The following is a 70,798-nucleotide window of genomic DNA, read 5'->3' as shown; positions in this document are numbered from 1 at the left end:
GAGAGAATTCACACGTTCTGTGTCAGGCACCTCCTCTGTCCAATTATTGACTTTCTGTCACCCTGAGTAGAGTAAATAAACCACAGAGTCTTTTAAGGGGCCCTAATCCCTAATCCTCCATCTGCACAACTAGAATAAAGGGAGGGCTGCAGTTCATTAGGCACAGGACATGCCGTCGATTTTCCACAATATGTTACGTATCAACATGCAGTTTAAATAGAACGTTTTTTTGGGATTATTCAGGAGTATCCACACCCAGGGCAGAGGGGGATAATAGTCTCTGGGAAGGGAGTGTGACTGTGGGATAGCAGGTATAGTAGTGAGACGATCGGGTGGCCTATAGTAACAGTGCGATAATTAGTCCTCTTGGGAAGGGAGTGGTGACCTGTGGGGATACGCAGGTATAGTAGCGGAGGAGATGGTGCCTATAGTAACAGTGGGATAATGAGTCTCTGGGATGGGAGTGGTGACTGTGGATAGCAGGTATAGTAGGCGAGAGATGGTGCCTTATAGTAACAGTGGGATACATAGTCCTCTGGGAAGGGAGTGTTGACTGTGGGATAGCACGGTATCAGTCGAGAGAGATGGTGTCCTATAGTAACAGTGGATAATAGTCTCTGGGAAGGGAGTGGTCGACTGTGGGGATTAGCAGGTGATAGTAGGTGAGAGATGGTTGCCCTATAAGTAACAGTGGCATATAGTCTCTGGGAAGGAGTGGTGACTAGTGGGATAGCAGGTTATAGTACGGCAGAGAGATGGGTCCCTATAGTAACAGTGGATATATAGTCTCTTGGAGAAGGGAGTGCTGAGATGTATACATAGTAACAGGGGATAGATGGACAGTGTGATATGGTAGGGAAGAGATGGTGCATGTCACATGGATAATATTCTGAAGGTGTGATGATAGCAGTGTTAAGGAGAGATGGTGCCTATATAACAGCTGGATAATTCTGTGGAGGAGTGACTGTGATTAGCGTTAGTAGGAGAATGCCTATGAAGTAATTCTCTGGGAAGGGAGTGTGACGTGGCAGTATAGTAGGGAGAGATGGGCTTATAACAGTGATATAGTCGGGAGGTGACTGTGATAGCAGTATTATATGAGGAGAGATGTGTCTCTACCAACATGGATAATAGTCTCTGGGAGGAGTGTGACTGGATTAGGAGTATAGTAGGAGAATTCGTGTCTATCAGATACATTGATTTCATTGTTCTTCTGAAGAGTGTGATGTGGGATAGCAGGTATATAGGGAGGAGATGGTGTCTTGTAACGTGGATAATATCTCTGGGAAGGGAGTTGGACTGTGGGTATAGTGCAGGGTATAGGTAGGGGAGAGATGGCTGCCATATAGTCACAGTGGATAATAGTCTCTGGGTAAGGGAGTGTGACTGTGGGGATAGCAGGTATAGTAGGGAGGAGATGGTGCCTATAGTAACAGTGGATAATAGTTCCTGGGAAGGGAGTGTGACTGTGGGATAGCAGGTATAGTAGGGAGAGATGGTGCCTATAGTAACAGTGGATAATAGTCTCTGGGAAGGGAGTGTAAAGAGTAAAGAGTGATTGAAGTTTATCAGCGCACAAGTCACATGGCTGGGGGCAGCTGGGAAACTGACAATATGTCTAGCCCCATGTCAGATTTTAAAATTGAATATGTTTGCTCTTTTGAGAAATGGATTTCAGTGCAGAATTCTGCTGGAGCAGCACTATTAACTGATTCATTTTGAAAAAAAATCTTTTTTCCCATAACAGTGTTCTGGGGTGATTATGGATGAAAGTAGAACTGAATTTATCCTACAGTGTATTGTTGGGTGATTATGGAACTGCTTTTATCCTACAGTGTGTTCTGGGGTGATTATGGATGAAAGTGGAACTACATTTATCTTACAGTGTGTTCTAGAGTGATTTTGAATGAATTATGGATCATTATGGATTATAGTGATACAGCATTTAACCTACAGTCTGTTGTAGGGTTATTATGGATACAAGTGGAACTGCATTTATTGTTCAGTGTGTTCTGGGGTGAATATGGATAAAATTGCAACTGCATTCATCCTACGGTGTGTTCTGGGGTGATTATGGATGAAAGTGGAACTGCCTTTATATTAAAGAGTTTTTTGGGGAGATTTGGAAAGTGGAACATAATTTATCCTTTATCATTATGGATTATAGTGATACTGCATTTAACCTACAGTCTGTTGTAGGGTTATTATGGACAAACTATATTTATCCTACAGTGTGTTCTATGGTGTATGTGGATAAAATTACAACTGCATTTATCCTACAGTGTATTTTAGGTGGATCTTGGATGAAAGTGGAACTGCATTTATCCTATTGAGTGTTCTGGGGTTATAATGGATGGACCTGGCATTATATTTATCCAGCATTGTGCTCTGGGATGTAATTGGTACTGCTAATGATTAAACAATCTTTCCAGTAAGAAAGTTGATGTGAAATCCAAATCTACTTTTTCAAGATATTTAGAAACTAGTAAGACACTGTCTAATAGACTGACATTTACTATCAAGTGCCCCGATACTAACAAGTGCCCTAGTAAAGTACTCACCAAAGTAGTTTTGGGTGATCAATTGCAGAATCCCACATGACATTCACACCCATTAGTCCTCCTCCGTTGCTCCTGCCAAGCTATGAAGGGCTCCCTGGTTTGTTGTCCCTCTGAGGCAGGGCCTGAGTTTATAAGCCCCAGTGACTTGCTCTAGGGGTACAATCCCACCCCCCCTGCTGCTCTAGGGGTGTACGTCCCACCCTCCCCTGCTGCTACAGTTCCCAGCTCGCTCTTGTTCTGCCATTAATTACAAAGCATTGATCTGTCCCTGCCCTTACCTCCAATTATCCAATCAATATTGCCCAGTCTGTGCTGAGCGCTCACTGCCCCCGGCCTGGCTTCTAATTAACAATCGTCATTAGCCATTTCTGCAACTTATTTGCTTTCCCTTCGCTGCATCCCAATCCCAAGCGGCCTCGCACTCTCTGTGTCTGGGGGTGTAAAAGTGTTTCACGGTCTTGTGTGGGTAGCACATAACTGCCGGCGGTTCCCTCTGTCGCTGGGTCTCAAGGCCTCCTCTTCTATATTCTCTGTTTGTGTCTCTAATCGATGCTCAGGAGCTGAGCCGGGAGAGGATCAGATGTTGCCATTTATTGACCCACTCTCCAAAGAGGGAAAATTCCCACAGAACTTTTGGTGGCCACCTTATCTATCTCTGTGCTGGGGAGACCATTGGGTCACATCCTGGGAGCAATATATTGGCAAACATACTTGAAACCATAAAAGTCTCCAGTAGGTGTTTCTTTAAGTCTTTGGCCACTATCCAATGAGATATGCCTATATAAAACATTCCCATAGCAACCTGCCATACACACCCAAGTATTTTTCTTGGGTATCTGATCCCCATTGTAAGCAGCAGTCCTGTCCTGCTTTATGGCAGCTGAGATTCTAGCTATCTGTATAACAGAACATTCTGTCCCAGTGGCTGCACAGATCCTATCTGATCCCCATTGTAAGCAGCAGTCCTGTCCTGCTTTATGGCAGCTGAGATTCTAGCTATCTGTATAACAGAACATTCTGTCCCAGTGGCTGCACAGATCCTATCTGATCCCCATTGTAAGCAGCAGTCCTGTCCTGCTTTATGGCAGCTGAGATTCTAGCTATCTGTATAACAGAACATTCTGTCCAGTGGCTGCACAGATCCTATCTGATCCCCATTGTAAGCAGCAGTCCTGTCCTGCTTTATGGCAGCTGAGATTCTAGCTATCTGTATAACAGAACATTCTGTCCCAGTGGCTGCACAGATCCTATCTGATCCCCATTGTAAGCAACAGTCCTGTCCTGCTTTATGGCAGCTGAGATTCTAGCTATCTGTATAACAGAACATTCTGTCCCAGTGGCTGCAGAGATCCTATCTGATCCCCATTGTAAGCAGCAGTCCTGTCCTGCTTTATGGCTTAGAATCATATTTTACATAAAAGTAGGATTATCAGGGCTCATTAGCAGAAAGTGATTAGGTAAGACCCTGTCCCTTTCTGTTCTCTTATTCTGGCAGTAGTCAGCTTAACAGGTCTGTTAATCAACTGCTTTTAGTTTACTGTTTCAGGAGTCAAACCCAGCAGTTCAGACCATACAAACAGCTGGGCAGACACTGCTGCCAATAACAATGATACATAAGGAATGACCGGATATTGGGAAGTTACTCAGAAATACATTTTATTGCACCATGCAAAGAGCAGTTTTTGGGTGGAGATCCCTTTAAAATCTGAAGTAGAAATATTTACACATTTTGGGATAATATCATCCTTAATCCCTTTAGATGAAAGTGGGGTGACTCTGGTTAGAATATCCTGCTCATATGCCATTGGGAATCTCATAAATGATGGATATTGAACTGACAGTTTTGAAAAATACTATTGATTATTGGTATTTGCCTGCAGAGATTTAGTGACCTTGGGATTGAGACATATGTCCCCAGCATTGTATTGTCTCCCCTTCCCAAATGCAAAAAAAGCAGTGACCCAACCTCACATGTTTCTCCCCTCATGTGTACAGAGTTCCCCAACATTCACAGGTCTCTTTTTCATGCTTACAGAGTTCCCCAACATTCAACTGTCTCTTTTTCATGCTTACAGAGCTCCCCAACCTGCACAGGTCTCTGCTTCATGGGCACAGAGCTACCTAACTGTCACATGTCTCTCCTTCATGGGCACAGATCTCCCCAACCCTCACAGGTCTCTCCTTCATGGGCACAGATCTCCCCAACCCTCACAGGTCTCTCCTTCATGGGCACAGAGCTCCTCAACCCTCACATGTCTCTCCTTCATGGGAACAGAGCTCTCCATACTCACAGGTCTCTCCTTCATGGGCACAGAGCTCCCCAACCCTCACAGGTCTCTCCTTCATGGGTACAGAGCTCTCCAACCCTCGCACGTCTCTACTTCATGGGTACAGAGCTCCCCAACCCTCACATGTCTCTCCTTCATGGGTACAGAGCTCCCCAACCCTCACAGGTCTATCCTTCGTGGGTACAGAGCCCCCCAACCCTTACATGTCGCTCCTTCATGGGCACAGAGCTCCCTAACCCTCACAGGTCTCTCATTCATGGGTACATAGCCCCCCAACCTTCACAGGTCTCTCCTTCATGGGCACAGAGCTCATTAGCCCTCACATGTCTCTCCTTCACGGGCACAGATCTCCCCAACCCTGACATGTCTCTCCTTCATGGGCACAGAGCTCCCCAACCCTCACGTCTCTCCTTCATGGGTACAGAGCTCGCCAACCCTCACATGTCTCTCCTTCATGGGTACAGAGCTCCCCATACTCACAGGTCTCTCCTTCAAGGGTACAGAGCTACTCAACTGTCACATGTCTCTCCTTCATGGGTACAGAGCTCGTCAACCCTCAAATGTCTCTCCTTCATGAGTACAGAGCTCTCTATACTCACAGGTCTCTCCTTCATGGGCACAGAGACCCCCAAACCTCACGTCTCTCCTTCATGGGTACAGAGCTCGCCAACACTCACATGTCTCTCCATCATGGGTACAGAGCTCCTCATACTCACATGTCTCTCCTTCATGGATACAGAGCTCCCCAACCCTCACAGATCTCTCCTTCATGGGTACAGAGCTGCCCAACCCTCGCACGTCTCTCCTTCATGGGTACAGAGCTTGCCAACCCTCACATGTCTCTCCTTCATGGGTACAGAGCTCCCCAACCCTCACAGGTCTCTCCTTCATGGGTACATAACTCCCCAACCCTCACACGTTTCTCCTTCATGGGCACAGAGCTCCTCAACCCTCACATGTCTCTCCTTCATGGGAACAGAGCTCTCCATACTCACAGGTCTCTCCTTCATGGGCACAGGGCTCCCCAACCCTCACAGGTCTCTCCTTCATGGGTACAGAGCTCTCCAACCCTCGCACGTCTCTACTTCATGGGTACAGAGCTCCCCAACCCTCACATGTCTCTCCTTCATGGGTACAGAGCTCCCCAACCCTCACAGGTCTATCCTTCGTGGGTACAGAGCCCCCCAACCCTTACATGTCGCTCCTTCATGGGCACAGAGCTCCCCAACCCTCACAGGTCTCTCATTCATGGGTACATAGCCCCCCAACCTTCACAGGTCTCTCCTTCATGGGCACAGAGCTCATTAGCCCTCACATGTCTCTCCTTCACGGGCACAGATCTCCCCAACCCTGACATGTCTCTCCTTCATGGGCACAGAGCTCCCCAACCCTCACGTCTCTCCTTCATGGGTACAGAGCTCGCCAACCCTCACATGTCTCTCCTTCATGGGTACAGAGCTCCCCATACTCACAGGTCTCTCCTTCAAGGGTACAGAGCTACTCAACTGTCACATGTCTCTCCTTCATGGGTACAGAGCTCGTCAACCCTCAAATGTCTCTCCTTCATGAGTACAGAGCTCTCTATACTCACAGGTCTCTCCTTCATGGGCACAGAGACCCCCAAACCTCACGTCTCTCCTTCATGGGTACAGAGCTCGCCAACACTCACATGTCTCTCCATCATGGGTACAGAGCTCCTCATACTCACATGTCTCTCCTTCATGGATACAGAGCTCCCCAACCCTCACAGATCTCTCCTTCATGGGTACAGAGCTGCCCAACCTCGCACCGTCTCTCCTTCATGGGTACAGAGCTTGCCAACCCTCACATGTCTCTCCTTCATGGGTACAGAGCTCCCCAACCCTCACAGGTCTCTCCTTCATGGGTACATAACTCCCCAACCCTCACACGTTTCTCCTTCATGGGCACAGAGCTCCCTAACCCTCACAAGTCTCTCCTTCATGGTCACAGATCTCCCCAACCCTCACAGGTCTATCCTTCGTGGGTACAGAACCCCCCAACCCTTACATGTCGCTCCTTCATGGGCACAGATCTCCCCAACCCTCACGTCTCTCCTTCATGGGTACAGAGCTCGCCAACCCTCACATGTCTCTCCTTCATGGGTACAGAGCTCCCCATACTCACAGGTCTCTCCTTCAAGGGTACAGAGCTACTCAACTGTCACATGTCTCTCCTTCATGGGTACAGAGCTCGTCAACCCTCAAATGTCTCTCCTTCATGAGTACAGAGCTCTCTATACTCACAGGTCTCTCCTTCATGGGCACAGAGACCCCCAAACCTCACATGTCTCTCCTTCATGGGTACAGAGCTCGCCAACACTCACATGTCTCTCCATCATGGGTACAGAGCTCCTCATACTCACATGTCTCTCCTTCATGGATACAGAGCTCCCCAACCCTCACAGATCTCTCCTTCATGGGTACAGAGCTGCCCAACCCTCGCACGTCTCTCCTTCATGGGTACAGAGCTTGCCAACCCTCACATGTCTCTCCTTCATGGGTACAGAGCTCCCCAACCCTCACAGGTCTCTCCTTCATGGGTACATAACTCCCCAACCCTCACACGTTTCTCCTTCATGGGCACAGAGCTCCCTAACCCTCACAAGTCTCTCCTTCATGGTCACAGATCTCCCCAACCCTCACAGGTCTATCCTTCGTGGGTACAGAACCCCCCAACCCTTACATGTCGCTCCTTCATGGGCACAGATCTCCCCAACCCTCACATGTCTCTCCTTCATGGGCACGGATCTCCCCAACCCTCACGTCTCTCCTTCATGGGCACAGAGCTCCCCAACCCTCACATGTCTCTCCTTCATGGGTACAGAGCTCGTCAACCCTCAAATGTCTCTCCTTCATGAGTACAGAGCTCTCTGTACTCACAGGTCTCTCCTTCATGGGCACAGAGACCCCCCAAACCTCACATGTCTCTCCATCATGGGTACAGAGCTCCTCATACTCACAGGTCTCCTTCAAGGGTACAGAGCTACCCAACTGTCACATGTCTCTCCTTTCATGGGCACAGAGCTCCCTAACCCTCACAGATCTCTTCTTCATGGGTACAGAGCTCCCCAACCCTCACATGTCTCTCCTTCATGGGTACAGAGCTCGTCAACCCTCAAATGTCTCTCCTTCATGAGTACAGAGCTCTCTATACTCACAGGTCTCTCCTTCATGGGCACAGAGACCCCCAACACTCGCATGTCTCTCCATCATGGGTACAGAGCTCCTCATACTCACAGGTCTCCTTCAAGGGTACAGAGCTACCCAACTGTCACATGTCTCTCCTTTCATGGGCGCAGAGCTCCCTAACCCTCACAGATCTCTTCTTCATGAGTACAGAGCTCGCCAACCTTCGCACGTCTCTCCTTCATGGGTACAGAGCTCGCCAACCCTCACATGTCTCTACTTCATGGGTACAGAGCTCCCCAACCCTCACGTCTCTCCTTCATGGGTACAGAGCTCCCCAACCCTCACAGGTCTATCCTTCATGGGTACAGAGCCCCCCAACCCTTACATGTCGCTCCTTCATGGGCACAGAGCTCCCCAACCCTCACAGGTCTCTCATTCATGGGTACATAGCCCCCCAACCTTCACAGGTCTCTCCTTCATGGGCACAGAGCTCATTAGCCCTCACATCTCTCCTTCATGGGCACAGAGCTCCCCAACCCTCACATGTCTCTCCTTCATGGGCACAGAGCTCGTCAACCCTCACATGTCTCTCCTTCATGGGCACAGAGCTCTCTATACTCACAGGTCTCTCCTTCATAGGCACAGAGCTGCCCAACCCTCGCACGTCTCTCCTTCATGGGCACAGAGCTTGCCAACCCTCACATGTCTCTCCTTCATGGGTACATAGCTCCCCAACCCTTACACGTTTCTCCTTCATGGGGACAGAGCTCCCTAACCCTCACAGGTCTCTCCTTCATGGTCACAGATCTCCCCAACCCTCACAGGTCTATCCTTCGTGGGTACAGAGCCCCCCAACCCTTACATGTCGCTCCTTCATGGGCACAGAGCTCCCCAACCCTCACAGGTCTCTCATTCAGAGAGTCAGAGCCTGTGTGTGCTCCATCCTGTGTCACGCACCATTAATTCCCCTGTTTGATGTGATCTTTACAGACAGACTTCCCTGGGCTCCCTCCTCTGTGGCCTGGGGCTGTCCAGAGCAAGGTCGGAGCTGCCTGACTGGACTCTATTACTGACAAGCAGTCAATGCACATAAATTTAGATCTGGGTCATGTCCTGACTCTTAGTAATGAGAACTCCAGAATATTCCACCAATTCATTTCAAAATAATGTTAGAGTACATTTAACATATACTCTGTACTGTACTCGCTGGTCAGCACACTAAATCGCTTTCCTTCAACAGGTTAGCCTACCTTGTTCCACCTAGGTCCAATGACCATTCAGATATAAACAGTGAAACCATACATTCTATAACTTTAACTGGAACCATAGAGCAGTCCTGTATAACAGAACATTCTGTCCCAGTGGCTGCACAGATCCTATCTGATCCCCATTGTAAGCAGCAGTCCTGTCCTGCTTTATGGCAGCTGAGATTCTAGCTATCTGTATAACAGAGCATTCTGTCCCAGTGGCTGCACAGATCCTTTCTGATCCCCATTGTAAGCAGCAGTCCTGTCCTGCTTTATGGCAGCTGAGATTCTAGCTATCTGTATAACAGAACATTCTGTCCCAGTGGCTGCACAGATCCTATCTGATCCCCATTGTAAGCAGCAGTCCTGTCCTGCTTTATGGCAGCTGAGATTCTAGCTATCTGTATAACAGAACATTCTGTCCCAGTGGCTGCACAGATCCTATCTGATCCCCATTGTAAGCAGCAGTCCTGTCCTGCTTTATGGCAGCTGAGATTCTAGCTATCTGTATAACAGAACATTCTGTCCCAGTGGCTGCACAGATCCTATCTGATCCCCATTGTAAGCAGCAGTCCTGTCCTGCTTTATGGCAGCTGAGATTCTAGCTATCTGTATAACAGAACATTCTGTCCCAGTGGCTGCACAGATCCTATCTGATCCCCATTGTAAGCAGCAGTCCTGTCCTGCTTTATGGCAGCTGAGATTCTAGCTATCTGTATAACAGAACATTCTGTCCCAGTGGCTGCAGAGATCATATATGATCCCCATTGTAAGCAGCAGTCCTGAGAATCTAGCTATCTGTATTCTGGCTGTTAATGAGCTGGTTGCTTCCAGATTGTTTAAAGAGTCAGAAGCAGCAGTGCAGAGCAAACAAGGGACATACAGTAAGTGGCACATAACTATAGAGCCAGTGAGGAATGAATGGAGATTAGGAGGTTGTTTAGCAGGGTGTCTGGGTGGAGTTGCTGTTCAGACCATTGGTTCCTGTATCAGTTGGGCTGCACATCATTCTCCTTGTGGCTGAGACAAAGAAACCACTTATATATTCCTATTAACATGAGAGCACTGGATATTGGGGTGTGTATATGTGAGTTCAGGCAGTGGGGAGAGGCTTTGGCTTGGAGGGGACGGTGTGACCGGGCATCTCCCTCTCCAGGAATTCCACTCTCTAACTCTCATTTGTGCTCTTGCTTTGTGCCCATTGCTATACCGGAATATCCAGGGTGCCCCCAGTAACTGCATCGTATTATATAGGAAACTCTTTTTGAAGGGTTATGGGTCAGTGACAGATCCAGCCCCAGCTGTTGTACTACAAATCCCAGCATGCACCAAGAAGGCCTTTGTTTCTCTCAAGTCATGCTCGGCTGTGTCTGCAATCCCTTTACCCCCCTTTATTAAATTGTGACGCAGGTAAAAGCCACTTGTCCAGTCTGTCCTGTTCTCACTCCCTTTGCACCTTTGAAGAAGGACAAACAACACTTGGCTCAGGAGCTTAGGCTTTACTGGCCCTTTAAGCAACATTGCATTAGTCTTGTTTTTTTTATTTCACCTGTCTGTCCTGTCTCCCCAGCCTGTTATTCACTCCTTGCTCTTTTATTATCCTGCATGCCAACATTTGCTCGGTTTCTAGGTCTCTGTGACCTTAGCAATCAGCTGGTAGTAGCAAAGGCAAACAACTCAATTGTTTTTAATATTAAAAGGTTAGCTGCTCTTGTAGTATGACTGTAAGACCCAGGAGCCCCTGGGAAATGCCTTTATTTTAAATGGTCTTAAAGAGCAGAGTAACGCAAACCACAAGGGATGAGGAGCCTCATTCCAAATGAACACGTTTCTGTGTTAAATAGAGGGTTATTTGCCAAATACAAACAAAAGACATAAAATGCTAATAATTAATGGTGAGGATGGAGAAAAAGGGGTAAAAATGCAGCTTTGTGTGTGTGTTGCTGCCTCCTGCTGGATCACAGAGTCCAGTGCAGGTAGAGAGGGGAGATGTATGGGCAGCACAGTGGCCCCATTGTTGCAGGGCAAGGAATAAAAAGCTGACTATGTCTAGAATCACACTCTATTATTTCAGTACATCCCTATCCTTGTTGGGTGAGTACTAAGGGGCTCATTCATTCTGCTCAAGAAATCTGCTCCCTAAAGAGTCAGAAGCAGCAATGGCACAGCATTCCTCTTTTTGTACTGACCCAGCAGCACTGGGCATCCAATGAATGTGACCTCTGCTAATAGCCTTGATTGAACCTAATACTGCCCCCTACTGCCAGTCTCATGCCATTCCATATCCAGTCCCATTCCATCAGTCACAGGGAATAAACAACTCTTGCTCACATGAGCGCATGATTTCTAATGGGAAAAGACTGACCCACCCTCTCAAGGGTTTCCCTAGCTGTTATTTTATTAGCTAAATGTCTTGTCACATGCTTTGGTAAAAGGAAACTTAACCTGATAAACTGATATTTGCATAGAAAGAAGATGTAATTTTATGGTTTTATCCTTTTCCACATCATTTCTCAAGCAATGATTTGCCATCAAGTTAAGTTTCACATTGGTGTAGACAGCAGCATTCTAACACTCTCTGTGACTGGGACGCTGTAAGCCATACAAATTCATATTTTTTCATACATTTCTTTTATGTATGCATCAAAAAAATCCTGGTTTTGTTTGTTCTGCCCCAGCTAGGCTTTCTCATCTCTCCTACTTTCCTGGTGACATTAGTAATAGATAGTGCTGGAAGGGCTCATGGGTCTAAGCACAAGCTAATGGGTAGGAGGACCAAGCAATGGTTTTGATGACACTTTAGGAGATGGGAGGGAGGAATAGGCAGTGATTTGGAGGAAGTGAGTAGAACATCAGGAGCAGGCAATGATTTGGATGAGAGAGTAGGAGATGGGCAGGAGAACCAGGTAGTGATTAAGATGAGAGAGTAGGTGATAAGTAGGACCAAGTAATAAGTTGGATAAGAGAGTAAGAGATGGGTAGGAGGACCACAAAATGATTTGGATGAGTAGGAAACAGGGAGTAAGGCCAGGCAATGATTTGGATAAGAGAGAAAGAGATGGATAGTAGGACCATGAAATGATTTGGATGAGAGACGACGAGATGGATAGCAGGATCAGGAAATGATTTGGATGAGAGAGGAGGAGATGGATAGCAGGATCAGGAAATTATTTGGATGAGAGAGGAGGAGATGGATAGCAGGACCAGGAAATTATTTGGATGAGAGAGGAGGAGATGGATAGCAGGACCAGGAAATGATTTTGATGAAAGAGGAGGAGATGGATAGGAGGACCAGGAAATGATTTGAATAAAAGAATGGGATGTGTGCAGGTAGTGAGTTAGGTGAGAGAGTAGGCGATAAGTAGGACCAGGCAATGGTTTGGATGAGAGAGGAGGAGATGAATAGGAGGACCAGGAAATTATTTGGATGAGAGAGGGGTAGGCAGTCCAGGAAATGATTTGGATGAGAGACAACTAGATGGATAGCAGGATCAGGAAATGATTTGGATGAGAGAGGAGGAGATGGATAGCAGGATCAGGAAATGATTTGGATGAGAGAGGAGGAGATGGGTAGGAAGACCAGGAAATGATTTGGATGAGAGAGGAGGCGAGGGGTAAGAGGGCCAAGAAATTATTTGAATAAGAGAGGAGGAGATGGATAGGCAGACCAGGAAATTATTTGAATGAGAGAGGAGGAGAGGGGTAAGAGGGCCAAGAAATGATGTGGATCAGAGAGGAGGAGATGGATAGTAGGACCAGGAAGTGATTTGGATGAGAGAGTGGGATGAGTGCAGGTAGTGATTTGGATGAGAGAGTAGGCGATAAGTAGGACCAGGAAATGATTTGAATGAGAGAGGAGGAGAGGGGTAAGAAATGATTTGGATGAGATAGATAGGAGGACCAGGAAGTGATTTGGATGAGAGAGTGGGATGTGTGCAGGTAGTGATTTAGATGAGAGAGTAGGAGATAAGTAGGACCAGGCAATGATTTGGATGAAAGAGGAGGAGAGGGGTAGGAGAACCAGGAAATGATTTGGATGAGAGAGTAAGAGAGGGTGGGAGGACCAGATAGTTATTTAGATGGGGCAGTAGGAGATAGGTTGGAGGACTAAACAATGATTTGGATAGAGTGTGGGAGCCCACAGGTGAGACAACAGGCTTTACTTAGTGGACATAAAGCCATCAGACATAGGGGTAGTATTGGGGAATCATCTTGCGGGAAGGGGGGGGACATTAGCATATTATCTAGTGCCTGTAATTCTACAGAAACACAAGAGAAGTGAAATTCTTTATTTGCTTAGATCTCCTGTGCCACACTCCAAGTACAGAATCCTGATCCAACTATAGACCCTACTGGAGTGAATTACCAATGCAGTGCTTTTCGTATCATACAGAAAGTAGAGGGGCTAGATAGAAAACTAAGACTATACAATATAAAATATAAACAAGACTATACTATACCTGTGCTGGGGGAGATCAGTGTGTGCACATTAATGAGCATTGCTGTGGGAATCGGTTCCAGCCAGGGCACTATAGGCATGGACTTGCAGGGACCTTAGATTGTAAGCTCCACAGGAGCAGAGACTGATCTAAGATCTCTGTGCAAAGCAGCAGGATATGTCTGTGTGGAGTCCCCCCAACGTCTCCCTCACTGCAGTCTCAGTGCAGTGATCTCATACCCACAAATAAACAGCAGACAGGCAGGTTATTAATGGCACATATATTGGGATACAGGTCTTCCATAGTGACTGCTGCACCAGCGTTGCCTGGATGAAACCTGTTCACATCAGAACCCATAGACCCATATTGCAATGAAACAGAGATCTTGGAGATTTGGTGAATTGTATAGAGTTTAACATACATCATCCCAATGGGCTTTAAAGGTGAATGTCCCTGTAGGTTGAATATATATCTATATTTCTCAGAGTGAAGTTCAGGGCTGAGGAATACTGATGTCTGAGGGGGGTAATTATCCGGCTGTCAAATGCGCTGGGTATAAAAAGTCTTCCCTTGAAGGTTCAGCTCGTCCTTATACTGCTGCTGTTCCTCCTGCAGGAGTTTGTGTAGAGCAGCACGACGAACCTGCAAGGGACACACACCAGCCATGAGATGGGAGCAGAAACCTGGGCCTGAGCCTTTAGACCTGATCAAGACTCATTGGGGTCTGTTATGCACTAACTAGAATACCAGCTATTTGGGTTTTCAGAGAATTGTGGGAAAATAATTTATTTAGTCAGTGAATTTTTACCCACCCAGGCCACTCCCACTCACCATTACCAACTCTTTGTGCAAAAGCTCCATCTCTTCCTTCCGTGTGGCACGGTGATTCCTCTCAATGCGTGAAGCCATGGTCCCACACAAATCCTCCTTCCACTCACTCACACTCTTCAGATCTCGCTCCCTGCCAAAGGGGAAACCAGTAATATCCTAAATTATACACACAAATAAATACCTTAGCTTAAAAAAAGCACCCAAATCTCCCCCTAACTGACCTTCAGACTGGATCCCCTTAGCTCATAACAAGGTTACAGATATATAGAAACATTGGGGTGTCACCCTGCTATAGTTCCAGGGGTACCCAGGGTACAAATAAGCACTCACCCCAAATCTCCCCCTAACTGACCTTCAGGCTGGGCCCCCTTAGCTCATAACAAGGTTACAGATATATAGAAACATTGGGGTGTCACCCTGCTATAGTTCCAGGGGTACCCAGGGTACAAACAAGCACTCACCCCAAATCTCTCCCTAACTGACCTTCAGACTGGGCCCCCTTAGCTCATAACATGGTTACAGATATATAGAAACATTGGGGTGTCACCCTGTTATAGTTCCAGGGGTACCCAGGGCACAAATAAACACTCACCCCAAATCTCCTCCTAACTGACCTTCAGACTGGGCCCCCTTAGCTCATAACAAGGTTACAGATATATAGAAACATTGGGGTAACAGTCACCCTGCTATAGTTCCAGGGGTACCTAGGGTACAAATAAGCACTCACCCCAAATCTCCCCCTAACTGACCTTCAGACTGGGTTCCCTTAGCTCATAACAAGGTTACAGATATATAGAAACATTGGGGTAACAGTCACCCTGCTATAGTTCCAGGGGTACCCAAGGTACAAATAAGCACTCACCCCAAATCTCCCCCTAACTGACCTTCAGACTGGGCCCCCTTAGCTCATAACAAGGTTACAGATATATAGAAACATTGGGGTAACAGTCACCCTGCTATAGTTCCAGGGGTACCCAAGGTACAAATAAGCACTCACCCCAAATCTCCCCCTAACTGACCTTCAGACTGGGCCCCCTTAGCTCATAACAGGGTTACAAATATACTGTGTTCCCCTAAACCTATGCTGTAGTGCAGTTGGGAGTATTTTTATATCCACACTTGTGGCTAAGAAAGTGATAAAGTTCCACAAGCATTTAAAGGTACGGATAGCTCTTTCTTTGCCCAGGTAGGTGGGTTCATGAAGTTCTAGTGCCAGGGAAGGTAAATATTCTGTGAGTTACAGAATCAGAACAGGAAGTGGAATAAGAGATAAATACCTTTGCCTCTCTCGCTGTGCAGCCCAAAGCATTTCAGTGTTCTGGGGAAAAAAAGAGTATAAGAAAATTAAGAGAATTAGAGTGCTGGGTGAGTGTTTTTTCAGAATCTCTGTTTCTTGGATAATTACCTGCACTTGCCTCTGGGCATTGACTGACAGCATTCTGGGGTGCTGGGGGCAGAGCGAGATTCACCTGAGATACAGACTGAGGAGACATCAAAGGAAAACATTGTATAAGACAATAGGGAAATCTGCTTCTAGTCCCTTTATAGCTGCAGAACAATCCACTTGCCAACACACTTACTTATCTGTTATCTACTGTGTATCCTGTGCTTGAATGGCTGCCCCCATGGCTACACAGCAGCTTGTTTATATAAACTATAGTAGTACTTATCTGTTATCTACTGTGTATCCTGTGCTTGAATGGCTGCCCCCATGGCTACACAGCAGCTTGTTTATATAAACTATAGTAGTACTTATCTGTTATCTACTGTGTATCCTGTGCTTGAATGGCTACCCCCATGGCTAAACAGCAGCTTGTTTATATAAACTATAGTAGTACTTATCTGTTACTACTGTGTATCCTGTGCTTGAATGACTGCCCCCATGGCTACACAGCAGCTTGTTTATATAAACTATAGTAGTACTTATCTGGTATCTGTGTACCCTATGCTTGAATGGCTGCCCCCATGGCTACACAGCAGCTTGTTTATATAAACTATAGTAGTACTTATCTGTTATCTACTGTGTATCCTGTGCTTGAATGGCTGCCCCCGTGGCTACACAGCAGCTTGTTTATATAAACTATAGTAGTAGTACGTATCTGTTATCTACTGTGTATCCTGTGCTTGAATGGCTGCCCCCATGGCTACACAGCAGCTTGTTTATATAAACTATAGTAGTACTTATCTGTTATCTACTGTGTATCCTGTGCTTGAATGGCTGCCCCCATGGCTACACAGCAGCTTGTTTATATAAACTATAGTAGTACTTATCCGTTATCTACTGTGTATCCTGTGCTTGAATGGCTACCCCCATGGCTAAACAGCAGCTTGTTTATATAAACTATAGTAGTACTTATCTGTTATCTACTGTGTATCCTGTGCTTGAATGGCTGCCCCCATGGCTACACAGCAGCTTGTTTATATAAACTATAGTAGTACTTATCTGTTATCTACTGTGTATCCTGTGCTTGAATGGCTGCCCCCATGGCTACACAGCAGCTTGTTTATATAAACTATAGTAGTAGTACGTATCTGTTATCTACTGGGCCCACCTCTCGCTGTAACAAAATGATCTACAGGAGCCCGGAGACCCCAGTCACACACAGACCCAGTGAGACCCAGACAACAGCTGGGGGGTTGGGCTATTGGTACATAAAGCAGCACAGGGACAAATACAGATGTGACTTACAGACCAGGGGAGCCCAATGGGTCACAGACAAGTCGTCTCAATATGTTCCCAAAGTTTCCCTAAAATGATTTTGCTGCAGGGCCCCTCAACTTTCATACAAATGCAAATTGTGGCCAGTTGTGCTGCAGATAAAGGCACAGAGTCCCCTAATGAGCCACAACAAATGTAATGTCCACCAGAGGCTGATATAGACCAGGCCCAGCACTCACAGTAACCCACACACGTATAGTTCACCCCTACCTCTCTCTTTCTGCACCCCAAGCGCCTTAATAACGTCCCCCTGTCCGCACGTTCAGCCACTTCCTTGTTACCTTAACAGCAGCGTGCCGTTACCTTAGCAACCGCAAACTTCCGCCCCCAGTATAACTTCCGGGTTTTGTCTTTCATCCGAACTTTATTGAGCGCGGACACTCACCTCAGAATAACAATAAAAGGAATTTACACAAACACATTAATCAAACGCTGACAGGAAGGCAATTCGGCCTAATATGGAAGTCAATGAACCAGTAAATGTGAAACACCGGAGCTGCCTGTGACTTATAAAGTCTCACACATGTCAGTTACACAGACTTCATTTCTCTCAGCTCGTCTGGGCCCAAATCCCTGTCTGTCCCGCCACGGCCCATTCCCTCCTCCTACTGATTAAATGTCACATTCCCTCTCACTGTATTCATTTTATACACACACTTACATTATGGGGCACATTTACTAAGCTCGAGTGAATAGTTTGAATCCAAAAATATTCGAATTTCGAAGTAAAAATCGTTTGACCATTCGATAATCGAAGTACTGTCGCTTTAAAAAATCCTTTAAATCAATACTTTGCCAAATAAAAGCTACTGAATTGAATGTTAGCCTATGGGGACATTGTAGATAGGTTTTGGGAACTTTTTCTGATCGAATAAAAAGCATTCGCTTGAAATCATTTGATTCAAACGATTCCATCATTCGATCCAACAATTTTTATTCGATTATTCGATCTAACCTTTTGCGCTAAAATCCTTCGAATTAGATATTCGTATTCGAAGGATTTTACTTCAAGGGTCGAATTCGAGGGTTTTTTAACCCTCGAAATTCAACCCTTGATAAATCTGCCCCTAAATCTCCTTTCCACTGACACAACTCATTTACTAACACAGGAGCACCAATTAGATTCTGTATTTAGCCACACATATCCCCCTTATATATTTATATATAGTGATCATATCCCCCTTATATATTTATATATAGTGATCATATCCCCCTTATATATTTATATATAGTGATCATATCCCCCTTATATATTTATATATAGTGATCGTATCCCCCCCTTATATATTTATATATATAATGATCACATCCCCTTATATATAGTGATCATATCCCCTTATATATTTATATATATTGATCATATCCCCCTTATATATTTATATATAGTGATCATATCCCCTTATATATTTATATATAGTGATCATGTCCCCTTATATATTTATATATAGTGATCATGTCCCCTTATATATTTATATATAGTGATCATGTCCCCTGATATATTTATATATATAGTGACATATCCCCCTTATATATTATATATAATGATCATATCCCCCTTATATATTTATATATAGTGATCATATCCCCCTTATATATTTATATATAGTGATCATATCCCCTTATATATTTATATATAGTGATCATGTCCCCTTATATTTATATATAGTGATCGTATCCCCTTATATATTTATATATAGTGATCATATCCCCTTATATTTATATATAGTGATCATATCCCCTTATATATTTATATATAGTGATCATGTCCCCCTTATATTTATATATAGTGATCGTATCCCCTTATATATTTATATATAGTGATCATATCCCCTTATATTTATATATAGTGATCATATCTCCTTATATATTTATATATAGTGATCATGTCCCCCTTATATTTATATATAGTGATCGTATCCCCCTTATATCAGGTGTGTCCAAACTTTTGGCTTGTCGGGCCACATTGGAAAAAGATAAAATTGTCTGGGGCCACACATGAAATACACAAACACGTTTGATTTGTAAAAGTAAAGGAAATACACAGAAAAGAACTACAATGCCAGTTGGATAACCAGATGGAGCTATACACTGGAATATGGGACACCTGGATATTAAATAGACGTATTATTATATTATTATTACTAACTGGGCAATGGGCAGAGTCCCCCCTCCTCATATTTCCTTGGGAACCAAGCGTTTCAAGCTGGGCCGCATTCATTTGCATCCTGGGCCGCATGTGGCCCTCGGGCCGCAGTTTGGACACCCCTGCCTTATATATATAGTGATCATATCCCCCCTTAATGGTCTCTTCTCCAGTGTAACCAATCCCAGCTCCCCATAACTGATCCCTTCCATTCCCTTCATGTCCCCCCTTTAAAGTGGCCCAAACACCTGAACAGTAGGGTTTCAAGCATGGGCTACCAAGACCCTCTTGCTCCTGTTTAAATCAGGTTGCAGCCAAAAGACGACACATTTCCCCATACCCAGTCTTTATTTCTTCTAGTTGCACTGTGGCTGGCAGTGCGCTGAGAGAGCAATAATATACTGATACCTGGTTTAAAATTGACTATATGGATATGGTTGGTGTGTGATACACAAACAGTTCTGTCCCTACATAACACGGTTTTATTGTTTATTAAACACAGTCACAGGAGATTTCCCCACAGACACAGTGGGTCAAATACAAAACATTTTTCCTGTTTTTAACAGGCAGAACAATCCACATAACTAAACTATTTACATACATACAAATTCCTCATGTAGTGGGGCCTTTCTGCATAATTTAGAGTCAAACACAAGAAAGAAGTAGGAACAATTTTAAAAAAAGGCCCCTAGTAATAAAATAAGTTATCTAATCAATATGGGCCCATTACACTGTATCTATTGAGAACCTCCCCCATGGTAAGTGAATCCAATCTTTACCTAGAACTTACCCAGATACAGACTTCAAATTCTCTGTACTTCCTGCTGCTGGACTGTTTTATTTCCTGTGTTCAGCCAGGACAATAACTCCCTTCATTGTCTAAGTGGGCCTACCTGCATTTAAGAAAAGGGAAGCCTGCAGCCTTGTGCAATAATTATAAAATGTATACTTTAATTAGGGGTGCAAGAGCCAGTCCTGGCTTGCAAGCAACCATGAGAACAAGATGGCTGCCGAGCCTGAGCCAGGGTCAGGAATGTTTGAATTATGTACAAATCACTGCAGTCCATTTAAATCAGTCCTCTCACTTCGCACCCATCACTACAGTTACCCATTTGCTCAGAAAACACCAATTTACTAAAATGCGAAGTTGCAATCAGGGCGCCAAACGCTGGCGAATTTTCACTAGCGTTACTTCAGCTAGCATTCAATTATGCGCAACTTTGTTAGAGGTCTTCACTCAGGCTAATTTGCATACGGCGGGAAATTATAAAGTTGAATGGACGTATATGTTGCAGCAAATACATTACACAAGTCCAGGGAACCTTAATAAAGACAATAGAGTTGTTATATTGCCCTACACATGAGCCCACTGTATAGTTTATGTGCCATATGTTAGAAAATGTATGGGGAACCCGGTTACCGAAAAAAAATTTTAAGGACCTTTGCAGGCGATCACTCTGAGAAAAAGGAAAAGTCGCTAGGGTTTTTTTTGGGACTTAGAAACTTTTTGCACTAAAAATATGATGTAAGTAACAGAAGAATGTACTTCTCCTGGTCTGAGCTGGCGAAAGAGGAAACGTTCAGTAAAATCCGCATCTTAGTGAATTTGCGGAGTAACATCCATTCAACAGAGCGAAAATTCAGCTGCCGATAGAGTTCGAATGAGCGAAAGCATCTGTCTCTTTCGCTGGCGAAGTTACGCCTCTGCCGGTTAGTAAATCAGCAAAGTGCCTAAAAGCGGTAATGATGGCGAATTGTCACCAGCATTATTCACTTTGCCCTTTAGTAAATCTGTCCCCTTACATCTCTGCAACTCACTAGAAAGTTACTTGTAAGTCACTTGAAAGTCACTGTGACCAGGAGAGTTTTACCAAGTCCATCCCCGAATCCCAGTGGAACGCCATGCTGCAGGGGAGAAGATTCCCAAGAGCCGCTCACTGGTCATGACTGGAAGCCTGTCTGAGTGCTTGTGCTCAAAGAGTGCTTTCCAGAGTATTATATTTGTCCTTAAAGCTTTTCAATTCTAGGAAATGTTTGGGGCGTTTGCTCTTCTGGCTGGAGGGCAGGTAGGTCACCTGGATGGTGGGAGTTGATGGCACCTCGGGGGAAGCGGTCAGATCTTTAGCTGTAGATTGGCGTTGTTTCTGGCTGCCCGCCTCTCTTGCTTGCAAACTGTAAGTACAGAGATGGTTACTGCACACAGCCCTTGGTTTACTCTACAGGAAAAGTGAAATATACTCAGTGTGTGTGACAACTGGGGAACTTACATGGCCGACAGTTCTCTCAAGGATTCCACAAACTTCTCATGTTCACTCTTTCCATAGACCTGACGTAACAATGAGCAAATAAGAATTAGGATGTTCCAATAAGCTCATAGACTCCCCTAGAGACCACAGTATTAGTTATAATAATAGGAGTCTGACATTGCTGCTGATACACCAAGTTGCCTCTGGTTCAAAGAAGACTTAAAGATGTGACCTTACCCCGGGGCCATATCGAGCAGTATCATAGCCATCCAGCAGGGAGTCGATTAAACTCTTGCGGATCCCTTTGTATGGCGAGCTGGAATTCCTAAGATCAAGCAGGAAGGCACGGAAGTTTTTGCCCACCAGAGATTTGGGGTGTTTCCTGTTTTCTTGAAAGGGAATATCTGATATAAAAAATAAGTTTCTGATCAATGGATGTTAAATATGAAGGTTTCTCTCTGTATTTCTACATATGGCAAGGAACTGCCATATTGTTCCCCTTAGACAGTACAGTATGAGGGTATAGCTTACTGTGTGCCCAGAACATTCCTTCTCTGTATATTTGTATTTATACATATGGGAGGAGGAGGTGCCATATTGATTCCCTTAGACAGTACAGTATGAGGGTATAGCGTATTGTGTGCCCAGAACATTCCTTCTCTGTATATTTGTATTTATACATATGGGAGGAGGGAGGTGCCATATCGATTCCCTTAGACAGTACAGTATGAGGGTATAGCTTATTGTGTGCCCAGAACATTCCTTCTCTGTATATTTGTATTTATACATATGGGAGGAGGAGGTGCCATATTGATTCCCTTAGACAGTACAGTATGAGGGTATAGCTTATTGTGTGCCCAGAACATTCCTTCTCTGTATATTTGTATTTATACATAAGGGAGGAGGAGGTGCCATATTGATTCCCTTAGACAGTACAGTATGAGGGTATAGCTTATTGTGTGCCCAGAACATTCCTTCTCTGTATATTTGTATTTATACATATGGGAAGAGGAGGTGCCATATTGATTCCCTTAGACAGTACAGTATGAGGGTATAGCTTATTGTGTGCCCAGAACATTCCTTCTCTGTATATTTGTATTCATACATATGGGAGGAGGAGGTGCCATATTGATTCCCTTAGACAGTACAGTATGAGGGTATAGCTTATTGTGTGCCCAGAACATTCCTTCTCTATATATCTTTATATATAAGAGAGAGAGATGCATCACATGTGCATTAGAAACCTGATAATATATATGGGGTAAACGGGAGGCCATTCATTATAGCTTTTCCTTGCCCTTTAAAGTGTTAATGGAAAATGATTGAGTAACAGAGTGTTGTGAGTAGCCAACATGAACATAGCCAATCAGCAGCTGAGCTGTAACACCAAGTCCCACTAGCACCTGTAATTACCTGTATCCTTAATGGCATCCACTGTCTTCATTCTGTATAAATAATTATAGCATCCTGCAACCAAATAAACAGAATAAAATTGTAAGTGACCAAAGACGTTCTAGCTGAACTGCAGCAGCCCAGAGACACTAGGTAACTGAGAATACCTTCTTGACCAGGTCTGTCCAGCTGAAGTAATCGCTCATCTCCTGCGGCTAAAAGCTGAGGCTCAAACTTGATGTCCTGGACCTTAGAGAGGCAAATGTCTATCTCGTCCTTCATCTCCTGCCGAGTGCAATAAAGGATATGAATAAAGGGGAAGTGACAAGGTGGAAGGTTCTCTGGATAAAGCGGCACATACCCTTGGTGCATTGTGTCCTACGGGCACGTGTGGCCCCCGGCGAGACTTCATCGCAAAGCGCATGATTTGCCTCTTGACAAAAATGAACAGCAGGACAAAGACCTATAGAAAGAGAGACAACTGAGTCTGTTCCCCATGAGATAATCCCTCCCACTGCTCCAGGATATTATTATCTGCTCTGGAATCTCCTTACGGTTTCGGACAATTCCTACCAAGAATACGAATATGGCAATGAGCTCCGCCATCATCCCAGCGCTTTAATCTTACTCTCAGCTTTATCTGCACTGAACAAGGTAAAACAATGAGCCTTTCAGAATAAAAAGGAAGTCACTGGTGTTTCCTCTTTTACACCCAAACTTCTGCTTTCTCTGCGTCACTAGTTCCAGGGCCCCTCTGTGTTTTTGGGCGGAGTTCCCCTTAGGGTTGCCACCTAGCCGGTAAAAACGATGGTTGAGCCCAATGTTATTAATAGGGAATAAAGATAAATATATAGGAAGGCCAGTGATCCCAATGTTATTAATAGGGAATAAAGATAAATATATAGGAAGGTCAGTGATCCCAATGTTATTAATAGGGAATAAAGATAAATATATAGGAAGGTCAGTGATCCCAATGTTATTAATAGGGAATAAAGATAAATATATAGGAAGGTCAGTGATCCCAATGTTATTAATAGGGAATAAAGATAAATATATAGGAAGGTCAGTGATCCCAATGTTATTAATAGGGAATAAAGATAAATATATAGGAAGGTCAGTGATCCCAATGTTATTAATAGGGAATAAAGATAAATATATAGGAAGGTCAGTGATCCCAATGTTATTAATAGGGAATAAAGATAAATATATAGGAAGGTCAGTGATCCCAATGTTATTAATAGGAATAAAGATAAATATATAGGAAGGTCAGTGATCCCAATGTTATTAATAGGGAATAAAGATAAATATATAGGAAGGTCAGTGATCCCAATGTTATTAATAGGGAATAAAGATAAATATATAGGAAGGTCAGTGATCCCAATGTTATTAATAGGGAATAAAGATAAATATATAGGAAGGTCAGTGATCCCAATGTTATTAATAGGGAATAAAGATAAATATATAGGAAGGTCAGTGATCCCAATGTTATTAATAGGGAATAAAGATAAATATATAGGAAGGTCAGTGATCCCAATGTTATTAATAGAGAATAAAGATAAATATATAGGAAGGTCAGTGATCCCAATGTTATTAATAGGGAATAAAGATAAATAAATAGGAAGGCCGTTTTTTTTTTTTCCAGAAAAGGTGGCAACTCCAGTTCCCCTTTAGGTTGTTTGTCTGGCTAAACTGAAGACACAGGGAGACCAGTGTGGGGTAAAGGCCCCAATCACACCCCTATGTTTAGTATAAAACAATGAGGAATGAAAGTGACACCATTTAAGTAACATATTCCTCCACTTACAATTCCCTATGGACTAAACAACCCATTAAAGTAACAACAATCCCTGCCATGCCCTCACCAGACTGCCATAGGCCATCACTAGCACCACATTCACCCCGGACAACCAGTTACTGCTCTGCGCCATGTTTCTTTCGTTCTTCTCTAAGGCCACTTCCGCATACATTATATCACGTGACAGCAACCAACTTACTAGTGAAGACGCAGAAAGAGCCAATCAGACACTTGGAACGCTAAAGTCATGGAACGCATGCGCGCGCGGCATGACGTCAGGTCGGCCAGCGTACGTGAACGGGGGCGGTGCGTTAGGGCAGGTCACGTGTTGCCAGAGCGGAGGAGCCGCAGGTGAGGACGGAGCTCGACTCCCGGGGCTTTGGGTTCGGGGAGGAATCGGGGAAGGGGCGGGAGTCGTCTCGGTATGGTGCTTAAATACTCGTGAGGGAGTGGAGGGAATTTGCCCGGGGCCTCCAGTCTTTGTTGCTACACGCGGCCTAGTGGGCTGATGTAAACCCCGGGCTCGAGTGAGGCCATGCCGCCTTTATCTGAATTCACTGGGGGCGGACACCGGGGAAGTTACCGAAATTAATCCTTCGAGATGATTCAGTTACATCGAGTTTGTGTTTCTTTTGTTTCGTGGAGGCAGCGGGGCCTTTAATTGCCTCGTTACCCGGGAAACTGAGCTCCTCATGGGATTTACATCATGTCAACCCCGAGTTCTACCTTTTTATACAGAGGCTCTCCTATCACTATCTGTATATTTATATATTTGGGTGCATGAAAGCTCTAGGCAGGGGGCAGCTCTTGAAAAGCCTTTGAGAAATGAATGGGTGGGGGGAGTAACAGGGCAGGACCAAAATGCAGGGGTTGATTTTGGTCAGAGACATATTGAACAGCAACATTGGGCAGGGTGGATTATGTACATTTTGGGGTGTCAGTGGAGAGGGTGGAAGAATGGGGTGACAAAAGTGAAATTAGTAGATGGATGAAGCTGGTGGAGGGTGTGATGGGAGAGGGGTGCAATAGGCAGGATGCGAATGGGGGTCGTAGCCATGGCCCAATCACTGGGCAGTTCCTATTAGTAAGAAATATTTGGACAGAACCTTAAGGTGGCCATACATGGAGAGATCCTTGAGGTGGGCAATATCGGGCTGATCCGATTGTGGGCCCTAGGGCCCAACGTTCGGATCCCAATGATGGCTAACGGCGGTCGGATCGCATCAACGAACAGATGCGGCCGCGATCCGACAGGATTTTTAGTTCCTTTCGATCGACATCTGTCCGACTTTCGGGCATTAGGATAAGGCTGGATTTGATTTCAGTCTTTTTCAACTGTAGCCTTAACTCTTATGTGTAAAGCTAACGGCATTCATTGCTATTTGCCCTTGTAAGCACCCAGTGTGTTTATATACAGACCCCCCTGGGTTTTGGCTCCAAAATATTTATTGTTCGTTAAGTAAATTAGTAAATGAAGGGGCGGAGCATCTGTGTGTGTGTCGCTGTGGGTAAATATGTTTTGGGCAAAACTGTTTACAGTCCGTAAGATTTTTCCTCCCACTCTTCCCATGAGTCACATGAATTAGGGATTATCTGGCCCAGTGATCCCCCAACCAGTGACTTGTGGGTAACCAATTACTCACCAGCCCATTGGATGTTGCTTCCAGTGGCCTCAAAGCTGCTGCTTATTTTTGAATTCCAGGCTTGGAGGAAAGTTTTGATGCATAAACCCCCTTTTGCATGCTTGCGTTGCTCCCCAACTTCATTTAGATTTGAATTTGGCTCACGGGTAATAAAAAGTAGGGAATCACCGATCTAGGCTCTGGGTCTCAGTATGAAAGGATGTACCCCCTCATATTTCCTAACCCCCTTTCCCAGTTGAACAATACCTTGAGTTGTCCGTATTATAGATGTATGTAACTCCTGTATATAAACAGCATTGCAGCCTATAAGAGCATCACATTCCCTGTGCCCAGAATTAAGGAGAAAAGTTTATCTTTATGATTGAAACCGTAAAGGGCCATTGACTGGGGTATAACTCTGCTGCGGTGATTCTGCTTCTAGTTAAAGGGATTGTTCACCTCCAAACAACTAGTTGGTTTCCTATAGTTCACCAGAAATAAATTAAAGAATTAAATTAATGTTTCTTGATTGTCCCTGCAATTTTACAACAACTCAATGTTGTAAAATTGTGAAAGTTTATAGTCTCCACCTGAATTAGTGAGTTTTAAAAAACTCGACTCTAGTTTTTTTTTTTTTTTTTCTCCAAAGAAAACCCTTGAATGTCAGGAAGGCTACAAACATCATCACCAAATTGTTCCCTGGACCTCTCCCATTAAATTATACAGCAATACGGCAGGTGTAAGGTGGCGAATAGTCAGATTCCATTTCTTAAAGATCCAGAGTATGATAAGTGAGAGTTTTGACCCAGTGAAACATTTTCACTTCACGACCCTTAATAAATCTGCCCATTAGTGTTCGAGTAGAGAATCTAATAAATATAAACGTTATAGATAGCGAGTCTCCTGTATACCCCCTTTCCTCATTTAGCACCATCTTCATGCACCCCAAGTTCAGCCACGCTAAATCATCTCAGCTGTGTAACTGGGTCCCACAATGTGTAACATGATGCCCTTCATTGGCTGCAGTTATTGTCCCTTTAAACATGGCGGCCAAGGAACTGGGTGTTGACAGTAGATAATGGTTCTCCTGAGGTCACATGGCCTTATCTTGGGTCTCATTGAGTGTGTGTGGTTGATTGTACAGACACCCTACATTCCAGCATAGGAACCAGCCACTTCCCCTTCCTCTTATCTCACTTCTGTCATTGTCTGATGCTTTCATGCCAGCACTGTGGTGGCTACATGAGGTTAATTATTCATCCCTTGCTAATTCTCTGCTTTTGTGTTTGCAGCCCAGCGCTTAGTTTTGCCATTAGATCAATGGGCAGCGCAAGTCTAATGGCCACTCCCATGTCATTTGCATATTCAAATGTGACCTCTGACATTTGCTGTCCATAGGCATGTGTCACTGGTACTGGAGGAATGCACCATTAATTGCCCCAACCCCCCAGTCCAGCCATGTTTACCCTTCCCTGCCCCCATGTTTACACTCTCCATTTACAGCACTGCAGCTATTCTAGGGGAGTAACTTGTATGGGGGAGAGTTTGGTTAGAAAAAAAAAACTGCTGCTTTCTTTCATTACTAAAGATGCGGTCACTTTCCTGCCAGATATAGAAATGTGTCAGTATCCCTTTAAAGGAATTCCAAACTGTCAGATCTGTGTGTGTCTCCTCCCTGGGGCAGGGGCTTCTCGTTTCCTTTAAATCTGGTTCTAAATAGGGTTCTGTGTTAATTAAGCAATTAATTTTTTTTATTCCCAATTATGGAAAGTGAAATTAAAAGTACTTTCATTTGGAGTATAGCTACTTAATCTGACAAACTCGTCCTTATCTGTAAACCTGTGGCATGGCGGCAGCTGGGGGAAGGGAGGGACTTGCTCACAAAAAGCTCATTATCACAGTTTATGCAGATCCCTGATCAGGGGAGGGTAAAGGTGGGAAAGTAAGAAGGCTAAACATTAAACCCTTTGTTTACTGTTTTACTCACAAATCTGTTTCCCCTTTAAAGAGGTTGTTCATCTTGTAGTATGATGTAGAGAGTTATTCTGAAACAATATGCAATTGGTTTTCATGTTTTAATAATTATGGTTTTTGAGATATTTAGCTTTTTATTCAGCAGTTTTTCAGTTTGAGGTTTCAACAATCTTGTTGCTAGGACCCAAATTCCCCTAGCAACCATACCTTGATTTGAATGAGACTGGAATATGAATAGGAGAGGCCTGAATAGAAAGAGTAATAAAAAATAGCAATAACAATAAATTTGTAGCCTTATTTTTAGGTGGGGTCACTGATCCCCCTCAACTGAAAGCTGGAAAGGGTTAGAAGAAGATGGCAAATCATTAATAAACTATAGACCATAAATAATAAAGACCAATTGATTGAAGTTGCATAGAATTGGACATTTTAGAACATACTAAAAGTTAACTTTTAAGATAATTTTGTTCTTTCCCTTTGCAGAATTCTACTTTGTAAATACTGTTATTTGTATATACTGTAAATGATGACCTCGGTGACCACGAACCGTGCCCGGGGCAACTCTGAACAGACGGCCAATCAGACGCAGCACAAGCAAAGACCACAGGTACGTAAGCTCCTCCCCTCTCCAGCTCTCCGCACGCTTACTGTTCATTGGTTGGAGCTGATCCCTGTATTTCTGTCCTTCAGGCCACTGCAGAGCAGATCAGATTGGCGCAGATGATCTCAGACCACAATGATGCAGACTTCGAGGAGAAAGTAAAGCAGGTGAGACGGAGCTCTCCATCACTTGTACTTGATCCGAACTTTCCTCTAACCACCTCCCTTTCCAATAAATATACAGCGAAACCTCGATTTTAAGTCCCGTGATTATAAGTTTCCTGCAATGTAAAGGGATCCTGTCATCGGAAAACATGTTTTTTTCAAAACACATCAGTTAATAGTGCTACTCCAGCAGAATTCTGCATTGAAATCCATTTCTCAAAAGAGCAAACAGATTTTTTTATATTCAATTTTGAAATCTGACATGGGGCTAGACATTTTGTCAATTTCCCAGCTGCCCCTGGTCATGTGACTTGTGCCTGCACTTTAGGAGAGAAATGCTTTCTGGCAGGCTGCTGTTTTTCCTTCTCAATGTAACTGAATGTGTCTCAGTGGGACCTGGATTTTACTATTGAGTGTTGTTCTTAGATCTACCAGACAGCTGTTATCTTGTGTTAGGGAGCTGCTATCTGGTTACCTTCCCATTGCTCTTTTGTTTGACTGCTGGGGGGGAAAGGGAGTGTGGTGATATCACTCCAACTTGCAGTACAGCAGTAAAGAGTGATTGAAGTTTATCAGAGCACAAGTCACATGACTTGGGGCAGCTGGGAAATTGACAATATGTCTAGCCCCATGTCAGATTTCAAAATTGAATATAAAAAAATCTGTTTGCTCTTTTGAGAAATGGATTTCAGTGCAGAATTCTGCTGGAGCAGCACTATTAACTGATTCATTTTGAAAAAAAATTTTTCCCATGACAGTATCCCTTTAAGTTTATTTGTGATCCCACCAATTTATAATGCATTTCCCTGATTTTAAGTAATGTTTTCCCGGATTTTACATCAAAATTTTGTCCTGATGTTCCCCAAAACTGCTTTTTTTCTCTTAAACCTTTATTTCCCAAATAATAAAATTCAAATACCAACCAGATGTATATTTTGCCATGGATTCTGCCTGTAAACGCAATGAGTCCGCCCCTTAAACAGTCTTGCACCAATCACGTATTGCTTTAGGTTGTGTATGTGACTGACACGTGCCCCCCATAGTGTAACATTAACACTGTTTTCAGATCGTTCGCCATAAACAAATACTCTTTTTCAATTGCTTTCTATCTTTTATTGTTTTTCAAATATTGAAGTTTAAAGGTTAATGTTCGTATGTATATCTCTGATGTTTCCGTCTGGCAGCTCAGTGATCCAGGAGTATCTGAACTGTTAAAATTTGCTACATTTAGTTTATAAAATTAGTTGCTACATGTAGTTGCTACAATTAGTTGCTACGTTTGGTTGATACATTTAGTTGATACATTTAGTTGCTACAATTAGTCAATACATTTCTCAGCAGTATCTCTGGAGTATCAGTAACTATTGTATCAAGTCTAACAGCTGCCTGTAATGAAACCCATGGATTCTGCTCAGCAGGGACAAACATAAGAAATGTATCAATTTAATTTAATTGACAGGGTCGACGACCCCCACCTCCCAGAGCTGCTTTAGAAGGTGAAAATTACACTTTACACTTCAATATTAGAAAAATGGTCACAAGTAGAAAATAACTAGTTATTGAAAAAAGTCTTTATTTCTGGGGAACTATCTAAAACCAACTGAACTGAAAAAAGTGTTTGAAGGTGAACAACCCCTTTAACGCTGCGATGTTTAACCCTTGTTATTAACACAGTAAATATTGTATCTCAAAGTAAGGCAGACTTATATTCTTTCAATACTTGAAGAAAAGGTTACTTTAACACATTTCCTGATTTTCAATTTTCTTGGATTTTACATAGTTTTCCTGGTCCCCCTGAAAAACGTGAAATGGGGGTTCTACTGAATTAATTTTATGAACTATATGTCCTTTATTATGGCAACTGGCATCTAATTAAACAGTAGTCGTATATTGTGGGTAGGTATGCACCGAATCCACTATTTTGGATTTGGCTGAACCCCCGAATCCTTTGTGATTCGGCCGAATACCGAACCAAATCCGAATCCTAATTTGCATATACAAATTAGCGGTGGGAAGGGGAAAACATTTTTTATTTCCTTGTTTTGTGACATAAACTCACACAGTTTCCCTCCCCTCCCCCTAATTAGCATATGCAAATTAGGGTGTTAGGGAAATCGTGTGACCTTTGTCACAAAACAAAGAAGTAAAAAATGGTTTCCCCTTCCCACCAATAATTTGCATATGCAACTTAGGGTTCGGTATTCGGCCTTATCTTTTGCAAAGGATTCGGGGGTTCGGCCGGATCCAAAATAGTAGATTCGGCGCATCCCTAGAGGAAATGTTGGAAAGGGTGCCAGGGTCCTACCCCTCTGTGTGGCCCTATACTTAGACGGGCCCTTTCTCACAACAGCATGTTTCCTTCTAGTTGATCGACATCACAGGGAAAAATCAAGACGAATGTGTGATTGCGCTGCACGACTGCAATGGAGACATCAACCGGGCCATCAATGTCTTGCTGGAGGGCAACCCAGACACGGTAATGTGGTGCTGGGACTACAAACATGGCTGCCTATAGTTGCAATGCCTGTGCCAATCTATTTCTAACAAATGATGTGTCTCTTTGTGTAGCACTCCTGGGAGATGGTGGGGAAGAAGAAAGGGGTTTCTGGACAGAAGGATGCTGGACAGACAGAGCCCAGCGAGGAGGTCCGAGAGAACAGAGACAGGGAGCGAGATTACAGCCGAAGGCGTGGGGGGGCTCCAAGGAGGGGGAGAGGGGGAAGCCGTGGGCGAGAGTGTAAGTAAAAAAGAGACGCCATGCAATCTGTATATAGAACAATCTCTGTAACAGTTAAAGGAATTGTTCAGTGTAAATATAAAAACTGGGTAAATAGGCTGTGCAAAATAAAATAAAAAAGTATCTAATATAGTTATTTAGGCAAAAATGTAATGTATAAAGGCTGGAGTGAGTGGATGTGTAACATAATAGCCAGAACACTACTTCCTGCTTTTCAGCTCTCTTGCTTTCCACTGATTGGTTACCAGGCAGTAACCAATCAGAGACTTGAGGGGGGGCCACATGGGTCATAACTGTTGCTTTTGAATCTGAGCTGAATGCTGAGGATCAATTACAAACTCACTGAACAGAAATGTACCATGTGGCCCCCCTTATAGTCACTGACTAACTCAGAGTTAGAGAGCTGAAAAGCAGGAAGTAGTGTTCTGGCTATTATGTTACACATCCACTCACTCCAGCCTTTATACATTGCATTTTTGCCTAACTATATAGAAACGTGTTTTATTTTGCACAGCCTATCTTTTTATTTTTATACTGAACTGTTCCTTTAATCCTCTAGCCATTCTATTATCTCTATATACAGTTCACAAACAGGCCCTATGTAGAGACCCCTTCATATGGTCCTTCAATCCTGCTTCTTATTACCGTTTTTACAGTTCGGGCACAGGAGAACGGTTTGGAGGGAGGAAAAAGTGGGGGATCATCTGGCAGAGGCACGGAAAGGGGTCGTCGTGGACGTGGAAGAGGCAGAGGTAACCTTCATAAACACCACGGCATTGGCCGGGAATTTTAGTTCAATAACTGCTTGAGGTTTGCAGGTTGAAGAACCCTGTTGCTGGGGGGATTATTATTTGGATGAAAGTGTATGGGGCTCCCATCAATCTTTTCCTTTTTGCCTGCAGGGGGTTCTGGAAGGAGAGGTGATCGCTTTTCTGCACAGGGTATGGGGTAAGTGAGGCTGAAATGCTGTAAAGTGCATATATATATATATATATATGTATGTATATATATATATATATATATATATATATATATATATATATATATATATATATATATTTATTTTTTTAAATTTGCTGTTTGCTGTCTTCACTTCCACTCTAGTAAGGTGGGAGTTGCACAATAATTGCTAGGGAAAAGCTTGAATTCAATAATGCCTGGAGGGTGGGAGGGGCAGTGTTGAAGTGATATTTCCATCACAATCCTATGAGCTTTACTGTGAAATCTTTCATGTGGTTGGGTTACACATTTCAATATTTGCTTCTCCTAATACAGATCACATATAAAGATATAGATATATAAATAGAAACACTGGTATGACCAATAACCCTGCTCGGGTACCCAGAGTACAAATAAACACCCCTATTCTCTCCCTAACTGGCCTTCAGTCTGGGCCCCCTTAGCTCATAACAAGGTTACAGATATATAGAAACATTGGGGTGTCACCCTGCCTATAGTTCCAGGGGTACCCAGGGTATGAATAAGCACTCACCCCAAATCTCCCCCTAACTGACCTTCAGACTGGGTCCCCTTAGCTCATAACAAGGTTACAGATATATAGAAACATTGGGGTAACAGTCACCCTGCTATAGTTCCAGGGGTACCAGGGTACAAATAAGCACTCACCCCAAATCTCCCCTAACTGGCCTTCAGACTGGGTCCCCTTAGCTCATAAAAAGGTTACAGATATATAGAAACATTGGGGTAACAGTCACCCTGCTATAGTTCCAGGGGTACCCAGGGCACAAATAAACACCCCAAATCTCCCCCTAACTGACCTTCAGACTGGGCCCCCTTAGCTCATAACAAGGTTACAGATATATAGAAACATTGGGGTGTCACCCTGCTATAGTTCCAGGGGTACCCAGGGTACAAATAAACACTCACCCCAAATCTCCCCCTAACTGACCTTCAGACTGGGCCCCCTTAGCTCATAACAAGGTTACAGATATATAGAAACATTGGGGTGTCACCCTGCTATAGTTCCAGGGGTACCCAGGGTACAAATAAGCACTCACCCCAAATCTCCCCCTAACTGACCTTCAGACTGGGCCCCCTTAGCTCATAACAAGGTTACAGATATATAGAAACATTGGGGTGTCACCCTGCTATAGTTCCAGGGGTACCCAGGGTACAAATAAACACTCACCCCAAATCTCCCCCTAACTGACCTTCAGGCTGGCCCCCTTAGCTCATAACAAGGTTACAGATATATAGAAACATTGGGGTGTCACCCTGCTATAGTTCCAGGGGTACCCAGGGTACAAATAAACACTCACCCCCAAATCTCCCCCTAACTGGCCTTCAGACTGGGCCCCCTTAGCTCATAACAAGGTTACAGATATATAGAAACATTGGGGTGTCACCCTGCTATAGTTCCAGGGGTACCCAGGGTACAAATAAACACTCACCCCAAATCTCCCCCTAACTGACCTTCAGGCTGGGCCCCCTTAGCTCATAACAAGGTTACAGATATATAGAAACATTGGGGTGTCACCCTGCTATAGTTCCAGGGGTACCCAGGGTACAAATAAACACTCACCCCAAATCTCCCCCTAACTGACCTTCAGACTGGGCCCCCTTAGCTCATAACAAGGTTACAGATATATAGAAACATTGGGGTGTCATCCTGCTATAGTTCCAGGGGTACCCAGGGTACAAATAAGCACTCACCCCAAATCTCCCCCTAACTGGCCTTCAGACCGGGTCCCCTTAGCTCATAACAAGGTTACAGATATATAGAAACATTGGGGTAACAGTCACCCTGCTATAGTTCCAGGGGTACCCAGGGCACAAATAAACACTCACCCCAAATCTCCCCCTAACTGGCCTTCAGACTGGGCCCCCTTAGCTCATAACAAGGTTACAGATATATAGAAACATTGGGGTAACAGTCACCCTGCTGTAGTTCCAGGGGTACCCAGAAAACCTTACATTTTATGTTGTGACAAGGTGAGTGTATTGGGTGGTTTTGAATAGTAAAATCCTCATTATAGAAATGTTTGAGTTAGACAAAGAGAAATAATGGGGCCCTCGGGTCTAGTCCTTGTCATTAATGCTCATGCTGTTTTTCAGGACATTTAACCCTGCAGACTATGCTGAGCCATCAAACACAGAGGACAGTTATGGCAACAGCAGCGCGTGGAACAGCACAGCTAATTTTGAACCTGACGATGGGACAAGTACGTGTCAATTCTTTCTTCTCTCTCCCTCGTGTCCACCTCTGCTTTCCATGCGTCTCATACAGTACATTAGGAATGTGCTTCATATGAGCACTGATAACGTGTAACTCTGGTGATTTATCTAAGTGACTGTGTCCCACTAGTCTAAATAGGGTTAAACTGTATATGTGTAAAGTTGTCACTATGAACCCTTTCCTGTCTCTGCTTTTCTGCAAATGGATCTTCTGTATCCACATTTTTCATGGTCTTTACAGGGTTAATTGCTCTGTGCTGCCATCCAGCAGAGTCTGGACTTAAATGAGTTGTTGTTGTTGTTGCACCTTTAAATGAACTGTCAGTAGGACGTAGAGAGGGATATTCTGAGACCATTTGCAGTTTTCATTTTTTTATTATTTGTGGTTCTTAAGTTATTTAGCTTTTTATTCAGCAGCTCTCCAGTTTGCAAGTTCAGCAATGTGGTTGCTAGGATCCAAATTACCCTGGCAACCATTTATTGATTTTAATAAGAGACTGGAATATTAATAGGAGAGGACCCAAATATTAATGGGACAGGACCCAAATGTTAATAGCAGAGGTCCCAAATAGATGAGTAATAAAACGTACCAATAAATGTATAGCTTTACAGAGCATTAGTCTTTAGATGAGGTCAAGTTGAATGTTGGAAAGATTTAGAAGAAATCACATAATAAAAACTAAAATAAATAACGAAGACCAATTGAAAAGTTGCTTAGAATTGGCCATTCTATGAGATATTAAAAGTTAGCTTAAAGGTGAACCACCCCTATAAAGTGCTGGAAAACGGATCTTTTCCATTGGCGTATATAAGAAATCAAATTTGGTGAGAGAGAGGGTGATGGATAAAATATATGGGCTGAAACATCAGCTGTGGCCCAGCCAGTGATTAAGTGGGGAGACAACGTGAGTTTGGCCTGTAGCTTGGAATGAATATGGAGGAAGGTGGGGAGAAGTTTCGGGGCCCAGCAGCACTTCATCTCAATCTGATTGTGTTTTTTTTCTCTCCCTTTTGTTTCAGGACATGATTACATTGGGGGTGAGGGGTCAAATTATCCCCGAGAATTTTCCACTGCTCCTGGTATGATATATCCAGGTGCTCAATCTGCCCCTGATAAATTTTTATCCTTTCTTTTGGTTTCTCTTGATCCGTGTGTCTTAATCTCCTCCTTGCTGAAGTACTAAGGGCTGTGCCGCCAGCAGCCACAGAGAGGTAGTGTTGGGAGTAGTGGATTCATGGATCAGACTCCCAGCACCCCAGCTGGTTACTCCTATCAGAAAGTGACATTTGCCTGCAAACAGAGCAGTCCTACGTGATTGGCCCCGCATCCTGTGCATGCTCTTAGGGCCACAATTTCTTGCCTGAGCTCGGAGTGGGCCAGTGTTTACACTGACATTAATGTTCCATTTACCCTCTCTTGCAGCTTTGATCCAATAAGAATTGTTCACTAGTTTCCCAATGGGGCTGTACACATAGCTTTAAAACGTTTCCAAATACTTTTATATTGCATTACCTGTAAGAATCATAGGCAAGTGTGGTGTCCATGTTACGCCCCCTAGGGACCGTCGTTCAAACATGCAAGGGGAAGTATATGGATATATATTGCCTTAGAGTTGACTGCAGTTGAAGTTGAGTGTGCGACTAGTTAATGATGGGGTCCTAGTTAATCCCAACTGCTAAGAAACAACCCCCTGTCTCAGCTTCTGTCCAATTGCACTCAGACTATCTGCCCTGTAAACTGGATCCGTTCAGATGAGAAGTCATAATGGGGCTCATTTATCAACACTGGGCAGATTTGCAACCTTTTTTGCAGTTACCTATAGCAACCAATTAGTGATTAGCTTTTTAAAGCCAGCTGCAAGTAGAACAATGAATGCAGCAATCTGGTTGTAATGGGTTACTGCCCAGGGGCAAATTTGCCCATGGTTGACAAATGACCCCCATTGTAAGCTGCAGGTTTGGGATGAAACCCAGACAGAGATCAATGGCACACGTATGTACACATATATGGTATGTTCACCACCAGCTTATGACGGATAACACAGAAGCACCCATATCTGCCCCTTGCCTTCCTTCAATTTGCTTTTCAGCTCAGAAACACTAGAGCCATTGCCAGAGGGAGATTTTAGCCATGCAAAGAATATGCCCTGAGATGCAGCTTTTGCTTTAATAGATAAGTAAACTTTTAAAATAAGCAAATGTAAAACCGACGAGGGGGCAATTCTAAGCCCCTTTTTTAATTTACATTATATATTTTTTATTCCAAGATGGGATACATGTACTGTTAATATGAATGAATTTTGTTACAACAGCGCCACCTGCTGGTCAGTTTCCCACCAGTCTGACCAGCAAGTAGTCAAGGAAGTTGTCAGGAGAAAGAAAGAGGCTGATGTTCTTCTGCTTAGTAAAACTACTAGAAACTTTTCTCACATCTTTCCTAATCAGAAAAACATCAGAGCAACCTCTTTCTTTCTCCTGACAACTTCCTTGACTACTTGCTGGTCAGACGGGTGGGAAACTGACCAGCAGGTGGCGCTGTTGTAACACAATTCAATCATATTAACAGCACATGTATCCCTTAATATCTTGGAATTAAAAATAAATAACGAAATAACGAATGTACATTGCAAAAGTGCTTAGAATAGAACCCTCATCAATGTTATATTCACTTATTATAAAGCTTTACCTATGCTTTAACTGCCTTGAGCAAGTAGCAAAGTGAATGTGCAGCCGTTAGATCCAGTTTCCCCGCAGCTCGTCTGACTGTAACTTGGCCAGTTGGGAGTGAACCTTAAAAGATCTCTTATAAAAGGACAAGGAAAGCTTCAGCTAATTGGGGCGCCAGTTAGTTATGCACCTCCCTCAGCGACAAATAGCTCACTTTTCTCTTGCCTAGATTGGGGGACACAGGCACCATGGGGATGAAGATCCTGTTGCTTGGAGAAAGGACACTAAAAGGTTAAAGTGGCTCCTCCTCCTCCTGCTCTGGGCTTCATCCCCGCCTACCTCCTCAATCCTCAGTTTTCTTTTAGTGTCCTCAGAAGGAGGATGGACACTTCGTGGCTGGGAGCAATGGTACAGATTTATTCAGTATCATGCCACTACTAGGGGTCAGTGTTTCTCTTCCAGAACCCCTCCAGCCAAGGACTTCTGATCTGAAGATGCTCTATAGCCTTCCCGCTCTACGGAGGCTGCAGGCTGGGGAGCTCCCCCCCCCACACTACCCTGGGCACTGGTTCCCGCTCTCCGGAGGCTGCACCAGTAGCCACGACGGAGGGTATATCTTTTATTGAGCATTCCTGGCTGGCACAAGGAGGTAAGTCAATTCCCTCCTCCCTCCCCCCATTACATGCTGCCTGTCAGCTCTGCAGAAAGCCATTTAGTTTCACTTTCACTGCTATTCTCTCACACAGATTTTCCTAGGCATTTAGTTTCACTTTCACTGCTATTCTCTCACACAGATTTTCCTAGGCATTTAGTTTCACTTTCACTGCTATTCTCTGACAAAGATTTCCCTAGGCCAGGGATGTCCAAAGGTAGATGGGATCTACCAGTAGACCTTTAGCTGGTCATCAGTAGATATAAAGACACTGTCAACACACAGTTTGTCTAAATCACCCTCCTGTTTCATGCTTTTTATTTGATATTTATGTTAAGGTTACAATATACATTTTCTCATGAATCAATATTAAGTCATATTTTCCATGGAACAGAATTCTAACAATGCTTTTATATATGTAGATCATAATGGGACAACAGCACTAAAAGTAGTCCCCGCATTGGTAACTCAGTGCCATTCCCAGCGATCTTTCGCGCCACCATCTGGCGATGCGTCTATTTCATTGTGCACGAGTCGCTGCACACGCGCCTCACGGGCGCCATCTTACTAAGGTACCATACCAAAGCCCGGGAAACCTCTCTGGCGGCCATTTTGGATCCGCATCTCTCTCTCCAGTACTGAGCGTTTCCAGCCTCACTGTCTCTCACAGAGAAGAACAAGGTACCATTCCTTCCTACCTTGGTGAATAGGTAGTTACACTTCCCTTACTCTTTCTCTAGGGGATTAACACTTCCCTCTCTCTATGGGACCTACTGTGGGGTTTTTCACTACTTCCCTCTGTCTCCACAGATTGCACTCTAAGGGAGAAGTGGTTCACTCCTCTGGACTCTCCTAATATTCCCCAATATCTTACTTACTGGGTTGCACTACATAGTATAGCCATGACGGGCAGGGCAGATGACCAGTCCCTTCCCAAGCAGGCAACTGCATGTACCACCAATGCAATTTAGTATTTGGCATGGGCTACTTGCAGACCTAAATTTGCTAGTGTTTTGGCTGAGCCAATATGTGAAGCCTGTAAGACTGCAGCAGTCACGGCACAATTACAATCCCACACAGCCCTACCAGCCAGCTCTGCGACAGCTACGGCTAATCAAACGAGCTTGGATTCTGAATGGTGTGCGCTCTATCTCTAGCGGGTCTACAAAACCTAGCCAGAATTCCAGAGACTCTAGATACCGTCCTACAGCACCTATCTACAGAGCCTCACAGACCGGTCACTCAGCAGTCGGTCACAAAGCGACCTCCCCTTTCCCCACCTGTTTTGCCTGATGAACAGGAAGAGGCATTGGGAAGAGGGACAGATCCTATCCGTAGATGAATAGGATCAGGATACCCCTAGATCACAATGAGAGGTCGAGAGCCTGATTCAGGCACACCCCACCTTTAGCAAACCAATAACATTTTCAAGAGGCAAAAGAAGTCTTCTTGTGTCTTTCCAGCCTATGAACAGCTGGGCGACATTGTTAAAGCACAATGGAAAACGCCAGACCATAGAGTCCAATTTTCCATCGCTTTACTCAAACTTATCCTTTTACTTTACAGACCTTGGTCTTCACCCCCAGCAGTGGACCCACCCGTCTCTAAATTGTCAAAGACCACCACCATTCCAGTAGTCGATGCGGCTTCCTTTAACGATCCTATCGACAAACGTCTTGAGGGTTTCTGCAAGTCGATTTTTACAGCAGCAGGCAGAACTCTCCGACCTATTATTGCCACCCCATGGGGATCCAGGTCAATGGAAGTTTGGGTGGAACAGGTGGCCCAACCTCTTTCTAGCTCCGATAGCGGACACAAATATATAAATTTGCGTAGCAGTCCTGGACGCAGCTAAGCTCGTCACATGGGCTTCGGCATAATCCATTGCAGCCAGACGTTTCCTTTGGCTAAAAAACTGGTCAACAGATCTTACCTTGAAGTGGTCTCTGCTTGGTCTCCCATTCTCGGTGGAAAAAAAAAAAAAAACAACTTTTTGGTGCTGAACAGAGAAGGAAAATTCTCAAGCTACAGAGCCAGAGGTCCTAACATGAAAAGCAACAAGCTCCGACCCGCCCCAGATTCCAGTCAAGGCAGAGCACTTCTTGGTCAGGAAGCAGAGCAGCACCTAAGCCCGCACGGGACAAAACAGCCTCCGCATGAGGAGGTGCCCACCCCTGAAAGCTAAACCCTTTGGCGGACGCTTAAGTCACTTTCGGGAGGTGTGACGGCATAGAGTACTGGAACCCTGGGTCCTACAGATCATTTCTATCTCATAGAATTCGCTCAGCTACCTCCGAGGTGATTTTCCATCTCAAGGCTCCCTACCACAGAACAGGCACTCAGCTTTCCATGGAGTTCCAAACGCCCTGACTGCCTCCGCGGTAGTAATGGCGGTCCCTCAAAGGTAAAAGGGGCTTCGGTTTCTACTTAAACCTGTTTATAGTACCCAAAAAGGATGGATCTTTTCACCTGGTGCTAGACCTAAAGGCACTAAACGACCATGTAAAGAAGCACCACTTCAAGATGGAATCCATCCAGTCAGTCCTAATGTCCCTGGACACAGAGGATTTCAGGGCGGTGATCGACATCAAAGAGGCATACCTGCATGTCCCCATACATCCCAACCACCACTGGGTCCTTCACTTTTCAGTGGCAGGAGAACATTGGCAATCCCTGGCACTCCCCTTCAGACTATCCTCCGCGCAAAGGCTATTCACAAAGGTCATGGCTGCGGCTCTAGAGGACCTGCGACTGCAGGGAGTGAGTGTCGTACCATACCTGGACGACCAACTGGTAAAGGCCCGTTCCATGGCACTGGCCACAACTCATCTCCAGACACTAATGCTGTTAGGTTGGCAGATAAACTTCCAAAATTCTCGATTCATACCTTCCCAGAGTACTGAATATTTAGGGCTTGATCTAAATTCTTCATTGGGAAGAGCCTTCCTTCCCCAATCCAAGATCACCTCCATGCAGGGGCTCCTGCCATCTCTGCAAAAAATGGATCAGGTACCTTTAAGGTTGCCATGAGAGTGCTAGGGACTATAGTGTCATCCTGCGATTCCATATGCGCAGCTCCACACCAGAGCCATGCAGAGCCTTACTCCAACACCAGAGGAGGAACTGAGCGAACCTAAACTGCAGGATTCCCCTATCAGATCTAGTTTGAACCTCTATCAGTTGGTGGCTTTGACCAACAACACTTCCGTCAGGAAAACCCTTCCCCAATCACCAGTGGACAGTCATCACAACAGTTGCCAGTCTACAAGGTTGGGGAGAAGTATTGGGAGACCTAACCGTACAGGGACGTTGGTCACAGAAAGAACTACTCCCCATCAACATCCTGGAATTAAGAGCAATCTACCTGTCATTGCTCCAATGGTCAGGCAGACTTCAAGATCTACCTGTAAGAATACAGTCAGGAAATGTGACAGCGTTGGCTTACATCAACCACCAAGGAGGCACAAGGAGTCAAGCTGCCCTCGCAGAGGCACAGCAAATTCTTCTGTGGGTGTAAAACACTGTACCAGCTATCTCCGCAGTTCATATCCCTGGAGTGGGCAACTGGATAGCAGATTTTCTCAGCCGAGAGACCTTAGATCAGGGAGAGTGGAGCCTACACCCAGAGGTTTTTTCAACTGATTCTGGCAAGGTGGGGCACTCCGGAAGTAGACTTAATGGCATCCAGGTACAACAACAAGCTTACGAGGTTCTTCACAAGAAGCAATGACCCTCTGGCCCTAGCATGGACACACTGGTGGTTCCGTGGCAGTTTCACCTAGCATATGTCTTCCCACCACTGGCACTTCTGCCAAGTGTAATCAAGAAGGGTAGAAACAGTTGTAGTGGCACCCTACTGGCCACACCACACTTGGTTCGAAGAGCTCATAAGTTCATCAGTGGACGCACCATTCCACCTTCCAGACAGAATGGATCTGTTATCTCAGGGACTGATCCTCCACCTGAGTTCACCATGGCTGGATTTAACGGCATGACACTTGAAGCCATAATCCTAGCCAGATCAGGAGTTCCAAAAAAGGCCATACCGACCTTACTAAGGGCCAGAAAGCCCGTCTTCGCACGCATCTACCACAGGGTATGGAGGACATTCATATCCTGGTGTAAATCTAAAGCCAAAGACCCACAGTCCTGGGACGAAAGTAGCCTATTGTTATTCCTTCAGGAGGGTTTAGAAATAAGGGCTGGCACTCAGCTCACTGAATGTTCAGGTATCAGCCTTATCTATCCTTTTTCAGCAGCAGCAGCTTGCAATGCTGCCCAACATCAAGACCTTCCTACAGGGAGCATTGAGGATGATACCGCCATACCGTCATACAATCCCTCCCTGGGATCGCAATATGGTACCTTCTGTATTGCAGGAGCAACCGTTCGAGCCATTGGCTCAATTCCATTAACTCTGCTGACTTTTCAGGTAGTTTTCTATTAGCCATCACTTTGGCTAGACTAGTTTCAGAACTAGCAGCTCTATCTTGTCGTCCACCATTTTTGATTTTTTTACAAGGACAAGGCGGTGTTGAGACCTACCTAGGATTCTTCCTAAGGAGTTCCATCTTAATCAGGACCTGGTGGTTTCTTCATTTTGTCCTGAACAAAAGACATATTTGGAACAGTTACATATGTAGATGTGGTTCGTTCTCTCAGAACATACACCAGGGCTACCAAGAGTAGAAGGAAGCTAGACAACCTCTTTGTCTAACCAGAAGGACCACGGAAAAGCCTTAAGGTATCTAAGGCCACCAATGCAAGATGGATTAGGTCAACAATCTTGAAGGCCTGTGAGGTACGAGGTAAGGCCACACCCTTCCAGGTTCAGCTCATTCTACTTCTTCACTCAGCACTTCTTGGGTGGTTCGCCTCCAGGCTTCAGCAGAACAGGTCTGTAGGGCTGCAGTGTGGTCATCCACACACACCTTTTCCAAATTCTACAAGGCGCATACATCGCCTCAGCCGAAGCGAGCTTCGGCAGGAAAGTGTTGCAGGTGGTTATTCCCTGAACACTAGGGGTAAAAAGTCCCGCCCTCATGGGTAGCTTTGGGACGTCCCCATGGTGCCTGTGTCCCCCAATCTAGGCAAGAGAAAAATAGATTTTTGTACTTACCGTTAAATCCTTTTCTCTTGTCCTACATTGGGGGACACAGGCCTTCCCTCCCTGTATTAGTTCATGTTAATATTGATCAGGTAATATCTTATATAATTTTTTTTGTTCAAATAGCAACAATTTCAAAGAGCAGGTGGTTCATACCGTGCTTAGCTTGCATTGGGGAGGAGCTCCTTCTCTTCACATGGGCAATTGGTAGGGCTCGTCATCTCTTCTTCGGTCAGAAAACTGAGGATTGAGGAGGTAGGCGGGGATGAAGCCCAGAGCAGGAGGAGGAGGAGCCACTTTAACCTTTTAGTGTCCTTTCTCCAAGCAACAGGATCTTCATCCCCATGGTGCCTGTGTCCCCCAATGTAGGACAAGAGAAAAGGATTTAACGGTAAGTACAAAAATCTATTTTTCACTCCGCGCAGCTCTGAAGGGCGGGCTGCCGCCATCTTTCTTTGGCTTTCCAGGCATCCCGTGTACAAGTTCATACACATGGCAAAATGTAACTTTTTTTGAAGAAGAAGAATTAGGGCAAGCGTTGTCTGGGAGACTGAGGAAATATGGCTAATATGTGGTTAGTCTTACTAAATAAGTTTCTTATCTACGTCACTGACCTGGGATTGCATTTGAAGGTGGAGGGGCCGAATTCTGCATAGTTTAAGCTAATCGGGGCATAGCAACAATATAGGGTACTTTTATGTAAGATTGAATAGTATTTAACCCTCCGTGACTCTTCTCAAGCTACTGATGATCTACCCACTTTAGCTTTCCCTCCTAACCCTATTTTTAATCCTTTGTTTTTGATTTTGGATGCATATATTAAAACGTTTTAATTTACATTCGAGGGTGGGCTTATCAGACTTTAACGATGGGTGGGTGCAATTGAAAGGGTCCTTCTTTTTATTGATTCTCTCTACTTCTAAGTGGTTAGTCAGTGGGAGGCGCCTAACCATTGGGCATCCCTCGGTGACTGGCATTCCTTGTCCTTTAAAATGGAGATTTTTCTCTACTCACATGTTATGTGACACTTCTAGACGTCAGAGTGTGGGTGCTGCACACTTGGCTCCCCATGAAACACAAGCACCGCACTTCCTCATGCAATAATCACTATATGAATATACCTAATAACCCAGCAATGAATTAGTTACATGGCAGTTTCATGTGGGGCAAAGAGCTTTCATTCGTGCCTGTCTCCCTTTGATCACATAACAGGTCCTGCTGAGCCGCTGCTGGTTGCCCCTCCAGTCCAGCCACTCTATAATTTTCCCCAGGGCCCGTCTCTAATCGCCCTCTGCTCTCTCTTCCTCTGTGCTAGGTGCTTGGAGGAGTGCGACTGAAGAGTGGGGCACGGAGGACTGGAATGAAGATGTAGGTATATGCTCTGGGGTCACGTTGCACACACATTCAGCAGTATCTGCCCCTGCACAGTAAGCTTGTCAAACAGAGGGATGTATACACTCTTCAGTGAGTGTTTTTAAAACTATCCAGGGACCCCTCTGCACTCTTTGAACAGGGTGCTATTGGCCCTAAGGCAGTGTCTGTTTCCTGCCGTGCACAGGATGTGGCTTTGTTGCTTGATTTATCCTATTCTATTTCTCACCCCCAGCTCTCAGAAACAAAGATTTTCACAGCTTCCAGTGTATCCTCAGTACCTGTCCCTTCTGAGAATGTGACCATCACTGCAGGCCAGAGGTAAGTAGCCATCCGCTGTCCATGAAAGCGAAAGCACAAGTGATGGGGTTCGGGTGTTAGAGATTCAGTCATGATTTTTATGATGTCGTTTTACACTGCAAATAATTCACTGTACAATATAAAATGTCATTCCTGAACCAACAAGTGTATTTAGTTGTAATATTAGTGTGTAGGTGCATCTCAGGTCATTTTGCCTGGTCATGTGATTTCAGAAAGAGCCAGCATTAGGATGGTACTGCTTTCTGGCAGCCTGTTGTTTCTCCTACTCAATGTAACTGAATGTGTCTCAGTGGGACCTGGATTTTACTATTGAGTGCTGTTCTTAGATCTACCAGGCAGCTGTTATCTTGTGTTAGGGAGCTGCTAACTGGTTACCTTCCCATTGTTTTGTTGTTGGGCTGCTGGGGGGAAAGGGAGGGGGGTGATATCACTCTAACTTGCAGTAAAGAGTGACTGAAGTTTGAGGGCAGCTGGGAAACTGACAATATGTCAGATTTAAAAAGGAAATCTGTTCTTTGGAGAAACGGATTTCAGTGCAGAATTCTGCTGGAGCAGCACTATTAACTGATGTGTTTTGTGCAGGATTGACCTGGCTGTGTTGCTCGGGAAGAGTCCATCATCTTTAGAGAATGAGACGCTCGGCCTTGAATCTAATCCAAACACCGCAATGTCTCAGGCAGGGCCTATCGTATTTAGCAACACCAAGCAGAACCCCATCTCACAGGCCAGCCCCGGGAGCAGCTTCTCGCATCACACCATGGTACGTTGGGCTGCAGAGAACAATTGTTGCTTTACACTAACCTGTGCCCTCATGCTTACACTCTCAAACAGAACTTGCACTCACATCTGGCCCTTCCCTGCATACCAGTTGACCCTTCTTGTCTGTGGCTATTAAGTGGGAGAGTGTACGCAAAAGCAGAGTTGTCTGCAGGCTACTTTAGTTGCATGACGAGCCACGGTGTGGCAACCACAGTTTTATGGCCATGGAGAAAAATGAAACCACTCCCATTTATGAGCTTAGCATGTAGTTACTGTGCATCTGTTTAAAGGGGATATTAAGCCAAAAAAATAAATCTCATTTTTACTTTAATGAAAAAGAAACCCATCTCCAATATACTTTAATTAAAAAACCGTGTACAGTTTTTATAAGAAACCTGACTGTGCAGTTAAATTCTCCCTTCATTTACTTGCTTTAACTGCTGCAGATAGGAAACTTCAGACGGTCCCTAACTGCTCTGCAGGGAAACGATCATACTTTCAAACGGCAAGGGGGAGGGACTTCCCAGAACTCGAGCAGCTTTGTTTGTTTCCCTGTAGAACAGCCGGACCATGTAGAGATTCATATCTGCAGCAATCAGAGCAAGTATATTAAGGGGGAATTTCACTGCATACAGTCAGGTTCTTATAAAAACTGTATTTTATTTTTGCCTTTACATCCCCTTTACTGTTTCCAGCTGCAGGGACAAAGATCATGGAGCCAGATTTAAACAGATAAACTGGGATTCTATTTGGAGAATTATTTTGCTGCAGCCACTGGTTCTGCAGAGTTGGAGAAAGTTTATATTAAACAATACAAAAACTAAAAAATCCACATTAGATTACAGGACCCAGTGCAGTCTGTATATTCTGATTATTAATCAGTCCTGCTGTATCGGCTTCTGGCAGATATTATTTGACTTGTGCTGTTTGATAATTTATGACGATCCCTAAGCAGCCCAGACCACACTGAGCATGTGCACAGTCTTGGTCTTACAAAGATGTATAACAAAGTTACAAGATGGTGACCCCCTGTGGCCAACTTTGAAAGCATAAATCATTTGTTTGATTAGGCTTGTGGTGCAGTAAGTTCATGTTTATGTTTAGAATACAAAATGCAGCATTTCTAGCCTTATTCTATTTTAGACTTTATCTTCCCTTTAATTCCATACTTTGAGTAACAACCTCTCTACTCTCAGGTCAGCATGCTGGGTAAGGGCTTCAGTGATGGTGAGCCAAAAGGTGGCACTACTACAGGCTCCCAGTTCCTAGAGCAGTTCAAAACCGCCCAGGCACTTGCCCAACTGGCAGCTCAGCATTCCCAGTCGGACACGACCAGTAACCCCTCCTGGGACCTCGGTGCCACATCACAGTCCCCCTCACTTGGACAGTATGGTAAGTTACTCATCTCTTGTTCTCTTTACTACTACTATAGATACTGCTGTGCAATGACCCCACTGCTTCTATAGGCCCTGCATGCCAGTAGACCCTTTTTGGTTATTTCAGTAGCCATAAAGGGGGGACAGTGTATGCAAAAGTAAAGTTGTTCCCAGTATGGAGCGACTCTGGTTTTATCTGGCCAGATTCTCCTGCAGAGATCCAACATTTCCAGATCCATTATTGTTTAGGGCTCCTAACATATTGTGATTAATAGTTCTATCTCCTCCAACAAGGGTTTGCGATAAAGTTGCATCTTTTATGTGTTGCTTCAGATATGAAGAGTTTGTCTGACCCGTTCAGCAAGCGTCCAAGCTTTCCCCAGGCCTCCGCCATGATGGAAGTGTATCTGCAAGAGAAGCAGCCTGTGGTTAGCACCTCATCTGCTTTGTCTGTATGTCCATCTTCTCCTCTCCCTGGCAAGAGCAACGTTGCCCCCCAGATGTCCCCCGTGTCTTCAGAGAACCAGTCTAGCAGCCCCCAGCCTTCTCAGCAGAAGATGAAGCCGCAGAAAAAGAAAGCATCACTAACATCCAAGGTATTTAGAGTCTTATGTCCGTCCCATCTAGTCTGTCCCTTCCCCTATCTACCTAAAGAGACTTATTCCCCCCCAGTACTGTCTTATGTCTCTCCCTTTTACTATCTACCTAAAGAGACTTATTCCCCCCCAGTACTGTCTTATGTCTCTCCCTTTTACTATCTACCTAAAGAGCTCAGACTTATTCCCCCCAGTATTGCCTTATGTCTCTCCCTTTTACTATCTACCTAAAGAGCTCAGACTTATTCCCCCCAGTATTGCCTTAGTCTCTCCCTTTTACTATCTACCTAAAGAGCTCAGACTAATTCCCCCCAGTATTGCCTTATGTCTCTCCCTTTTACTATCTACCTAAAGAGCTCAGACTTATTCCCCCCAGTATTGCCTTAGTCTCTCCCTTTTACTATCTACCTAAAGAGCTCAGACTTATTCCCCCCAGTATTGCCTTAGTCTCTCCCTTTTACTATCTACCTAAAGAGCTCAGACTTATTCCCCCCAGTATTGCCTTAGTCTCTCCCTTTTACTATCTACCTAAAGAACTCACACTTATTCTCCCCAGTATTGCCTTATGTCTCTCCCTTTTACTATCTACCTAAAGAGACTTATTCCCCCCCAGTACTGTCTTATGTCTCTCCCTTTTACTATCTACCTAAAGAGCTCAGACTAATTCCCCCCAGTATTGCCTTAGTCTGTCCCTTTTACTATCTACCTAAAGAGCTCAGACTAATTCCCCCCAGTATTGCCTTAGTCTCTCCCTTTTACTATCTACCTAAAGAGCTCAGACTAATTCCCCCCAGTATTGCCTTAGTCTCTCCCTTTTACTATCTACCTAAAGAGCTCAGACTTATTCCCCCCAGTATTGCCTTATGTCTCTCCCTTTTACTATCTACCTAAAGAGCTCAGACTTATTCCCCCCAGTATTGCCTTAGTCTCTCCCTTTTACTATCTACCTAAAGAGCTCAGACTTATTCCCCCCAGTATTGCCTTATGTCTCTCCCTTTTACTATCTACCTAAAGAGCTCAGACTTATTCTCCCCAGTATTGCCTTAGTCTCTCCCTTTTTCTATCTACCTAAAGAGCTCAGACTTATTCCCCCCAGTATTGCCTTATGTCTCTCCCTTTTACTATCTACCTAAAGAGCTCAGACTTATTCTCCCCAGTATTGCCTTAGTCTCTCCCTTTTACTATCTACCTAAAGAGCTCAGACTTATTCCCCCCAGTATTGCCTTAGTCTCTCCCTTTTACTATCTACCTAAAGAGCTCAGACTTATTCCCCACCAGTATTGCCTTAGTCTCTCCCTTTTACTATCTACCTAAAGAGCTCAGACTAATTCCCCCCAGTATTGCCTTAGTCTCTCCCTTTTACTATCTACCTAAAGAGCTCAGACTTATTCCCCCCAGTATTGCCTTATGTCTCTCCCTTTTACTATCTACCTAAAGAGCTCAGACTTATTCCCCCCAGTATTGCCTTAGTCTCTCCCTTTTACTATCTACCTAAAGAGCTCAGACTTATTCCCCCCAGTATTGCCTTAGTCTCTCCCTTTTACTATCTACCTAAAGAGCTCGGACTTATTCTCCCCAGTATTGCCTTAGTCTCTCCCTTTTACTATCTACCTAAAGAGCTCAGACTTATTCCCCCCAGTATTGCCTTATGTCTCTCCCTTTTACTATCTACCTAAAGAGCTCGGACTTATTCTCCCCAGTATTGCCTTAGTCTCTCCCTTTTACTATCTACCTAAAGAGCTCAGACTTATTCCCCCCCAGTATTGCCTTAGTCTCTCCCTTTTACTATCTACCTAAAGAGCTCAGACTTATTCTCCCCAGTATTGCCTTATGTCTCTCCCTTTTACTATCTACCTAAAGAGCTCAGACTTATTCCCCCCAGTATTGCCTTAGTCTCTCCCTTTTACTATCTACCTAAAGAGCTCAGACTTATTCCCCCCAGTATTGCCTTAGTCTCTCCCTTTTACTATCTACCTAAAGAGCTCAGACTTATTCCCCCCAGTATTGCCTTATGTCTCTCCCTTTTACTATCTACCTAAAGAGCTCAGACTTATTCCCCTCCAGTATGGCCTTATGTATCTAGTCTGTCCTATTTAGTCCTATGTACGTAAAGAGCTCACACTTACTTGTTGCCAGTTAGTCTCGTGTCTAATTCAGTGATTTCCTTGCTTACAGATACCTGCTCTGGCAGTGGAAATGCCTGGCTCTTCTGACATCTCGGGGTTAAACCTGCAATTTGGAGCCTTGCTGTTTGGATCTGAGCCCGTCCTCCCAGAATACGAATCTTCGCCCACCACAAATGTGGCCGTGAGCCAGTCCCAAAACAGCCTTTATACTAGTCCTGTAAGGTAAGTTGGCCCCTCCTTTCCTACACCCTCCCTGTTTTATATGTTGACATTATTAGATGTGGTGTGGAAAGTACTGCGCTCTATTAAAGGTGGGCAGCCCTTATAGGAATGCCATGACAGTAGACCCTTTCTGGCTGTATCAGTAGTCACAAAGGGGGGACAGTTTCATGGCAAAGTAATATGTTGCTGACAGAAGACCCATCAGAAATAACTGGTGGTTCATCTTGAGTCTGCACCCACATTCTCACACAGCCAAGCTTCTTTGTGTCAGCCATTAAAACTCTTCTCTCCCTTCACAGTGAATCCAACACCATCACAACCAATCAGAGCCCAGAGTCTGCCTATCAGGGCAGCAGCAGTATACAGGCAACAACATTTACCTCTCAGAGCAGCACTCAGGGCCCAGTGTACGAGCAGAGGGCCACACAGACCCGCCGATACCCCAACCCCATCACCTCATCTTCCTCATCCTCCCCACAGAAAGACCTCAGCCAGTCCAAGGTAAAGATCCTTTAGTGTTTTGCTGATTTTCTCTAGGTCTCCTTGGGGGACACAGGGACAGTGGGGTATAGCTGGAACCACTAGGAGGCAGGACACAATAAAAAAAAAATAGAAACTTGGCCCCCCTCCTCCTGCTATACCCCTCCTCTGTAGGCAGAGACACTCAGTTTCGTTGTGTCATCAGGAGTTTAGAACCGTCTCCTGCATTCAGGAGTATTTTACTATTTATTTTGCTCTTATTTTTATTTCATTCCAATTCCTTCACATGATATGGAGCTGGACAGCTACACTGAGTAGTCTGATCCATTACTTGAGGATGTCACCGGGGTCTCTTGTGCTCTGCACTGACCATCCAGCATTGATTCCCTCCCTCTGACATACAGAGAGAGATGCGCTGGCCAGGACACAGGGCTGAGGTATAGCCAGGTCCATCCTGTGGCTCATTCCTCCTTATATGCCCCAAGGATCCCTACACTATAGTCTGGGAACTCCTGCCGTGGCTCATTTAAGGTAAGCATATATCCTTAAAGGATAAGTAAACCTTAAAAATAAGTGTAAAATTGATTAGGGGGCTATTCTGAACACTTGTCATTTACATTATTTATTTTTCATTCCAAGATATTAAGGGATACATGTGCTGTTAATATGAATGAATTTTGTTCCAACAGCGCCACCTGCTGGTCATTTCCCCACCAGTCTGACCAGCAAGTAGTCAAGGAAGTTGTCAGGAGAAAGAAAGAGGCTGATGTTCTTCTGCTAAGTAATAAAATTAGAAACCTTTCTCACATCTTTCCTAAGCAGAAGAACATCAGCCTCTTTCTTTCTCCTGACAACTTCCTTGACTACTTGCTGGTCAGACTGGTGGGGAAATGACCAGCAGGTGGCGCTGTTGTAACACAATTCATTCATATTAACAGTACATGTATCCCTTAATATCTTGTAATGAAAAATAAATAATGAATGTAAATGGCAAAAGTGTTCAGAATAGCCCCCTCATCAATTTTACATTCACTTATTTCTAAGGTTTACTTATCGTTAATAGCAGCCTATTCACTCTGAGCACCTCCCCCTCTTCACAAACCATCTGCCCTGCACAGCAGTATAGGAGACTTTGTTACAACTTGCAGGTCACTAGTTCAGACCCAGGCAGTATGTTAATCAGCCTCCACCAAACACACAGGCTGCAATGGGAATGACACTCATGTTTCCTACTGTCCTCACTGTCAGCGGCACAAGAGAGTTATTGTGGGCTTAGCACGGGTTGTGCACCACTATTTTACCAGCGACTTCACCGGGGCTGTCTTTCACTCTACCTGGGGAGGCAACGGCTGGGCAAGATTTTGCTCTTACTGTACCCGGTGCTCAACCCGAAAGTGAGCGCCGGTGCGTTAGGCGCCATTTTTCTAAGACTCGCATCAGCACCATACGTCACTGCTAGGGGAGGGGCCATTCTTCGCACTCTACATTGAGCACCCAGGCACCTACTTCCCATTGATTCATGAGGAGTTTCATCTTCCGGCGACGCTCCAGTCTCCATTACTAGCAGTCTCACCACGCTGGGCAGAGCTCTTCCCCAGCTTCTCTCCCCCCCCCTGTTTTTTCTTAGAACACAACAGGGCAGTACTTCTGACACAGTGGGGTTTTTAGCTATTGCCACAGGGCAGCAGGCTTTGTAATTACTGTCTTATCAGCTTTGCACTCAGCAGTACCCTGGGGAGGCATTTTCAGTTTATTTACAGTTTGTGTCTGGGTGTTGAACTGAATCCCAAGGAAGACCTGTTTTTTATATATATATATATATATAAACAGGTCTTCCTTGGGATTCAGTTCAACACCCAGACACAAACTGTCCCAGCGACAAGGTCCAGCATCTACGGACCCTCGTGCCGCCTCTCCTCTTGATGTGCCACACCATGAGATTCTACATGAAGGTGTTGGGAGTCATGTTTTCGACAATAGAAGCAGTTCCCTTCGCCCAGCGTCACCTCAGGGAGCTTCAGTGGAATATTCTTGCAGCCTGGAGGCGCAAATCCCTTCTCCTGGAATTTCGTCTATCCCGCAGGACTCGAGTCTCTCTCCCCTGGTGGATGCAAACCAGTCACCTGACCAGGGGCAGACCCCTAGTGGATCCGCAATGGCGACTGCTCACCACAGATGCAAGCCTCTCCGGTTGGGGAGCAGTGCTGGAGGGTCGGTCAGAGCAGGGTCGCTGGTCTCTATCGGAACGATGTCTTCACATCAACCTTCTTGAGACATGGGCAATCCGTCTTGCCTGTCGGCCATCTTCATGCCAGGTCTCTTAAACTGGGAAGCAGATTATCTCGGCAGACAATCCCTAGATCCCGGCTAGTGGTCTCTAAAGGACAACATCTTCCACAAGATCACTCAAAGATGGGGGAAGCCAGAGGTGGATCACGTCACAATCCTCTCTTCTTTGCAAGGTCCAGGGACCCTCTGGTGCTGGCGGCAGACACCCTCATCTCTCCCTGGGACTTCCATCTCGCGTTCCTTCCAAGAATGATCAAGAAGCTTCAGAGAGAACACACTGCTCTCATCCTCATAGCTCCAAGATGGCCCCGTCGATCCTGGGTCTCGGATTTAGTACATCTCTCAGGAGAGGAACCTTTGACGCTGTCTCTCATCCCGGACCTTCTCTCTCAGGGTCCAATCCTTCACCCTTGTCCTGCCAACCTCAATTTGATGGCATGGCTACTGAAATCGCGATCCTGAGATGGAAGGGGTTCTCTGACGCTGTCATTCTACCATGCGTGCAGCCCGCAGCCCGCAAACCGGTAACCACCAACACGTACCATCAGGTCTGGTCCACTTACCATTGGTGGTGCAAACGTAATGGTTTCAATTCACTGAAGTTTTCCACTCCACACCTTCTGGACTTTATACAGGAGGGACTGTCCCTGGACATGAAATCTCAGTTTTCTGCACTTTCCATCCTGTTCCAAAGACGTCTCGCCTTGCTCCCCGATGTTATGATTCTTCTTCAGGGAGTGGCCCACATAAAGCCGCCGGTACGTTCACCGGTGCCCAATTGGGACTTAACCCTAGTCCTTAGTGCCCTGCACGTGCTCCCTTTGAGCCCATGGATTCTATTCCACTTCAGTGGCTCACATGGAAAACCGATTTTGTGCTGGCTATTGCCTCAGCACGGAGAGTATCTGAGATCTCTTCCCTCTCCTGTAGGTCTCCCCTGTTGACCTTCCACAATGACAGGGCAGTACTTCATACTTCTCCCTCTTTTCTTCCCAAGGTGGTTTCCTCAACCAGGAAATTACGATTCCTCTATCCAGAGATCCTATTCATCACAGGGTCAGGTTCCCCCAGACTCAATCAGGGCACATTCCACCAGAGGAACAAGTGCATCCTGGGCTTTTCACAACCAAGCCTTAGCGGAACAATTGTGCAAGGCTGCAACGTGGACCTCAATCCATACCTTTGCGGCATCTGACACCCGCTACGTCAGGAAGGTACTTCAGGCTGCAGTGGCTGGTTCCACTTAGGCCTCTACTTCCCGCCCTTGATTCAGGGGACAGCTTTAGTACCTGTGTCCCCCAAGCAGACCTAGAGAAAAGGAGATTTTGTGTACTCACCGTTAAATAGCTTTCTCTTCAGTCGCTTGGGGGACACAGGGCTTCCCTCCCTGGATAGAGGCCTTCTCTTGGCTTCAGACTTGGTTGACTCAACCATCTGTTCTTTTTGTAATTAGTTATCAGTTTTTCTGTTGATTATTAATAACCTCCTGTTTCTCCTTTTGGTACAAACTGAGTGTCTCTGCCTTCAGAGGAGGGGTATAGCAGGAGGAGGGATCAAGTGTCTATTTTTTTTTGTTGCCTCCTAGTGGTGCCAACTATACCCACTGTCCCTGTGTCCCCCAAGTGACTGAAGAGAGAGATTTAACGGTGAGTACACAAAATCTGCTTTTTAAGGGTTCTGTCAATATCCAGTTTGAGAGGTGGCCCTAACCTTTATTTTCTTGCGAGGTATCCATAGGCTGAACGAGTGCCCACAGTATTGCAGGGTTATCTCTTTAAACCCACCTTCCAACCTGGAATATGTGCCCAGTAAATTGGAAATTGTAGTTGAAATGCACATATCTGGGATGGTGAGTCCATTGTTATTTAAGCATTAGAGATTGTCAGGATAGACTGTTTATTGCTCTGTGCGGCCGCAAAGCTGCTTGTTTTGGATCAGGAAATCTCTATCCCACTTACTGTTCTATCACCACCGATTGTGTCTCTGCAGAATGGGTTCAGTTCCATGCAGGCTCCTACATTGCAAGCCCCAGTCTCAGTTGAAGGTAGGTACGATCCATGTTTTTAGTGACTTGATCCTTACAAGTACTGTGTCCACATGTTACATGTATGTCAGCGGCAGTGCACGCTAGTAGACCCTTTCTGACTTTCAGTAGCCATAAAGGGGGGACACCGCGTGCCAAATGAATATAGCCCCTGGCTAAGCAAGCAATCCGTCACCACCTATGGCGGATGGTTTTGCTAGGCGCGCACAACTTTCCAGCATTGAATCTGTATTTACTGCATTTATCTTCATTGCTTTCTGGCTGCTCAAACTCATGCTGAATTCATCTCCTTCCATTGTCTCTTCCAGTTCCCTCTGTGCCCACCTTGAAGGCAGATTCACCCTCTGCTTCCAGCATTGTTCCTCTCAGCGACCCAGTGTCTACATCTTCCCTCCTCACCACAGCCGGACCCCATTCCTCACCGCTCAGCAGCCTCGCTCACTCTGAGGATCTGCCAAATGCCCCCACACCACTCAGGTATTGGGCAACTCCATGAGTTTAGATTGTGTATTTCATGTGCTGCTTGGCTGTGCCTGCTGGGAATGAGGGAAGGAATGGGATGTTGTACTTTCCAATGAGACTGGTGATGTGATGCTGCAGGAGGTGTTAAACATCAATCCAGTGCTGAGCGCTAAAGGCACATTAACATTAAAAATTTACAAGGGAAAAATCCACTCTACCCCATTCCAGCAACACTTCTATACTGGAAACAATTAAATATCTTTATTGTTTAATACATAAATAATGTGATAAAATCCCACTTCCGATGTGTGCTGTGTTTTGGAATAGGCGATGTGGCGACATTCACTTACATGCTCCAATCTCCTACTAACCGACTTTCTTTTTAAAACCGGAAGTTAGCTGCCTTTTCACCAGTGTGATTTATTTTGCTAAGAGCAGTGAAGCAGCAGAATGTGAGCACTCTAACTTAGTTGCCACGTCTTCTCTGGTCCTTGCAAGATTTATGGCTGATCTGTCTGCTGTCTTCACTGCTCACAGCCCTTAGTGAAATAAATGCTGCTGAGGAAATAATTCTCTCGACCTGAACATGAATGCAAACAAGGGGGGGGGGGAGAGAACATGAAGCCGGGACAACTAACTTCCGGGTTTAAAAAAAAAAAAAAGTCAGCTAGCAGGAGATTGGAGCGCGCACGTAAGTGAACGTCGCCATATCGCCTTTTCTAAAACACAGTACACAACCGGAAGTGGGACTTTATCGCATTATTATTATTTATTAAACTTCAAAGATAGTTAACTTTGTCCAGGATGGATGTGTTATTGGAGTGGGTGTTTTTCCCTTATAATTTTTTAGTGTTTCTGTTCCTTTAAGCAGTATATGAACACAGGCTTTATTAATGTATTAATTAATAGTAATTACTACTAAACAATAGCGCACGCCAGTTGACCTTTTCTGGCTTCCTGTAGTCATTAAGAGGGGACAGTGCGTGCAAGAATAACAAGCCCACCAGACACATGATCAGTCCTCCCAACTGCCTGATCCTCCTGCTGGTGCCGCCACACAATTTCCTGTACAATGAAATGTCCATGAGCTCTTGCTTTATTTGCTGGTGGTGGGGTTTATTTATTATAAAGTGCATTGAATCAACCACATGAATGTTCCTTTCTTTTCATAGCTCGTTATCTTCCCAACATCAAACATCCACCTCCTCCTCTGTAAGGACTTCAGTATCGACGCCTTTGGTGAGTATTTGCTAATGTCAAGCCCCCAAGTGGCCCCAGTGTGATATAAATTGAGTTTCTGAGGTCTGAGCGCCCTATTAGCTTTGTATTCCTGGGGTTTCTTGCTCCATTGTCATAGTTTGTAGCCTGACATGCAAGTAAGGCCTGTGGGCATAAAGGAAACACTTGTTTACTCCAAACACGTCTATTCCTTGCAGCATACCAACGTGGATACGGAAACCAGCCTGCACTTGTCTGTTACCGCCTTCTCCACAGCCTCCAGCACGGTCCCCACCACTCCATCAGCCGCTGCCTCCTCTAATATCAATGTAGGGAACCTCGTGCTAGGCCTGAGCAGCAGCTCCACCATTGCCCCATCCTCACGCAGCTCCATTGCAACCACTTCAGGTAAGACCCCCCCCCCCCCCAGGGGAAAGGGTGAGAATTCCTCAATGCTTTCATGAGACTTTGGGAAGGCCCTAGAGGGGTCTTACTGCATTTTGGCTGCTGATGGTTGTGGTACTCACATGTGTTCATCCCACGTTGCAGGTAAAGCACCCCCAAATCTGCCTCCAGGTGTTCCTCCACTGCTACCAAACCCATACATCATGGCTCCCGGTCTGTTACATGCCTATCCTGTAAGTACCATTTCAGTTTATGGCCCTACCCCATTGGTGCTGATGTTAAAAGGATTCTGTCATGATGTAGTTTTTATTTCTAAATGACACTGTTTACACTGCAAATAATTCACTGTACAATATAAAATGTCATTCCTGAAGCAGCAAGTGTATTTAGTTGTAATATTGGTGTGTAGGTGCATCTCAGCTCATTTTGCCTGGTCATGTGATTTCAGAAAGAGCCAGCACTTTAGGGTTAGTCCACACGAGGAGATTCAGGGAGATTTTGTCGCCTATCGACTAATGACCTCGTCTTCTGAGTGACAATCTCCCCGAACTGCCTCAGCGTGTTTTCCCATAGGCTACAATGAACAGTCGCCTGCGCTAAAGCACACGTGGCAATGCGTTTTCAATAGTCGCACTGAGGCAACTTCGGGCGATTATAGAAAGCGAATCGCCGCGTGTGTAGTCGATAGGCGACAAAATCTCCCTGAATCTCCTTGTGTGGCCTTACCCTTAGGATGGAACTGCTTTCTGGCAGGCTGCTGTTTCTCCTACTCAATGTAACTGAATGTGTCTCAGTGGGACCTGGATTTTACTATTGAGTGTTGTTCTTAGATCTACCAGGCAGCTGTTATCTTGTGTTAGGGAGCTGTTATCTGGTTACCTTCCCATTGTTCTGTTGTTAGGCTGCTGGGGGGAAAGGGAGGAGGTGATATCACTGCAACTTGCAGTACAGCAGTAAAGAGTGACTGAAGTTGATCATTTTGAAAAAAACTTGTTTTCCCATGACACTATCCCTTTAAGTAGCTCCGTACTGGAAGCAAGATCATTAAGTTCCTCCTCGTCGTCTCTTCTGTTTTTAGTTGTACTGCCATTAGTTACCACAGCAAGTTCCCTTCCACCTGTGTGAGCCTCACCCTGCTCCATGTGCAGACCCATCCCAGCATGCATTGGCACAACCACTTTCCTCCATATTTTATATGATAAATGGTGCGCTCCCAGTGCCTAGCAGCTTACACTCGCTTGTTTTATTTCCCAGCCGCAGGTATATGGTTACGATGACCTTCAGATGCTGCAGACGAGGTTCCCATTGGTGAGTACTGATTAATGCCATCGCCTTTATTGTGAATATTTTTATCATTGTCCCCTAATGGAATAAATCTGTATTTTAGGATTATTATAGCATCCCGTTCCCCACGCCCAGCACTCCGCTTACCGGAAGAGATGGGAGCCTGGCGAATAACCCGTACTCAGGTAAGTCCTGACAGAAACTGTCCGAGAGGTAAACGTTGCTGCATGTGACATGAACCCTTTAAAGGAGAACTAAACCCTATAAATGAATGTGGCTAAAAATGTCCTATTTTATATAGTGAACTTATTGCACGAGGCTAAAGTTTGAGCTTGTCAATAGCAGCAATGATCCAGGACTTCAAACTTGTCACAGGGGGTCACCATCTTGGAAAGTGTCTGTGACACTCACATGCTCAGTGGGCTCTGATTGGCTGTTGAGAAGCTAAGCTTAGGGCTCGTCACTAATTATCCAGCAGAAAATGAGCTTCCCTGGCTGTAATATAAGCTGATGCTACAGGTTTGCTGATTATTCAATTCTGATGCTAATTGCACTGGTTTCTGTGCTGCCATGTAGTAATTATGTGTATTAATTACTAATCAGCCTTATATTGTGACATTTCTATTCTATGTGTACTGTATATTGTGAGTGGCTCCCTAAGCTCAGTAAGTGACAGCAGCACAGAGCATGTGAATCAGTGAATCAGCAGAAAAGAAGATGGGGAGCTACTGGGGCATCTTTGGAGACACAGATCTTTACTGTTAAAGGGCTGTGGTTGCCTTGGGCTGGTACAGAAGCACAAAACTTAATGTGGAACATTTCTAGCTACTTCTGGAATGACATTTCTCATAACCCTAAGGGTAAATGGGAGATGTAGTGTAATTCCATACAATCCCCAAGTTGACATGATGAAGAGGTTCATGCATCTGACCCCTTTTGTTTTCTCTCCCTTTCAGGTGACCTTGCCAAGTTTGGCCGTGGAGATGCCTCCTCCCCATCACCTGCCACAACACTGGCCCAACCTCAGCAGAGCCAAGCGCAGGGACACCACACCACGCAACAAACATTCCTTAACGCCGCTCTACCCCCAGGCTACAGCTACACCAGCTTGCCCTACTACACCGGCGTACCGGGGCTTCCCAGCACTTTCCAGTATGGGCCGGCCGTGTTTCCAGTGAGTGTGCCTTACCCTTAGTAACCTGTGACACCCGCAAAGCTCTTGAGGGTTATTGTGGGTGTGTGGGGGATGATTGCAACGTCCCTTCAAATGTTAAAGCACCTTAGAGTTTATGCTGCTGAATTTCCTAGTGTTTCATCCTCCTAAAAGCCAAGCCCCTGACCCCCTCCCCGTCCCGTTATTCATTACACCGGCCCTTGAACTGTTTTTTTAAGTCTGAACTGTACCTCTCTGCAAATAAGAAGCCCCAGTTAGCTGTACGGCACCAAATCCCCCCGCACACGGTCCTGGTGTTCCTGATACAAGTGAATCGGCAGCCAATCCCGGGCCGAGTCCATTTAACATTGGGTGATGGGTCCCGGCTGCATGTGACGAGCCAAAGTTCTGTCCAGCGCGGGGTTTACTGGAAGTGGCACAGAGGAGTAAAGGAATGGCTTGTGCCCAGGCATGAACTGGCCAGTGACTGATACGTCCTTCAAGAATCAGGCCTGTGCTTAGGATGAGGCATTGAGGACCACTGGATTGGTTTTGGGCGGGTGGGATTTTGTGGCCTTTTTCTCCCCTTTTCCACGGAGCTGTCACCCCTATATGAAAGCTGCAGATTAGAGGGGTGCCCATCCCATTAGCCAGGTGGAGCCGCAGACCCAAGTGCAGGCAACGGAACTATTTCGTCTCAACCCCTCTCACGTCTCTTCTGTCTCTCTCTGTACAACATGTGTTGATTTCTTTTTTTCTTTTTTTTTTTTTTTTGCCACATTGTAAATATCTAAATAAAAGTGTTTTCAATAAACGTTGGCCGATCTGCTCGCCTTGAGCCGTCCTTATTGCATTGGGGACTCGAGCCTCAGTCATGTCATGTTAGTAGGGGGGGTTTATAGGCGGCTGGTGATTGCACGCAGTTTGCCCAGGATATATCTCTGCTGATGGATTAGTGAGGAGGTTAGAGAGAAAGGGCTTGAGGCAAATGTTCAGGTCAGTAGAACTTGCAACAACCTGCTGTCTTGGAAGACCATGCCCTTGGCCAACTGCACTTCTCTCAACCTTCCCATTTCCCAACATGAACAAACCCCCAATCCCTTACCCCCCCTCGTTTGGAGGTGAAAGTATGTTCCACCTCTCCTCTGAATTGCCCACACTCTGATAGGCAACAGGGGAGCAGACCTGCAGGAGAGACTTTCCTATACCTTGGGGAGACACTCCAGGTACGTCCCACAATTCTCTCAGGTGAGATCTTCTGTTTCTGCCACTAGTATTGGGGCAATTGTTGGGAGGGGGGGGTTGTCTGTAGATCTTCTGCTTTCCCGTATTTGCTAACGTGGAGTCACTCACTCTGCTTCTTGCTGCCAATGGCTACTTATTGACCCATTGTGTCTCAGTGATGTGCAACAGCCTGATGAGTATCTGGATTGGTCAGATCTTACACCCATTTGGGTCAGACTTAGCCTCCTAGATACACATCATCCTCTAGCGTCCGGGATCCGCTCTTGTTCTGACCCCATAGCACATGCAAAGAACTGATGAAGGGATCCAGTACGTCATGGACACAACTGCTATTGCATCGTAGGGTTAACGGAATGCGCCAAGTTGCCTAACCAGGTGACCCCTGCCTTTGCATTGAGACTAACCTGCTTTCCCTAATCTTAATGCCCTAATGAGCCAGCCAATGTTGCTGTGTTTGCTGCTTATGTGGTTGACCATGTAATGATCTGATGGAAGGCAACGTTTGATTGGGCGGTGCTCTGTGATTATCTCTGATCTCTTTTGATTTGGACTCTAATCTGTAGGGGCCGCAAGTGGATAGGGGACACTACGGCATCTCATGACCATTCCCAGAGTCCGGCTCACATGTCCCGTTCTCTCCCCAGGTGGCTCCTACCTCTTCCAAACAACACGGGGTGAATGTCGGCGTTAACACTTCAGCCGCTGCTTTCCAACAAGCGCCCAGCTATGGCACCCATGGATACAACACTGGTAAGTGATTTAAAGGCAGGTAGGGGTTTATGCCGTAAAGTGAGACTGCCGTTGTCTTGACATTTATGTAGTGGAGAGTCACATGACTACCGGGAGAGTAGTGCAGCCCTTGTGTTATTTAATTTGTGAGTCCTGTACCCAGAATGTGGAATAATGACCCAAAATAATGAATTTCAGTTGGAATTTTCCCTTAAATCGGTTCTATACTGCAGCTGAATTTGTGAGGACCCAGGAATAGGGGGATCCTTGGCCTCCTGCTGTTTCAGGACCCGGTTGGGAACAATTTAGGGAGAATGCCTGGGAATTGCAGTTTTGCAATTTTTGCTCTTGTCTACTGTGCTGGGATTTATTTTGCTCTACCTCCAGGAGACCCCAAGTTAATATGTGTCGTGAGCCTCGTCCCCCCACTTCTGGCTGATCACTCGCCTGTCTCGCTTCCTTCACCCCTTTTATCTGCCTCATTCCTTCCCTCTCCTGCAACAGAGCGTCTACTCCCCCTGGTGGCCTGAGCAGCAGCAGCAGGGGGTGAGCTTTGTGCAACCCCTTCTCCCTTCTCACGGGGATCCCCACATTCCCCCCACACTAGAGAGACTTGGCTGCTGCTCTCCCCTTATAACCAGCATGCCTCGATTTTCTCTGGAGCGGCTGCTCATGCCTCGCTTGTGGGCGGCACTCAGGGCTGGGTGGGAGTGGTTAGAGTTGGCATGGGGGCGTGGCTGTTGGCAGTGAGTGTCAGTTCCTGTGCTGAGGGCTGTGTCTGTTCGCAGGCTTTGATGACATGGGCCAGGTTTCCAGCGTGGGGGATTTCTGTAAGGTTGCATTTAGTGGGGCTTCTGCTGCTGCTCAGAATAAAGCTGCTGCTGTCGCCACCAATGGACCGGGCGCTGGTAAGTGCTCTCTGTCTTTCTGCTCCCAGATCCGTTTCTTCCACTCCTGCTTTTCCCTTTCCTCTTTGCTTTTACTCCCCTTTGCATCCCGTCTCCCCGTCTGCTTGTGCTTCCCGCTCCTTGGCTTTGTGTTTATGGCAATGTCTTTTATTAATGGCAGCTCATCTTTTCAGTCTCTAGTGTTTGGGCTAAACAAGCTCTCGGCATCGGAACCGCCATGGCGGATTCGGTTTCACTAATCCCCCTCGTTAAACTGCTTTTTCCCATTAAAGGAGAAGGAAAGCGTTTATTGCCAATAGATTAGCAACAATATTGCAAGTTATAAGGCTATATTTATTCTGCAGAATGCTTTACCACATCTGAGCAAACTGAGCATGCTCAAGCCCTAGCCCTGGAGGTTTAAGCTGAAAACAGTTAGTCTGATACAGAAGCCCATGAGTACACAATAGAAGGAAAGAAATGTGATGTTTCTTTTGACAGAGGACTCAGAGCAGCATTACTTTGAGGGGTTACTGGTGTATTTATATAGACCTTTCTGATAAAGCTTATTTACTTTTAGCCTTTCCTTCTCCTTTAAAGAAACAGTAATGTAAAAAAATAAGTGTTTTAAAGTAATAAAAGTATAATGCAGTGTTGCCCTGCATTGGTAAAACTGCTGTGTTTGCTTCAGAAACACTACTATTGTTTATATAAATAAGCTGCTGTGTAGCCATGGGGGCAGCCAATCAAAGGAGAAAAAGCTCAGGTTACACAGCAGACAGCAGATAAGCTCTGTCTAATGGTGTTATCTGTTATCCATTAGTTAACCTCCACAGCAGCTTGTTTATATGAACTACAGTAGTGTTTCTGAAACAAACAGATCAGATTTACCAGTGCAGGGCAACACTACATGATATTTTCATTACTTTAAAACACTTACATTTTTTGGTGTTACTGTTCCTTTAAAGAGTATTGCTGTAATACTGGGGGGGAGGTTGGACAATTTTGTGGCCTTTTTAAGGCTCAATTTTTCTTTGTCTCCTGCTGGATCCCCTTCACCACAAAAAAACGTCACTCTTTCTTTCCCAGCAGGCGTGTCGGTGACTTCTAGCAACACGGGAGTCCCTGACATTTCTGGCTCGGTCTACTCCAAAACGCAGGTAGGTTTAGTTCTGCTGCTCCATTCCCCAAATCATTTCCTCGTCCAGTGTCCCTGCTCACAAGAATGGGCGCAGACTTGATGTGACGCTGTATGACCACTAGGGGCAGTGCATGGACACTTCTATACTGACGTTTCCCCATCTCTTGCCTCCTCAGCAGTCCTTTGAGAAGCAGGGATTCCACACGGCCACACCGGCCACATCATTTAACCTGCCCTCTGCCCTGGCAAGTGGGGGTCCCATCAACCCGGCCGCGGCCGCAGCTTACCAACCCGCTCCCTTTATGCACATTCTGGCTCCACACCAGCAGCCTCACTCTCAGATCCTGCACCACCACCTCCAGCAGGAGGCTCAGGTAAACCTGGAGCAGCACAGCACAAAGGGCAAACAAAACATTCTGGGCTCCCCTGGTCGAAGGAAATAATTTGGTTACACGTCTTGGGGGAGGAGCAGTTGCACACGCAGACCAATAAACAGCGAGTTTTCTCATTGACATGGTACAAAAGCTTAATGATGTACAAGGGCAGAGAAGCAAGCAATCGGTCACTCCCATTGCAAATAACAAGGGCTCATTAATTAAAGGGGAACTATTGCGAAAACTAGAATGTAATATTGGCTTCGGCATACTGAAATAAGAAACTTTCTAAATACAATCAATTAAATATTCTGTATTGTTTCTGAAATAATCAAGTTTATCTTCACTATTCCTCTCTCAGCATCTGTTTCTCTTCATTCTGTCTTCATGCAGCAGTTGGGTGTCAGATATTCACTGACAGTTAGATCCAATATATCTTATAGGGGGGCTCCTTTTGCCTAGAAGATGTATTAGAGATCACGCTATTAAACTCACCAGACATCATGTCTCTCTACATGCAGGATTTGTGCAAAAGGCAGTTATTTTGTTTGTACTGGAATCAGTTATTTGAGTGAGCTCTAATACATCTGCTAGGAAAGGAGCCCCCCTATAAGATATATTGGATCTAACTGTCAGTGAATATCTGACACCCAACTGCTGCATGAAGAGAGAATGGAGAGGAATAGTGACGATAAATTTGATTCAGAAACAATGCAGAATATTTAGAATGTTTTTTATTTCAATGTAATTTAAGCTTGTATTACATTTTCATCTTCCCCCTTTAACCCCTACCCTACACAGAACCCCCCCCCCCCAACCTAGCTGCTACCCCAGGTAAATGCCCCTAACTGTTTACTTACCCGTCGGTGCAGATTCAGGGCATCAGAGTTCATGGCAGCCATCTTCTTCGTTAATCTTCGGTTCATCTTCTGCCAATTTCGGCGCATGTGCAGTTGTTCGGGCCTGGCAGACTGCTCCAACTGCGCATGCGCTGATACGGCACGTACCTCCCAAAGATTACCGTAGAGAGGAATGTGGCTGCCGTGAACTTTGATGCCCTGAATCTGCACCGAGGGGTAAGTATAAAGTTTGGGGCATTTACCCAGGGCAGCAGCTTGGCTGGAGGGAGGGGGTCTATGTAGGGTAGGGGATTTTTAAATAAGGGGTTGAATCCCTTGAGGGATAGATGTCGGTTTAGTAGGTTCAGCTTATCATTTAGGAAGTGACCATTACAACCCCTCTCCCCCCCATACAGTGCCATTGCTAATGGCTGGGGTAAGACATACTGTAGCCCGGCACAGTCCATATTAAGGGAGTAGGGGGAAGTGTCTTCATTTAATATTGGAAATATCCCTAACGCTTGCTCTCGTGGGCTTGGCGCAGTCTAACCGGTGCCCTTCCCGTGCTAAATGTCTGTCCCTTTATTTTGCATATCCGGACACTTTGCACCAGCTGCCCTATTTGCAGATTTTCTGTTACCACCTGCTGCAGGATGATCAGGTAAAAGCCAAGATGGTGCTGCGCCCCCAGCACAGGGTGGGGGAGCCTCTAGAGACCTCCCCTTGCACCCCCTCTCTTTCACGTGTCCTCTTCACCTTGCACTCACTACTGTGCCACAGGGTTGCCCTGTTAGTCCGGTGCTGGGCACCTTCTACATATTGTGATTGTGCCATTTCTGCTTCATTCCACATCATTTATGAAATTCATGATTTTAAAGGGTAAGTCTGCTTGGGATGAATTCTGCCTCCCTGAATATTCCCATCCAAGTGGGGGTGAGACTGCACTGATTGGTCTGTAGGAGCCATTGCTGATCAGAGTAATAGATCCCATGTGAATGAAGCAGGAACTGGACTACAAGGGCTGCAGAGAAGTTTCAGAAGTTGGTGTGAGTTTCTATGGCCGAGACATGAGATGTTGGTTTGTTCTGCTGATGGAGCTTTAATCCTTTTCCCCGCAGAGCGGCGCCGTACAGCGGAACCAAGGTGCCTCCATGACGCAGAAATCCCAAGCCAGCAAATCGCCCTACAGCAGCTACAGCTGGGGGAGCAACTAGCCGCCGGCCACTGTTTGCTGGACAGAGGCAAGAAGAGCAGCAGAGTCCGAAATCTCCCCCGTCTCCACCCTCCCTCTTATATGTAATATAGAATTTGTATTTTTTCTCTCTCCACATTTTTCTGCAGTCTGATATTGAAATGTTTGCAATTTTAGGGGAGGGATGGTCTTTATTATTATTTTTTGTTTTCATTTATATATATATATTTTTTTCTCCTTTTTATTACCTCTTTTTGCAGAGGTAAGAGAGGGGGAAAGGATCTGCCCCTCTCCAGCGAGCGCTCTCTGTATACTTAGAATGGATTGCTATCAAACCTCCATTGTATGATTAATTAGTTGACGTGGTTTTTTTTTTGTACTGTGTTCTAAATTTAATGGATAAACGTCTTGTATATATAAAAGGAAAAACACAGCTGCATTTCTGTACAGACTTGGATTCCTTTTTGACCCTCCGCAGCCACCAGACTCCTCCTTGATCCTCCCCTTAACCCTCTGACTCTTGAGTGCTAATGTTTTTGTATGTTGTGTACAAATACAGTCTTTTTTTTTGTTTGTTTTTTTATATAAATTTAAAACCACATGATGCTCCTTCTTCGATACTCTGTTTTATGGCCAAAGCTCTTGGCCATCGGCTGCTTCATGGATGAACAACTGTCACTCCTGTTGAGTAAAAGGATTGGTCAGGATCAGTGTCCTTTTTGAAGTCACTAGAAATAGTTTACCAACCCTTATGTGTGTTAAAATTTGAGATAAGTAAAAAAAAAAATTAGCATCATGACAATTCCAGTTGTCCGTGACGACATTAAGAGCTCAGCCCCCAAACATTGTCCCAATCGTTGACCACAACAGGCGCTGGATCCAGTTGGGGGACAATATAAGGGGAGCCATTGATGGAAGAAGAGAATAATGGGGAGGGGGTGGAGGGAGAACAGAGCAGGTGTTGGGAAGCTGGGCTTCCAGCCGTGTAGTATGGCCTTGGATGCTAATACTACTGCTGGGATTGGAGCAAAGCCAGAAATGAATCTAGAGTAACCCTCAACACCATCTATTTGAGGATAAACATATGCTTGGGGCTGATTTAGAGGATAACCGGACATCAATTGCCATGGTTTCAGTCCATGACAAACTTCACCCATTTCATGTTTCAAGCTTGTATTATAAGGTATGGTCACATGACCTTAGGGTGTAGTAACAAGGGATGCGGGGGTTAGGAAAATCTCAACCCCCCACCCAACCTCTACCAGTGTCTTCTCGTTCTGTAGGATACTTGTGTGTGTGCCTCTGGTTTCAAGATGGGAAATCTTTGGGAGCAGTTGAGTGTAGTTCCCCCAGTCTGACCAGCACCCAACTCTAACCTGTAATGCTTGGACAAATTTCAACCCAAACCTGGCCAACTGGTGGTCAGCTTTGGGTTTCGGGTCATCCTGCACATCACTAGTATTAACGACCAAACATATTTTAATTTGATTTATTATGGGCAAATCCGTTACATGGGATAGTAGTAGGTAACACACTTGGTACCAGCACCAGAGAGCAAAGGCCGATAGAACGTTTGCATGTATCAGAAGAATACTTGGAGATGCAGTTTTGGTCACTCATCTTCAAGAAAAGAACTGAGAGAAAACCACTTCCACTCATGGACTTCTTTGGAGAATAAACTTGTGGTCAGTACAAGCATTCGTGAGCTTGCAGGACAGTTCAAAAAAAAGTGGCAGCCTTTATATAAATATGGCCCTGGCCAGAGTTGGGCACGATGCAATGGCTGCTTTTGCCATGATGCCTTATTGGATGGATATTATTGGTCATTCTATCTGAGATAATGGCAGCTTTGCCAAGACTGAAGCTACGAGCCACTTGTAGGCACTAACACCTTCATGGAAAATCAGGCACAGCAAAGAAAACAATAATTTCATATTTAGCACGTCTATTAGACAAATACAAAGGGGAAATAAAATGACAGTGGCTCTTTAATGCTGTCCTGGAATTGAATGCTCCACGTAATGTAGCTGGCGTGAAGGAATGTGGTAGAACGAGTCTTCTACGATTCATATTTCACTCTTACTTGTCATATTCACTGCATCATGGCGGCTGCTGGAGTGAGAGAAGAACTCACCTGCCCCTTGTGTCGGGAGATTTATACAGACCCTGTAACCCTGCTGTGTGGCCATAGCTACTGTCGGGTCTGTATTCGGAAAACATGGGACTGGCAGGAGGGGATAGAGGAAAAACCTTCCTGCCCTGAATGCAGAGAGCAATTTTCAAGGCGCCCTCCGCTTAGAAGAAACCTGAGGCTGAACAATTTGGCTGAGAGTTTTCTCCCTATCGATTCAGAACAAGGAGGTGTCAGAATCTTTTGCTCTTACTGTGAACCTTTTGTAAGTGCCACCAAGTCTTGCCTGTTGTGTGAGGCTTCTCTGTGTGATTATCATGTGAGGAAGCACAACAAGTCTGAAGAACATCTCTTAATGGAACCCACCACCTGCTTTGGGGAGAGAAAATGCTCCGTACACAAGAAGATCCTGGAATATTATTGCACTGAGGATGGTGTCTGTATCTGTGCCTCCTGCTGCCTGGTTGGAGAGCACCGGGGGCACAAGGTGGAACTGCTGAGTGAGGCCTCAGAGAAGAAGCAGGAGCAACTGAGGAATGTTCTCTATGGTCTTACCTCGATGAAAGACAGAGCTGATAGACGGATGCAGAGTCTGCAGGAGCGGAGAATAATAGTGCAAGGGAATGCAGCCAAGGAGAAACAACAAGCCTTGGCCCTCATTGAGGTGATCAGGGAATATCTGCAAACTCTAGAGGATAAACTGATGAGAGTTATCAGCCAGGAGGAGACCTGTCATTTGCAGATACTGTCTAAACGAATCGAAAAGCTGGAAATAAAGCAGGACGAACTGTCCAGTAAGATCCGTCACATTGAGGAGCTGTGCAACATGGCAGATCCACTCACTGTCCTACAGGAACGGGAATCCGATGGAGCTGAATTTTATGGGGTTGACGAGAAACCTAATGAGGGCAGAATAGGAGATAATACAAATGAGTTTCCAGTAAGTGAACAGAATTTGGGACTGGCACCACAGAAGTTGCTCAGACGATTATATGAGATTTTGGGTGGGATTAGGAGGCAGGAAGATAAAGCCAGTCTGCCGGATACTAATGTGGCCACTAGCCTTGACTCATTACCAGAAAATATCACTGAGTCTCCCCTGCCACTGAATCGGCAAGATTCTTCATCCTTAGACTTCTCAGTGACCTCTGGGGCAAGCGGCCGCTCGGTCAATAACACGGGACACCTGGAAAGTCTGAAGGACACAGATTCATAGGTGGGGTCCTTAGCTCTCTGCAATCCGGCCCATGTTTGCTTCAATCCGATGAGAAAGGGAAGAAGGAGAACTACATTCCTTTAAATGTTAGATTTCTTTGTATAATGATGATCACGGGCCTCTGCTAAATTTTATTGGTGCAGAACTTTGCTAATTGGTTGCCACTGGTAACTGCACCAGTTCAATGTTGCACCTATGTTAGAAATGCAGCCCAGTTATGATAATATTCCGCTTTTACTAGTACTAAAAGACCCGTTTATCAAGTTCAATCGGTGCCCATGTAAGTCCTGCCTTATTCACGTGATCCAGAGGAAGGTGGAAACCTCCATCTTATGTTGTCTGGGATTTGACCAAAGTGGGGAAAACCCTTTTATTTTTATATTCATACAGTTTCCCTCTGATTCGCTTCATACACTGGGGTGTTGCTTCGGTGGCGTCAGACGGTTTTTCAGGTTTGAAAGTAAACTGTAGTTAAAATAAAAAAAATTTCATTCTGGCTGTAAACTGACTTCTATTGTGTAACAGCGTTTGGGAGAAACTGATCTGTTTTGTTTTAATCTCAAAACCAGTTAAAGGGATACTGTCATGGGAAAAAAAAATTTTTTCAAAATGAATCCGTTAATAGTGCTGCTCCAGCAGAATTCTGCACTGAAATCCATTTCTCAAAAGAGCAAACAGATTTTTTTATATTCAATTTTGAAATCTGACATGGGGCTATTGTCAATTTCCCAGCTGCCCCATGTCATGTGACTTGTGCTCTGATAAACTTCAATCACTCTTTACTGCTGTACTGCAAGTTGGAGTGATATCACCCCCTCCCTTTCCCCCCCCCAGCAGCCAAACAACAGAACAATGGGAAGGTAACCAGACAGCAGCTCCCTAACACAAGATAACAGCTGCCTGGTAGATCTAAGAACAACACTCAATAGTAAAATCCAGGTCCCACTGAGACACATTCAGTTACATTGAGAAGGAAAAACAGCAGCCTACCAGAAAGCATTTCTCTCCTAAAGTGCAGGCACAAGTCACATGACCAGGGGCAGCTGGGAAATTGACAAAATGTCTAGCCCCATGTCAAATTTCAAAACTGAATATAAAAAAATCTGTTTGCTCTTTTGAGAAATGGATTTCAGTGCAGAATTCTGCTGAAGCAGCACTATTAACTGATTCATTTTGAAAAAAATGTTTTTTTCCCATGACAGTATCCCTTTAAATGTAATGTGCTGCACGGGGGAGTGTAAGCCCTGGTACTCATGTGGCATGGGGTGTGTCTGGGACAGAGTCGTAGTGGAAAAGATACACCAGGATCTAGAGAGCTTCTCATGGGGAACTAATAGTACTAATGTACTTCATCTCCTAGTGTATTTCCTGGTACTTGTGACTTCTACTTCCTTTGCACGGGGGAAAGT

At 45.0% G+C, this 70,798-nt stretch overlaps 4 protein-coding genes across 30 annotated transcripts; 2 read left to right on the top strand and 2 right to left on the bottom strand.

The window, feature by feature from the left end:
• Positions 1-13,947: 13,947 nt before the first annotated feature.
• LOC108699464 (uncharacterized protein C1orf189) lies at positions 13,948-17,596 on the bottom strand. Of its 3 annotated transcripts, none has more exons than XM_018231551.2 (5): positions 17,445-17,596; positions 15,921-15,996; positions 15,793-15,833; positions 14,516-14,645; positions 13,948-14,326 (listed from the first exon to the last, which is right to left on the bottom strand). In XM_018231551.2, exons 2-5 carry the CDS (start codon positions 15,951-15,953, stop codon positions 14,225-14,227), a joined length of 306 nt encoding a protein of 101 aa, XP_018087040.1. In that variant the 5' UTR covers positions 15,954-15,996; positions 17,445-17,596; the 3' UTR covers positions 13,948-14,224. The 3 variants fall into 3 exon arrangements, with proteins under 3 accessions (XP_018087040.1, XP_018087042.1, XP_018087041.1); XM_018231553.2 differs by having other exon boundaries at positions 17,538-17,559; XM_018231552.2 differs by having other exon boundaries at positions 17,516-17,540.
• A 2,257-nt stretch (positions 17,597-19,853) lies between these two features.
• Positions 19,854-24,941, bottom strand: c1orf43.L (chromosome 1 open reading frame 43 L homeolog). 3 transcript variants are annotated; one of them, XM_018228526.2, is made up of 8 exons: positions 24,878-24,941; positions 23,589-23,660; positions 23,377-23,478; positions 23,183-23,300; positions 23,037-23,090; positions 21,861-22,027; positions 21,645-21,703; positions 20,743-21,549 (listed from the first exon to the last, which is right to left on the bottom strand). In XM_018228526.2, exons 2-8 carry the CDS (start codon positions 23,622-23,624, stop codon positions 21,351-21,353), a joined length of 735 nt encoding a protein of 244 aa, XP_018084015.1. In that variant the 5' UTR covers positions 23,625-23,660; positions 24,878-24,941; the 3' UTR covers positions 20,743-21,350.
• Positions 24,942-25,034: 93 nt separating this feature from the next.
• ubap2l.L (ubiquitin associated protein 2 like L homeolog) lies at positions 25,035-66,643 on the top strand. 23 transcript variants are annotated; one of them, XM_041573772.1, is made up of 30 exons: positions 25,035-25,161; positions 28,890-29,013; positions 29,097-29,174; positions 31,537-31,647; positions 31,740-31,908; positions 32,565-32,660; positions 32,811-32,856; positions 34,984-35,090; positions 36,124-36,183; positions 44,845-44,897; positions 45,136-45,221; positions 45,804-45,981; positions 47,177-47,372; positions 47,690-47,952; positions 50,128-50,300; positions 50,600-50,801; positions 55,059-55,113; positions 55,422-55,590; positions 56,748-56,814; positions 57,012-57,201; positions 57,343-57,431; positions 58,453-58,506; positions 58,586-58,667; positions 59,439-59,656; positions 61,525-61,630; positions 62,398-62,517; positions 63,589-63,656; positions 63,814-64,011; positions 65,464-65,511; positions 65,969-66,643. In XM_041573772.1, the coding sequence occupies exons 2-30, from the start codon at positions 28,930-28,932 to the stop codon at positions 66,062-66,064; spliced, it is 3,462 nt and encodes a 1,153-aa protein (XP_041429706.1). In that variant the 5' UTR covers positions 25,035-25,161; positions 28,890-28,929; the 3' UTR covers positions 66,065-66,643. The 23 variants fall into 23 exon arrangements, with proteins under 23 accessions (XP_041429706.1, XP_041429705.1, XP_041429704.1 ...); XM_041573771.1 differs by having other exon boundaries at positions 63,586-63,656; XM_041573770.1 differs by having other exon boundaries at positions 36,124-36,198; positions 63,817-64,011.
• Positions 66,644-66,782: 139 nt separating this feature from the next.
• On the top strand, positions 66,783-70,008 carry LOC121397260 (E3 ubiquitin/ISG15 ligase TRIM25-like). Its single transcript, XM_041573790.1, has one exon. It carries the CDS (start codon positions 68,145-68,147, stop codon positions 69,387-69,389), a length of 1,245 nt encoding a protein of 414 aa, XP_041429724.1. The 5' UTR covers positions 66,783-68,144; the 3' UTR covers positions 69,390-70,008.
• The last annotated feature ends 790 nt before the right edge of the window (positions 70,009-70,798 follow it).

This window comes from Xenopus laevis, chromosome 8L (genome assembly GCF_017654675.1).
Source record: "Xenopus laevis strain J_2021 chromosome 8L, Xenopus_laevis_v10.1, whole genome shotgun sequence".
NCBI classification, from domain to species: Eukaryota; Metazoa; Chordata; class Amphibia; order Anura; family Pipidae; genus Xenopus; species Xenopus laevis.
The sequence above is the reverse complement of the archived record's forward strand: the minus strand, read 5'-3'. Positions and strand labels throughout refer to the sequence as shown.

Coding starts and splice junctions, on each gene's coding strand:
- LOC108699464 (XM_018231551.2), bottom strand. CDS start 15,953: ATGCTGTCAGTCAATGCCCAGAGGCAAGTGCAG. Junction 14,646..15,792: donor GCACAGCGAGAGAGGCAAAG/GTATTTATCTCT, acceptor CCCCTTTGGCAG/GGAGCGAGATCTGAAGAGTG. Junction 14,327..14,515: donor TGCACAAAGAGTTGGTAATG/GTGAGTGGGAGT, acceptor TGTCCCTTGCAG/GTTCGTCGTGCTGCTCTACA.
- c1orf43.L (XM_018228526.2), bottom strand. CDS start 23,624: ATGATGGCGGAGCTCATTGCCATATTCGTATTCTTG. Junction 23,091..23,182: donor GGACAGACCTGGTCAAGAAG/GTATTCTCAGTT, acceptor ATTTGGTTGCAG/GATGCTATAATTATTTATAC. Junction 21,550..21,644: donor TTGAGAGAACTGTCGGCCAT/GTAAGTTCCCCA, acceptor CTGTACTTACAG/TTTGCAAGCAAGAGAGGCGG.
- LOC121397260 (XM_041573790.1), top strand. CDS start 68,145: ATGGCGGCTGCTGGAGTGAGAGAAGAACTCACCTGCCCCTTGTGTCGG.
- ubap2l.L (XM_041573767.1), top strand. CDS start 28,930: ATGATGACCTCGGTGACCACGAACCGTGCCCGGGGCAACTCTGAACAG. Junction 44,898..45,135: donor CGGAGGACTGGAATGAAGAT/GTAGGTATATGC, acceptor TCTCACCCCCAG/CTCTCAGAAACAAAGATTTT. Junction 57,432..58,452: donor GTCTGTTACATGCCTATCCT/GTAAGTACCATT, acceptor TTTATTTCCCAG/CCGCAGGTATATGGTTACGA.